This window comes from Pinus tabuliformis, chromosome 5_2, assembly GCF_031772625.1.
Source record: "Pinus tabuliformis cultivar Carrire ecotype Pingquan chromosome 5_2, CPIR1, whole genome shotgun sequence".
NCBI lineage: Eukaryota > Viridiplantae > Streptophyta > Pinopsida > Pinales > Pinaceae > Pinus > Pinus tabuliformis.
Genome location: NC_142306.1, coordinates 140,145,986 through 140,218,074, shown reverse-complemented (window position 1 = coordinate 140,218,074; position 72,089 = coordinate 140,145,986). Strand labels below are relative to the sequence as shown.

General features: G+C 37.5%; 1 pseudogene; it reads right to left on the bottom strand.

Moving 5' to 3' along the window:
* Positions 1-38,923: 38,923 nt before the first annotated feature.
* Positions 38,924-39,277, bottom strand: LOC149157899 (citrate synthase 3, peroxisomal pseudogene; annotated as a pseudogene).
* Positions 39,278-72,089: the final 32,812 nt, after the last annotated feature.

Genomic DNA, 72,089 nt, shown 5'->3' with positions numbered 1-72,089 from the left:
AAGCATTTAGATTCTAAGTGGCCATCTCGATTACAAAAGTTACAATGTCTGTCAGTCCTCTTCCATTTTTTTTTATTGGTCTTGTCATTTTGCTGAAATGATCTTTCATCTTGAGGCTGAGTTGGTTTAGGACCATTCCTTTGAGGATAAGACTTCTTAGGATTCTTTGAATTTGGTTGCTGCTGGGCGGCTAACGCTTTCGAGGAAGAGTTTCCAAGATTAAGAAGACCAAGGTGTAAGAGTTTTTTCTTGTTCTCTTATTAAGGAATCACAAAAGGAGTCAAAGGAAGGGGGTTTGTAGTCTTTGCCTTGACAAATGAAAGCTTCCCTTGTAGAATGGAAAGTGGAAACAAATACAGAGTAGGCTGGTCCCAACTTAGTAAGGATGGAATAAATAAGGTTACCATCTTCTTTCTTAACTTTAACACCTTCCAAGAGATATCTAAGGGTCTTGAATTTGGACAAGAAATCTTCAATGCAAGAAAAATTATTAGGATCCAAAGTAAGCAACTCATTCTCAAGTTGATGGGCTCTAATTTCATTTTTAATCCCAAAAACTTTAGCAAGTTTTTCTAATGCTTCATGAGGAGTTTCAATTTCTGCAATGTGGAATCTAAGATCAGGAGAAACAGACATTCCTATCAAACCACGTGCTTGATCTTGTCTATTTTCCCATTTTTCGGCCTTGTCTTCATCTTTGGGTTTCTTCTCTTGGTCTGTGGCTATTCTGAAGAGACCTTTACTTCTAAGTAAATCTCCCATGTAGGCTACCCATTGGAAGTAGTTAGTGCTGTCAAGAATGACTTGGCATGGACTTTCCATTTTTTGAAAAAAAATCCTGAAGCTGAAGATGCTGAAAGTAAGTGGTCCAATGGATAGATCTCGAAAAAATAGGCGGTTTTAAAAAAAACGGCTCTGAAAAAGGCTTCCGGATGAAGAAGATATGGCTTTTTGAAAAAAAAATTGTTGACGTTGCCGGCAAAGTGCGCGAATGTGCGGGAATGAAAAAATCCGCCCCCACAAAATGGAGACTTGAACCCAAGACCTCTACTCTCTTAAAAAGTCTTTGAACCAATTGATCTATACAAAATATTTGAGAGAGAGAGAGAGAGAGAGAGAGAGAGAGAGGGGGGGGGGGGGGGCTCGATTTGCGTGCTTGCCTTGGGAAGGCTCTATTCCCCTACAAAACACAAAACACAAAACCCAACACGAATATGCAAAGAAAAACGAACCTTACGGCTCAAAGTTAGCTTTAGCCAAAAAACTAGAATTTTAAAAAAAAAATCTCAAAGTTAGCTTTTAACCGAAAAACTAAATATTTTTCTCAATGTTTCTGATTTTCCAAGATCACACTAAGGTGCAGGGAAAAGAGCATACGCATGAGAAAAATCCTTTCTTTCTGTTTCTGATTTGCCCAGATCGCACAGAGTCGCAGGGCAAAGAGCATACGCAGAAATGAAAGGTATAGATCCGGGAAAAAAAAGGCTAAATAAACCGAAACCGAAATAAGCAGAGAGAAAATGACAGTAAACTGCAAAAAAAAAACACTGTATACCTCCCGATCTGAAAAATGACGCAGCTAGGGCTACCGGAAACCTTTTCGCGTGAAACGAAAGGGGTTCCTCACTGAAACAGATGCTCCGAATGCAACAGAGCAGTCCTCTCGGCCCGAAAGCAGTCAGAAACAACAGATCTAGGAAACGACAGCCGCATGCAGTTCTACCGGCTTCAGATTTGGATCACCAACGGACGCGGCCCTCAAATAGCTCTGATACCATGTAGGAATTTACAGGGTAAGTTCCTCAGAAAGAATACCAAAAGGACACCGCTCACAACCAGATCTCAAATCAATACACCAGTATTTTTGACGTGGTTAAAACCCTCAGAGTGCAAGGAGGGAAACAGTCCACGGCCTGTCCCAACGTGGGTACAGACAATTTATTAATCAAAGAATGAAAATTTACATAAGCTTCTCTCATGCACGGATTACCCGAACAATGACCCTCCATGCGCTTTAAATAGAACTCATGGACCAATCGGGTGTCAAGCCACGGATCAAGTGTCGGTAATACCGAGGTGAGAGTGAACCGTCGGATCACTACATATCGTGACCGTCGGATTGTAAGTTACAAAATGTACAACGATAAAGAAACACACTTTACCTAACTCTAACCTAACTCTATGCTAGACCAAGTTGAACTTAACTATATCCTATGTGTCGGAATATCCTAATAGGAGGAATGATCCCAGTGGATGTTGGCAGCCACTCACCTATCCCACTTGGACCCCCACAACTGTCTCCTTCAGTTTCCGTAATTGTAGCACAAGTTACTATTTTTAGTAGTTTTTCGAGTCCTGAACTTTTGGAGCCATTTTGAGGCCGTAAACAACATTTTTTGGGAAATATAGGAGCATGACCAATCTTGCTCTTCCGAAAGCTGTAGTACTCAGCTAGATCTTTGTAACAAGCTATGGTATGCATCAAACGGAGATCGTATGCGAAAGTTATGACCCCAAGAAGTTGATGTAACAATTTACCCAAAACAGGGCCAAGATTATGGCGTTTCATCTCCTAGGGTTAGGTTTTTGGGTGTTTAGGGTTTTCCATTGTTTCTAAACAATAAATAGGCCTTCGAGCCTCATTGTGACACAATTTAGAGGCATGTAGGTGCCACATCTTTTCTTAGAGATAAGCTACCATCGCCCTAGATAGTTTACTTCCATTTCTGTTTGTAAGCAAATTTCAGTATTTTACAGTAATGAAATGAAGTATTATTTCTGTTGCATCTCTATATGTATGGTTATATCTGTAATTTGTTGCATTTCTGTTTAAATCTAGATCAGTGGTATCAAAGCGGTCTGATTTTTCTCTGTTTCTCTTTGCATGTCCCCAACGAGGTCGGGATATAAGGAGTTAGGGCTTGAACTGGTCGAACCTTTGCAAGACTAGCCTCACAAATCTCGACGGCCTCCCATGGTGGATGAAAAGAAAGATGAGGGGGTAGGAGATCCAATCAAAATCTTGCTCAAAGAAGCCCTCAAGTGGCAAAGGAACTTGAGGATGGACAACTTTGCCCAGATCCTTCAGCGACTACCCTGAGGCGACGCATCAGCTTCCAATAACTACTCTGGAAATGCCACACCCTTTAAAGTACAAGTTAATTTTGAAATCCCCATATTCAAGGGTAAGATAGACACAAATGTTGTAGATAAATCTTTAAATCTTTGAGAGGGTTATTTTTCTGTTCATGATTTTTCTAGTCAGGAAAATATTATTTTTGCTCTTCTCAAAGAAGGCCCCCACATCAAAGACTGGTGGGAAACCTTGTGCGTGCAGAAGGACGAAATTACGGGCTCACTATTTTCAGCTACAAACACTTGGAAATCATTTTGAGACGCCATCAAGGAGTAGTACTACCTTGTCAAAAGCTATGAGGACAAATACATAAAGTGTACCACGCTATGGATGGGAAGGGACCAAGATGTGCTAGAGTTCACAAACATTTTTCATATCCCTCGTACACAGTTAGGTATCAAGGACTCTGAGCTGCATTTGGTACTCAAGTACCACGACTGTCTACAGAGATACATCCAGGAAGAGATGGAGTTCCTGAACATCTCCTCGCTTAGCATGGCGTACCAATACGCTTTCAAAATTGAAAAGAAGTTTAAACAAAAGAAGCAAAACTTTGGATCTTTGAATTCGAAGAACAAAGGACAAAGCCAAGGTGGGGTGACCCAAGACAACCCGTCGATGCCACAATAAAAGAACAACACAACAAAGTCAAAGAAGTACACAGGAAAGTGGTGTGAGTTCCATAGGATCCCTACTCATAACACAAGTGAGTGTCGAACCAAGCAGTCACTCATGGTTGATTTGAAGGCTTCAGAATCAGATGCATGTTCTAACCCCGAGTCAGAATACGACAAGGGGAATGACAAAAGGAAATATTCCATTGATGCGGAGCCCAGTACCATTGTTGCCATCGGCAAGATCCAAAAGAATGAGCTTGAAGATTTGGAGGAGGTGGAGCGTCTTTTCCACTCACAGATGTGGGTGAAGGGTTTGCCGCTGCAATTCATTGTTGACAGTGGGAGCCTAAAGAACCTGATTTCAACAGAGGTCGTGAAGCGGTTGGGCCTACCGACTACACCACACTGATAGCCATACAGTATCGGGTGGCTTCACCAAGGACAAGATCTCTGAGTCCGCCAGCAGTGACACCTTCCCTATAGCATCAAGCCCTTTACAAATGAGGTATTGTGTGATGTTGCGCCTCTTGATGTTTGTGATGTATTCTTACTCGAGCCATACTTATGGAGATGACATGCTGTGTATGAACCAAGGCCTCATGTTGTTATTATTTATTTGGGTAATTCATTATACAGGATACCAGAGGTAGCCCCACATACTACCACTTCTTTGATCTCTACTAAGGAGTGCAACAATCTCATCTCCCAGACTAGGAAATTCATTTTCTGTCTGGTTCACTCCCAAAGTAAGGGGAACATTGTCACCACATCCATGACCCCCGCGAAGGTTTCCTCCATGCAGTAGCAGCAGTAAAGGGATATGGTTATGAAAGAACATAGGAACAACTTCTCCTCACTCACAGGGGTACCACACAAGTTTTAGGTGGGCAACAAAGTTTGGTTGCATCTATAGAAAGAACACCTTACAAGAGCCCATCAGAAGCTCTGACCACTCCGACATGGTCCTTACACCATTACCAAGGCTATGGGAAATAATTCTTTGGAGCACACCATTCGCTCATTCCTTCCCCTGCACAAATTATTCAATGTGTACCTTCCTTGACCATACTTCCCACCATTACTAGACATATCCGAGATTGTAGAACAACTTACCAGGGGCCAAGTTCAGCAGATGGAGGAACTCAATGCAATGGGGACCATTGCTTCCTAAGGGGGGAGGAATGATCCAGGTGGATGTCAGTGGCCACCCACCTATCCCACTTGAACCCCCACAACTATCTCTTTCAGTTTTTTAGTTTCCATAATTGTAGCACAATTTACTATTTTTAGCAGTTTTTCAGGTCCTGAACTTCTAGAGCTGTTTTGAGGCCCTAAACGACATTTTTTTGGGAAATATGGAAGTAGCATGGGTAGATGGACCAATGCTTCTCTTCTGAAAGTTGTAGTACTCAGATAGATCTTTGTAATGAGCTATGGTGCACGTCAAATGGAGATTTTATGCGAAAGTTATGACCCCGGGAGGTTGATGTACCAATTTACCCAAAACAGGGCCCATATTGTGGCGTTTCATCTCCTAGGGTTAGGATTTTGGATATTTAGGGTTTTCCATTGTTTCTCAAGAATAAAGAGGCCTTCAAGCCTCATTGTGACACAGTTAAGAGGCATGTAGCTGCCACATCTCTTCTCAGAGATAAGCTACCATTTCCCTAGCTAGTTTATTTCCATTTTTGTTTGTAAGCATATTTCATTATTTTACAGTTTAAATGAAGTATTATTTCTGCTGCATCTCTATATGTATGGTTATATCTGTATCATAGCGATTTGCTTTTACTCTATTTTTCTTTGCATGTCCCCAACGAGGTCGGGATATAAGGAGTTAGGGCTTGAACTAGTCGAACCTTTGCAAGGCCAACCTCGCAAATCCCGATGGTCTCCCATGGTGGATGAAAAGAAAGACGAGGGGGCAGGAGATCCTATCAAAATCTTGCTCGAAGAAGCCCTCGAGCAACAAAGGAACATGATGATGGTCAACTTTGCCCAGATCCTTTAGTGACTACCCTGAGGCAACGCATCGGCTTCCAACAATTACTCTGGAAATGCCACACCCTTTAAGGTACAAGTTAATTTTGAAATCTCCATATTTGAGGGTCAGATAAACACAAATGCTGTAGATAAATGGTTAAATCTACAAGAGGGTTATTTTTCTATTCATGATTTTTCTAGTCGGGAAAAGATCATTTTTGTTCTTCTCAAAGCAACCCCCCACATCAAGGACTGGTGAGAAACCTACTACGAGTAGAAGGACGAAAGTACGGGCTCACTATTTTCAACCGCACCCACTTGGAATTCATTATGAGACGCCACTAAGGAGCAGTACTACCCTATCAAAAGCTATGAGGACAAATGCATAAAGTGTACCACGCTGCGGCAGAGAAGGAACCAAGATGTGCCGGAGTTCACAAAAATTTTTCATAGCCTTCACACACAGTTGGGTATCAAGGACTCTGAGCTACATTTGTTACTCAAGTACCGTGGCTGCCTACACAAATACATCCAGGAAGAGATGGAGTTCCTGAACATCTCCTCGCTTGGCACAGCATACTGATACGCTTTTAAAATCGAGCAGAAGTTTAAACAAAAGAAGCAATACTTTGGATCTGTGAATCTGAAGACCAAAGGACAAAGCCAAGGCGGGCTGACCCAAGACAACCAGTTGAAGCCACAAGAAAAGAACAACACCATGAAGTCAAAGAAGGACACAAGAAAGTGGTGCGACTACCATAAGATCCCCACTCATAACACAAGTGAGTGCCGAACCAAGCAGTCGCTCATGGTCGAGTTGAAGGCTTCAGAATCAGATGCGTGTTCCAACCCCGAGTTAGAACCCGACAAAGGGAATGACAAAGGGAAGTAGACCATTGACACGGAGTCCAGTGCCACTATTGCCACCGCCAAGATCTAGAGGAATGAGCCCGAAGATCAAAAGGAGGGGGAGCATCTTTTCCACTGACAGATGTGGGTGAAGGGTTTGCCGCTGCAATTCATGGTTGACAGTGGGATCCTAAAGAACCTCAAACAATGTAAACTTTGAAACGAGAACTGATACTATTACCCGTTTTGTAGAGATAGCAAAAAAGTGACTCGATTTTGAAAAAGGGTGATGTAGAACACACATGTTTTTTTTAGAGCATAGTTTTTGGCACTATAATTTTTTTTATTTACATTGCGTTTTAGAATGGTAGTGATTTGATGTTGATTTAAAAAGTTGGTAATTCTACACCATGCCTTTTTTTAAAAGGTTTTTTTTTTTTAAATTTAAATTTTATAATGTATGAAACATAAATAATTATTTTGTAAATTTGATAACTTTGGAAGTGGTCTTCTTCTTCATATTTTCTTGTTTTTATTTTTATTTTTAAATTTTTTTGTAGTGAGGTTTTTATTGTTTTGCATATTTAAATAAGAAGGTCGATATTTTGCATTTTTGATATTCTACATATTTATACATCGTTAATTAAATTTTCAATCCACATAAAATAATTGTCTCTAAAAAACATATATAAAAATATGTATAAAAAAGACAAAAATAAAAAATAAAAAATGTTAAATTTTTTTTATCTCATAAACCATAAAAGAATTTGGAAAAAATAAAAAAAAGGATATAGATATAATTAAGTAAAAATAGAGAAATTAAAAAAAACATTAGCAAAAACTAGGAAAAAAAATAAAAAAATAAAAACAAACTAGTATTAAAAAAAAAATTAACGAAAAAAACTAAAAAACTAGTAAAATTAATATTAAAAAAAAAACAAAAATAAACTCAAATTAAAAAAAATAAAATGAAAATTATTTAAAAAAAAACCAAAAAAATATTCAAATATTAAAAAAACCAAAAAAAAATAATTTTTTAAACAATTTCTTTTATCAAAAAAAATATTATTATTAACTTTTTTTAAAACAATTTTTTTTTATTATTTAAAAATAAATCATTAAAAGATTTTGAAATTTTTTTTAAATGAATTAAAATTTAAAAAAATTATTTAAAAACAAAAATTTAAAAATCTAAATTTTTTTTATATGGACTCTTTTAAAAACATTTGTTTTTATTCAAAAAAGAATTATTATATTATTTTTTTTAACATTTTATTTTTCTTATTTAAAAAAATAAATGTAAAAATTTATTTATTAAGGAATTTAGACTTCTGTGATCCATAACATTGTTTAGATAATCTTCGGCAAAATCACATAACCAATCTTTTGTCGACGCATTTCAAACCAACCAGTGTGGTTCATCGTCAGGACAAGTTGAAGAACCAATCTGGTTTAGCTGATTAAATAGAGTGTGCAGAGACTCCAACGGCTATATTCCAACGGCTAATTTGACCTAATGATCCTGGTCAAACCATTAATTCAATTATTAATATTTCTATAAATAGCTAAAACAGGTAAATTTGTTAATTATATTTAAGATCATTTAATAATATGAGTATTGAATATAATATCCATGTATATTATTTAAATATAATGGTCATATGTTTATTAAATAATCTATAATTATTCTTATTCTAATATTATTTAAGTATAAATGATTGTCACTCTTAGAATTTTGTTATCTTAGGTAAAAATAAACCATTTTATTATTTATTAATTAAAATAATAATAAAATGGTTTATTTTTACCTAAGATAACAAAATTCTAAGAGTGACAATCATTTATACTTAAATAATATTAGAATAAGAATAATTATAGATTATTTAATAAACATATGACCATTATATTTAAATAATATACATGGATATTATATTCAATACTCATATTATTAAATGATCTTAAATATAATTAACAAATTTACCTGTTTTAGCTATTTATAGAAATATTAATAATTGAATTAATGGTTTGACCAGGATCATTAGGTCAAATTAGCCGTTGGAATATAGCCGTTGGAGTCTCTGCACACTCTATTTAATCAGCTAAACCGGATTGGTTCTTCAACTTGTCCTGACGATGAACCACACTGGTTGGTTCGAAACGCGTCGACAAAAGATTGGTTATGTGATTTTGCCGAAGATTATCTAAACAATTTATTTATTATTTTTTTTTATGGATTTTTTTTAAATCTATATATATATATATATATTTTTATTTAAAAAATAATTAATATATTAATTTATTTTTTTTTAACATTTTATGGCAGGACCCTCCACCCATGGCCATGCCACCATGGGTGGCCAGGGGCATAAAATAATCCATAAAAAAAAAAAATTAATTTTTAATTTTTTTTTAAACAATTTGTAAAAATTTTTAAATTTTAAATAAAAAATTTTAGTTCGTTTAAACAAAATTTAAAAATCTTTTAATAATTTTTTTTTTAAATAAGAAAAAGAATTGTTTAAAAAAAAGTTAATAAGAATAATTTTTTTTAATAAAAAAAATTGGTTAAAAAAAATTTAAATTTTGTTTTTTTTTGTTTTTTTAATATTTTAATATTTTTTTGGTTTTTTAAAATAATTTTCATTTCTTTTTGCTATTTTTGTTTTAATTTGAATTTTTTTTTTTTTTAATATAAATTTTACTAGTTTCTAAATTTATTTATTTATTTAGTTATTTTTTGATTTATTTTTTTGTTTTTAATTTAATTTTTTTTTTCTTAGTTTTTGCTAGTGTTTTTTTTTTTCAATTTCTCTATTTTTACTTACTTAATTATATATATATATATATATATATATATATATATATTTTTTTTTTTTTTTTCTTTCCTTTTTTTAAATTCTTTTATGGTTTATGAGATAATTTTTTTTAGCATTTTTTATTTTTTATTTTTGACTTTTTAATATATATATTAATATTTGTTTTTTTAAGTAATCAACATTTTAATCTTAATTTTAGTAGTTTTAATTTTTTTTTGTTAATTTTCTATTTTTTAGAATCTAATTTTTTTTAATTTTTCTTTTTAATTTTTAATTTTTTATTTTTACCTACTTAATTTTAAGTTTATTTTAAATGCTATTTTTTCTTTTCCATATTTTTGTTTTTTTGGTTTTTGTTTTTGTTTTTTTTCATTTTGCCAATTTTTTTTTATGGTTTAGAAGTCTTCTCTCTTTATTTATTTATTTATTTACTTTTTTACTATTTATTTGTTTATAATGTTTTTTTTTTGTTTAATTCTTATCATTAATTTTTTAATTTTTTTTACATTTTTATGATTTTTTTTTTGTTCTTTTCAGTTTTTTACTTTTATTTTATGTTTTGTTTCTAGAATTTATTTTAATTTATGTTGTGTTATTTTTTTTTAACTTTTTTTTGTTTTGTGTTTTTTCATTGTTTAATTTCTTTAATTTTTATTTTACTTGATTTTTTCATTATTTCTTTTAAATTTTAATGTTTTTCGGGGTCATGATAAAATATTTTATGCCATTATTTCGAAATGTTGAAATTTTACTTTTGAAAAAAAAAGTGTTTTCCCAACATTAACACTTTTCATTTTGAGGGTGTTTTTTGGATAATTTTTGCGCAAAAATTTGGTTTTCATTGCCATTTTTAAAACATGTTGAAAATTTACCCAAGAAAAAAAAAAGGTGTTATTCCAGCATCAACACGTTTTTAACATTGTTTTTGATGTTTTTTCAAGGTTTTTTGGACAGAGTTCTCGTTGTGAGTTTATAGTTCCCGTTTCAAAGTTTACATTGTTCTCATTTCAGTAGAGGTCGTGAAGCGGTTGGGCCAACCAACTAAACCACACCCATAGCCATACAATATTAGGTGGCTTCACCAAGGATGAAATCTCTGAGTTCGCTAGCAGTGACACCTTCCCTACAGCATGAAACCCTTTATAAATGAGGTATTGTGTGATGTTGCACCTCTTGATGTTTGTGACGTATTATAGTTGAGCCGTACTTGTGGAGACGACATGTTGTGTAAGAGCCAAGGCCTCGCACTGTTATTATTTCTTTGGGTAATTCATTATACAGGATACCGGAGGTAGCCCCACCTATCGCCACTTCTTTCATCTCTACTAAGAAACGCAACAAGCTCATCTCCTAGACTAGGAAATTCATTTTCTATCTGGTTCGCTCCCAAAGTAAGGGGAAGATCGTTGCCACATCCATGACCCCCGCGAATGGTTCCTCCATGCAGCAGCAACAACAGAGGGATACAAGAATAAAAGAACACAGGAAGAACTTCTCCTCACTCATAGGGGTACTACACAAGTTTCAAGTGGGCAACAAAGTTTGGTTGCATCTACAGAAAGAACGCCTTACAAGAGCCCATTAGAAGCTCTGACCACTCCGACATGGTCCTTACACCATTACCAAGGCTTTGGGAAACAATGCTTTGGAGCAGAGCATTCCCTCATTCCTTCGCCTGCACCAAGTATTCAATGTGTACCACCCTCGACCATACTTCCCACCATTACTGGACACATCCAAGATTACAGAACAACTCACCACGGACCAAGTTTAGCAGATGGAGGAATTCAATGCAATGGGGACCATTTATTCCTAAGGGGGGAGAAATGATCCATGTGGACGTTGGTGGCCACCAAACTATCCCACTTGGACCTCTACAACTATCTCTTTCAGTTTTTCAGTTTCCGTAATTGTAGCACCATTTAATATTTTTAGCAGTTTTTCGGGTCCTTAACTTCTAGAGCCGTTTTGCGACCCTAAACAACATTTTTTGGGAAATCTGGGGGTAGCATGTGTTCATGGACCGATGCTTCTCTTCCCAAAGTTGTAGTACTCGGATATATCTTTGTAACGAGCTATGGTGCATGTCAAACAAAGATCGTATGTGAACGTTACGACCCCGAGAAGTTGATGTACCAATTTACACAAAACGAGGCCCATGTGGCATTTCATCCCCTAGAGTTAGGTTTTTGGATGTTTAGGATTTTCCATTGTTTCTCAACAATAAATAGGCCTTCGAGCCTCATTGTCACATAGTTCAGAGGCATGTAGCTACCACATCTCTTCTCAAAGATAAGCTACCATCGCCCTAGCTAGTTTATTTCCATTTCTGTTTGTAAGCATATTTCAGTATTTTATAGTAATGAAATGAAGTATTATTTTTGCTGCATCTCTATATGTATGGTTATATCTATAATTTGTTGCATTCCTGTTTAAATCTGGATCAACTAAATATGATTTTTCCTATCACCAAGAAATCAAAATTACGTCAATCACCCAATCAAAGTGGGGTTACATATTTGACTTCATTATTACGTCAACCACCCTATCCCAGTGGGTTTACAAATTACCTCACATCCCCAAAAAGACTTGACCATAATAGTCCATACATGGCTGAATTTTACAATGATTATATCATAGGTCTTTACATGAGCTTTACATCAAATAAAAGATACGGCATGTATAACCAACACCAAATACCTCTATAGTGAGGTAAGAAGACCAAGATAGTCTTCAACAACCATCATATACCATATAGGACAAAGGAATTCTAAAGAAAACATTATGCAAACAATGCATTTTTAGAAGCATAGAAAATGCCCCTCTAAAACTGTGTCATATCTACAGATTGTACTCAAGAAATTCCAAAACCAACAAGCAAAATTGGATCTTGTTTCTTCATCATAAGAAAATATACGTGACTGTTAAGTTTATAATTCATGTATATATGTGACTTGCATTAATAGGATCCATGTACAGAAAATAAAATACTAAAACTTCTTAACTTCAGATCCCCCTCAGGATGTACTATTTGTTCTTGTTCACTATTAGTACACGAGATGCACTGTTAGTAGTATAAGCAACATGAATATCAAAACAGTCATAGGAATAATCATCAAGAAAAAACATTTATTTCTCCCCCTGTGATTACTGATCCCGTAAACGTGATAATAAACTTTTGTTCTTATGAGGTCAACTACCTCACATCACTTCTGTAGTCACTGTTAGAAGTATTCTTCTAAGAATAATGGACTGCAATGGGAACCATAATCTTTTACTCTGAGTCTTAATCCTCCTCATATCTTTGAGAATTCCATTCTTCAAGAACATATAATTTGTCTCGGTTTCTATATCCTCTTGCTATCAATTTCCCAGTTTCTTCATCCATAACCTTGCACTTAGTTGATGTAAACACGATTATATTTCCCTAATTTTTCATTTTACCTACACTTAGAATATTATGATTTAGCCTTTGAACTAACAAAGAATCATCTTCTCCTTTATGTTTATTAATTTTGGATTTACCCTTTCCCAACACTTTTGTTGGAACATTAGTTCCAAGAGTAACATTACCATTTTGTTTTTTCTTAAGAGACTCCATCTTACTCTTATCTCTAGTCATGTGATGAGAGCATCCATTATCTATGTACCATTCATCTTCTTCTTTAAATGAGAAGAGAGCAATACCACACCTTATATGTTCTTCTTCTTTCTTCTTATTATGATAATTGCTTGTGGATCCATCCTTTTTAGATCTTATGACATCAATATTCTTATCCGATTGTTTACCATGTTGTATACGATGATCCATCGACTTGTTCTTGCATTCATTTTATACATTCCCAAACTTGTTATGAGCATAACATCTTATATGAGTAGAGGAATCATAATATTTTTTTTTCATATTTCTTATATTGCAATCAATGGCTTTGTGACAAAATATATTGCAAGAAAAAAAATATCCTTAAAGTACCTGGAAGTTGATGATATGTCTGTGAGGTGGTTATTAGCTTGAAATAGTCTACTTTTGCAATTGGCTGCAACGTGTCCATAATTATGACATATAGAACATTCAACATTATTGATCGGGGGGGGGGGGGGGGGGGGGGGGGGGGGGGGGATTGATTAACATTTCTATAATTAGGAGTAAATGATTTTCTTTGAAGGTTCATTTCCCTTGGTCGTTGATCATGTTGACTTCTTATCTCTTTGTCAAATGACTATACAAATTGAAAACTTCTTCATTATTAAGGGAATATCAGAGAGTGGAACATATTTATCCAACAATTTTATTAGACACAAACTGATAAAGTAACATTAAATGACAATATATGATAGCTTGTTAAAGGTCATGAATGCTTTCAAAACTATGCCCTGGACTAAAATTTTCCAAGATCAATATTTACCTAATAATTGAAGACAACTTGTTGAAGTACAACAATAGTTTCAAAACCACATCTTGTACATGAATGCGTTCATGTCTACATCTTACACTAAAATTCACTAAGCTCAATATCTATCTAATTGTTTTACAATCCATAAAATTGAGAGGGATTTTTTACATCATATTTGAAACATGTTGTATAACAATAAACAACAAAACCTAGTGGGTTAAATGAAAAAAGAATAATAAATTTTCCCAATTTTTTTCTGGCAATAATCACATCAAAAAACATTCGTCAACGCATTTCGAATGAAGTTTGGTTCATTTTCACGATAAGATGAAGTATCAGATCTTGGCCATAGGTTAAACAAAAGGACAAATCAAAATAACATCTATAAAAGTAGCTACTTTCAAATTTCCCATTTCGGAGGATTGGGGAAAAATTTTCAATAATCATTTGGGGCAACATAAAAATAGAGCATTTTCAAGGTATAAAATTTCTTTTTCTGTTGACGGTGCTGGACCCGCCAACATGTAAGGGCATCTCCTTGGTAAGAAGTGCCAGTTATACATCAGACCATTTGGTGTAGGAGTCCGAACAACAGGTCGTAAATCAATGCCTTGACTGTGATGTCGCACAGAGGCAAGTAAGATAACTCTGTCAGTAGCAAAGGGTGTGACTGCTCTAGTGAGTCAAGGAACATCTATGAGAGGTTCTAACACATGGGGGTTGAGATGAGTACACCCCTTGGCAACCTGTAACCTTACTCAACTAGAAAGGGAACACACAAGCGAAGATGCATCACAAGCTGGAAAGCAGGAAAACCGACAATCCAAAGTGATGGTTAAACCAACAACACATCTACAACAAGATTCATATAATTGCATACAAAGTTGTTCATACACAACTACATAAGTTAAAAAACATACATCACTAAGAAACCAGAATAGTCCAACTACAATAACAACATATGCATGAAAATGTGCTAGATCTTATTATATAAATAAGTGTAAGTCCCAATCATACAATACATACATGTAAACCTGCTAGCCCCAATAGTGGAACGTTACAGCGACATCCACTTACTCCTCCAAAGAGATGAACTAGCTTTGTGTAGTGGAGAAGACAAGGCACGTTACAATACTGTCCAAGCTTTCGCCAAGATAGTCTTATCAGAAGCTTGGCTGACCAAAAGACTATACAATGAGTTATGAGGGACTATTTATAGCAAAGGGTGGGTTGACCCTTGACATTCCCCTTTGTGATAGTTCAACTACCCTCATGACTCCTCACCTACCCTACGACTGTTACATCGAGCTATTGACACTTGACTTACACTTGACATGATGTTACATTACAATGCACATGTACTCATGTGAGACAACACAACTTGAGCAAGCCATGGAAGACATCACTGACACTCGTTCTGTTGGGATGAGACCAACTCTTTAACATGCTTGTGATGGTGAAGGTGGTAAGCTGATGCTAAGCTTGGCCGTCCGTGATGGTGTGCATGCACCCTTTGGTGACATCTTGCTAAATCAAACTCTTGCCTTCGTTGCAACCGGTGCATTGGTTCCACTCCTTCATCCAACTCGTCTACTAACATGCACATGATTTTCTTAGGTGTGGATGAATCAGCAACACACTGATGCATAGTTTCCGTTTTGATATTCAAGTGTGTGTTGGTGGTCATATGCTTCAACTTGTCGTAGATCATCTTGAGCTCTAGTTGGACTTGCCTCTTGTCTTTGTGTTGGTGAGTGTGATGAATGGGTTGGATTGTATGCGTGCGCACAATGACATGAATGTTGTTGAATCCCTTGCATGTGATCAACAACATTTCTCACCATGTCCGATCCATGCCAGCTAATGGGATGGATATTTAACTTGTACCGACACAGTTTCATCTATGAGTGCATGTTGCACCCACCCTTGTTCTTTCTTCTACTACAACTCATTTGTCTGTTTGTGCAGCTTCATGTTCTTCCTTGAGTTGCTGCTTCAACACATGAAAATCCTTCTTTATTCTCTATCTTCGCGCGATCTTCATGTCATGCCTTCACCTCATAGCCTGAATCTCCAAAGTTGCTTTCATCATCAATGGATCTACTTGATCTTGCAACTTTGTTCTACCTTTGTGTTGTCAACAACCTTCCTCTTACATTCATTGCATTCGCTTCGTTCATTGTGTTCAATGCATTCACCGCATTCACTGCGTTCGTTGCATTCGATATGCTGCTTTCAGTTGTTGTTCATGATGCTTCTCATTGTGATATCTTTATTTTCTTTTCTACAAACAACTTTATGTCATCGTGAATAGGCAAGCTCATAGAAATTTGATCAACTATATCTCCAGGTGTGCTCTGAATGGTGTCTTTGACTCCGCCCTCTTGGAAACCATTGTACCTGCACTGTTGAGAGGCATATAAACACCTGCAATACCTGGAGATGTGGAAATAATCATGGAAATAAATCTGTCAGTCAAAAATAAAAATGAACTTGAGAACTGACTTGCAAGATACCTGTGTGACTAATCATGAAGGTTGCGCAATTTTGGCTGGGAGGTCGGGAGACTAATTGCCAAGATTGCACAAGACACAATATGGGCTATTGGGAGACTGACTCACTGCTGAAACTGCGCAAAGCACAGTCCAGTTTGGCTGTTGACTGCTGGAATTGCGCAATGCACAATCTTAGCTAGCAATGGTTGTAGGCTCAGTGACTGCATTACGCAATTTTTTGGGCCAATAGCCACTGTCCCTCAGAAATGCACATTTCCTGAGAGGAAGGAAGATCCTTCCCTCTCAGGATTGTGCACTGTTGTCTTGGTGAGGCTCTTGGTGAGGTAGAGTCTAGGCCAAAGCTTCCCAGACTCGTTGACAGGCAACTGAAAGAAAATATGACAGTGGATACATGGCGACACTTAGTAAAAGTAGAAGTGATTGACATTGCATGAAAACATGAATAAAATATTCACTAAACAGATCAACATGCAAGTGGGTGAGGCGAGTCACTGAATCGATGATCATTCATGAAAAGTAGTTTCATGCATGCAAGAGTAGTGAGATAGCAACAAAAACTGAAATAGTGCTAGGACAAGATAGTATGTATCAAAACGATAACAAGCGTTCATTGAAATCAAGCAGACAATACTCACACAAGCGAAAACAAAAGGCATGGAAAGAAGGCTTACCCCAAAAGAGCTAAGCTAAAAGTGCCGACTGCTTCTAGATGTCATGTGGGATGTCAGAGTTGCAAGGTTGATGTGAGGAATGAGCTCTGTAGTGTCCAATTGATGATTTTTGATAATATCAAGGTTGTGACGTGCATGCCACAAATCTAGGGAAAGCGACACTTGGTGGGAGGCTTCTGAAATGAACCTTGCATGTAACCTCTGTTGGAAAATACTGAGACGGGGTGGGGTGAATCAGTATTCCTTAGCAATTAGCACTTTTAAATTTTTTCATAGGATTATTTAATCTTCAATTATCATTAATGTTTATACAGTAACAACAGTGAATAAAATAACACAGGAGGCACAAACATTTTAGGTGGAAAACCCCCTCAAGGTAAAAAACAATCAAACGATTTTCTAATAATTCTTTAATCTTCAACTCCAATTGAAAAGAAATCTCCAACTTCCTATAATCTAGAAAATAATTCTTCTCTAACTCCCATTGGATGGACACTCCAATGCTGAAGATTTTTTAGTAGTCAACTGAACAGATTCCCCAACACCCAATGAGCTACAACTCACCCTAGCACCACCCTACCACCTTGAATTTTTCACAAGCTTGAATCCATTGGTGACTTCATGCACCTGCCTAGCACCACCCTACCACCCTATAGAAGAATAAAATAAGAATGGACTCCTGTACCAAGGAAAATGGTCCACTTTACAATGATATAGAATGATGTAGAAGAAGAAGACATAATAGACCATAACCCCAACTATGACACAACCACCTAGTGATGATCCTAGACCTCCCAAGACTACGTCTTCAACTCTTGGTAGATAGACACTTTTATAACTTTTACAATGATTATTTTACAATGACTCTGTACAATGATACTTTTACAATGATTGTATGCAATGCTTCCCACTTGAAGACTTCATGTGGAGAACTTCTTGTTGTTATTCTGTACGTTGATTACTACTCTTGTCATGCTACCCTTTCTCACTCTTCAGAACATTATATTATGCATTGATTATTCTCTTGATGAATATATAATACCTGCAAAAAGTGTTCAAATAAATACCCATGACATGATAATAGCAAAACTTACCTCATCCTATAGAACATATGTCAGTGCTAAACAAAAACAACAAATTAGAATACAAAGAAACCAATGAAATTAAGAGATGAACATGCATATACAGAAGATACTTACTTATAGCTTACCTCTGTTGCATCATTTTGCTACACCTTGATCTTTGCTGCCCTAGAAAGTCTGGTCCTTTTCACCCCTTGACAACACTTGATCTAGTTTTTCTTGCCTTTTAGGAGCACGATATTTAATATGATGTATCTCTATGATTTTTGTTCTCCAAAATATGATCTTCAGTCTTGTAGAAGCCCTATGAGTCTTCTTTCTAATGCCATAGGTTTGACCTGATTTGGACTCTTTAAGACAAACTTATGCCCAATCTCTCACAATGGCCTAATTATGGACTAGTTCAGTAGAGCGGACTTGTATGACGTACCCGTGTCATCGTTTCCTCATTCGGATATCAAATTGATACATCGAAAACTACAGTCTGTGCATGATCCAACACTTTTTACAGAATCCCAATCCTCTTCTCTGAGAGAGAGTTATGATGGTTTTCCCAAGGTTACTTCTTTGAGATGAAATTCGGTAGCCTGCAAAAACCCTAACGTCCACAGATCATATCTCCGCAAATATAGCAAACCAAGATCTGAAATTTGATACCGAAGTTCATTATGATTGCTAATCAAATGGGTATTAATTTCAAAATCTAAGACTTTGCATAAATGACGTTATAGGGAAATTCCACGATCGCTACATTTGGAGGATATATGAGATTTCTTTTTATAGAGTTGAGAGGGGCTTTTATAGAGAATGTTGGAGGGATTTTAGGAGCTTAAAAAATTATTAATTATTGACTATTCAATGACCAAAACCAATTATGAGTGCCATTCCACAACCCCATAGGGTTTTAGCCCACTAACTGGGGTTACTAACTTCAAACATGAATATCTCTGAAACCGTGAATAATTACTTTGCGTGCCATATATCAACGGAAATATCTCGACGGGTAGAATATATCTAGAAGATCCTTGACTCAAAATAGAGTATGTTGTCATGTCAAAATTCCCTTGAAATATCAGGGTAGCCCCTTGTGCTACTTGGGATGACATCAATGCCAACCTCAAGTCATATTTAGATAAAAAATCTCCCCTCTGGCATTGATGGCAACACAAGTACTCCCCCTGCAATCAGGGCACCTCTTCCTACTGCCTTCTCTCCCCCTTTGACATCAATGGCAAAGGGTAACTCCCCCTAACACACAACCATCGAGTGGACTTGTACACACTTCCTCTCCCCCTTTATTTTCTAAATAAGGAAAATCTAATGAGAACTTGAGAGAATCCCAAGCTTCTGGCGAAGATATTCAAATTCTTCATCAAGTAAAGATTTAGTGAAGATATCATCAATTTATTATTTTGTACCAACATATTCAAGTTTGATATTCTTTTCAGCGACTTGTTCTCTAACAGAATGCTATTTTATCGGAATGTATTTTGTTTTCGAATGCATGACAAGATTCTTGGAGATGCTGATGGAACTAGTGTTATCACAGAAGATGGGAATAGGCTGACTAAATTGTACTTGAAGATCTTGAAAGTTTCTTTCATCCAAAGGACTTGAGTACAACAAGCTGCCGCTGCAATGTACTTTGCTTCTATTGTAGATAACGAGATTGAGTTTTCTTTTTGATTAACCATGATACGAGACAACCACCTAGATAGAATGCTGCTCCACTAGTACTCTTACGATCAGCAATGCTTCTTGCCCAATCTACATCTATAAAGGATTGAATAATGAGATTGTTGCCCTTGGAATACCACAAGCCATATTCTGTTGTGCCCTTCAGATATCGAATAATTCTTTTGATAGAAATAATATGTGATTCTTTTGGTGCTGCTTGGAATCTTGCTACTTGTCCAATTGCTTGCATAATATCTAGTTGGGAGGCTATTACATAAAGAATACTACCAATCATGGATCTGTACAACCTCTGATCCACATCCTTAGATGAGTTGTCTATGCTCAATTTGCAACCTTTTACCATCAGAATAAGGATGGGTTTGCAATTTTCCATTTTGAATTTCTTAAGCATTTCCTTGATGTACTTGTCTTCACATATAAATATTCCTTTCTCTTGCTAAGATATTTGAAGCCCTAAGAAGAATTTCAGCTCACCAAGTATAGACATATCAAACTCACTTTTCATCTTTGTAGCAAATTTCTTACTTAGTCGATCATCATTGCTACCAAAGATTATATCATCCACATATACCTCAACGATTGTTAAATTATCCTTATCTATTTGTACGTAATGATTGCTATCAACAATACCTTTCTTGAACCGTTGTTGACGTAGATATCCATCAAAATGAGCATACCATGCTCTGGGAGCCTGCTTGAGACCATACAGAGCCTTCTTTAACTTGTAAACATAATCTTCTTTTTCTGATAGTAGAAAACCTTCAGGTTGTTCGATGTAATCTTCTTCTTCTAATTCTCCATTCAGAAACGTTGACTTAACATCCATTTGCTAGACTTTTATTTTTCTTGAGCATGCATAAGAGAGAAACATCCGGATGGTTTCCATTCTAGAAAATAGTGCAAATATTTCCTCAAAATCAATTCCTTCCACTTGTGCATAGCCTTTGCAAACCAATCTTGCTTTGTTTCTGGTAACATGTCCATCTTCATTCAATTTTTTCCTAAACACCCATTTAGTCCCAATGACATTTTTATCTTTTGGTCGTGGAACTATTCCCAAGTGGTATTCTTATCCTTCATTCATAGCTGCTACCAAATGTTCATTTTGGCTGGCTTTCTCAAAACTACTAGGATCAAAGGTTGCTAGAAAAGGAATGTGAGCTTGTTGTGATGACTGAAGTTGTCGACCTTTTCTTGTTCCAATTCCTTCATTTAGGTCACCAATGGTTCGATTTGATGGATGGTTCTTTTGAGTCCATTATTTTGTTCTCTTTGGAGGAGCTTCTTGTTGTTTTTCCTATATATCTTGTTTATTATTATTTACTTCTTCCTGGTTGACAGTTTCTTCTTGTTCTAGAATTTTCTCTGTACCTTTTTCAACCTCTATCTCAAGCTTCAAATATTCTAGATCATCATCATTATTCGTTACAACATTATCTTCGTCAAATGTAACATTTATGCTCTCCACTATATATTTTCGCCTTATATTATAACATTTATAGGCCTTTCTTTTGTGTGAGTAACCAAAAAGATAACTTCATCAACACGCGATTCAAACTTACCCAACTTTTGATCTTCTCTTTTGATATAACATTTGCTTCCGAAGATTCTGAAATATTTTACATTAGCTGGTTTTCCTTTCCATAATTCATATGCGGTATTATTGCAATTATTTTTTAGAAGACTTCTGTTGATAATGAAGACTGTCGTATCAATTGCTTGAAACCATAATTTTTCATCCAATTTTGAGTCCTCCAGCATTTTTCTACCCATTTCCTGTATGGTTCTATTCTTTCTTTCAGCAACTCCATTTTGTTGAGGTGTTCGTGTTGTTGAGAATTGTCTTTTTATTACATTTTCATCACAGTATTGCTGAGATAATTTGGAAGTGAATTCTCTGCCATTATCTGATCTTAGACACTTTATTTTAAATCAGTTTCATTTTTGACCAACTCCTTGTATATCTTAAAGCACTCAAATGCTTCATATTTTTTCTTTGGGAAACTAACGCCTGTCATCCTGGCATAGTCATCTATCATTAACATGAAATAAAATTCTCCATCTGAGCCTTTTGTTCCCATTGGACCACATAGATCAGTATGTATCAATGCCAATGGATGTGATGCAAAGTGTTCTTTTGTTTTAAATCCACATTTTGTCTGCGTGTCATGCCGACAAGCCTCACATAGTGTGTTGGAGGGTTTTGAGATTTTCAACATTTCTCGTACTACTTCCTTTTTGCTTATCCTAAAAAGGTTGTCAAAGTTTATGTGACCCATTTGTTTGTTCCATAACCAGCTTTCATCTTCTCGAGCTAGTAGACATGCTTTAGTTGTTGCATCTAGAACATATATGTCATTTGGAGCTCGACTTGATGTAGCCACAATTTTACCATACTTGCCTTTTCTGATTTCATATTTTGTTGAGTTGAATGGCATTGTGTGTGCTTGATCACACATTTGTCCAACACTGAGCAGATTGTGATTCATGTTTTCAACTAATAAAACATTCTTGGCTAGAGCATATTTGCTTTCGAGACTGACAGTACCCGATCCTATAACATTTGGAGATCCATCATTTCCAAAGGAGATAGTTCCATCCTTATTCTCTTTTAGAGATACAAATTTATTTATATCTCCAATCATATGCATTGAGAAACTGCTATCAACATACCACACATCTTTGTTGCTTTGAGCCTTGAGAGCTAGAGCACAATTATCAGTGTTCTTCCTCTTCCATGTTCATTCTTTCTGTGGCTTCAAAGATTCTTCTGGAGGATTTTCAAGTCTATAGTCTCTCGTTATGTGTCCAAAGTTTCAACATTTGTAACATTCAATATTACTTCCTAAATGTTCAAAACGATTGATGTTTCGTTGAGCCCTGGGAGGTTCATATTTGACAGATCTCCTGGAATTGTAATGGTTCCTAGGGCACGTGCGACATTTTATAGCTTTATGACCAAATTTTCCACATGAATAACAATAACCATGAAAAATATGTTGGTACCTAGATGGAAATATTCATTTGGGAATTGTCTTCCAAGGCTGTTCTTGCGAATCTTGTACAATGAATTCTACATGCCTGTCAGATCTCATATTTTCATTGTATTTTTTTGTAGAAGGTCCTACTTCTTCTTCTTTGTAACCGAGGCCAATTCTGTCATTGTAAGATCAATGATTTTTGATGAGTTATTCCAACACCCTTGAGATGTTGGCATAGTTTTGGATAGTTTTTACCTTCTTCACTTCCTTACACAACAAGACTACTTCGGCTTATAATTCTTCCATTTCTCTGTTGTTTTCTTCCAACTTCTTTTGAAGTGACTCTTCAATACACTTGTGTTCTTCAACTTCAATTTTGGGACCTTGAACTTGTTCTTCAAGAGTGTTGGAATGGATCTTCTCAGCCTTGAGCTCTTTTATAAGCTTGATTTCCTTAGAAAATTCTTCTATGGTCAACCCTTCTTCTTCGTTGTTTGATACCTCTTGTTTATTGTGCTTGGCCATAAACAATACTCTCTCATTGGCTTCTTCTTCACTATCACTGTCTTCATCGGATGATGAGCTATCTTCTTTGGAGAGAAAGTTCCTTTTGAATCCTTTATTCTTGCCTTGCTTGTTGAATTTCTTAAAGCCTTTCTTTCCTTTTGACTTTACATCACTTATGCTCGGACATTTTGCTGCAAAATTCCCAACCTCACCACAACCAGAACATATCAATGGAAGTTTACCTTTCAATTTTCCCTTACGAATTTTTAGTTTTCTCGTAAAGTAAGCATATTCTCCATCTGAAAAACCTTCTTAATCATCTTCCTTTTCTTCACACTTGCAGGTGTAGGTGCATGTCTTTGTCATTGAAGGTTGTTTGTCCTTATTGATTTTCTTAGATGCAACAAATGCAGCTTCTAGATGGGAAGTACCCTCTTCTTCATCAAGTCCCATTTTTATGCAACGAGAACTCCATGTAATTCGTCTTTGCCGAGTTTTTCCAGATTTTCACTGTATTCTAAGACCAATAACTTTTGGTTTAATCTTCCTAGTAATGTTCTAAGAATCTTTTGTATAATACTCTTCTCGTCAATAGGCTCTCTCATTCCTTCAAGAGTGTTGGTTATTTCATCAACGTGTTGGAAGTATGCGACAATGTTGTCATCTTCTTTCATTCTGAGTTGCTCAATTTTTTCTCTGTAGATTTGAAGCTTTGCTTCTTTGACATTTGAGTCACCTGCATATATATTCTCAAGTGTTTCCCATACATTTTTGGCGGTTTTACAACACAACACCTTATGATAAGCAGATTCAATAAGTACACTAATAATAATATTCTTTGCTTTTGCATCATTTACAAAATTCTTCTTACCTTGTTCATCTGCGGTTGGTGTAAAGCCATTTTGAATAGTGTCCCATACTTCATAACCTTGTGCCAAGAGATAGACCTCCATTCTTCCTTTCCAGAGTGAATAATTATTTTCATTGAATAGAGGTACACCATTCTTGGTATGCTCCATGATCTCCTTCCAGTTGTTAAAATGTTATTGAAGGAACAAAGCTCCGATACCAATTGTTGGAAAATACTGAGAAGGGGGGGGTGAATTAGTATTCCTTAGCAACAATTAGCACCTTTAAATCTTTTCAGAGCATTAGTTAATCTTCTATTATCATTAATGTTTATGCAGTAAGAACAGTGAATAAAATAACACCGGAGCCACAAAAATTTTAGGTGGAAAACCCCCTCCGGGTCAAAAACCACCAAATGCTTTTTTAATAATTCTTTAATATTCAACTCCAATTCAAAAGAAAGATCCAACTTCCTAGAATATATAAAATCATTCTTCTCTAGCTCCCATTGCATGGATGCTCCAATGCTCGAGATTCTTCAGTAGTCAACTGAACGAATGCCCCAACACCCAATGATCTACAACTCACCCTAGCACCACCCTACCACCTTGCAATTTTCATAGGCTTGAACCTGTTGGTGACTTCATGCACCAGCCTAGCACCACCACACCACCCTATAGAAGAATAAAAGAAGAATGGACTCCCGTACCAAGGAAAATGGTCCACTTTACAATGATATAGAATGATGTACAAGAAGAAGACACACTATACAATAACCCCAACTATGACACAACCACCTAATGATGATCTTAGACATCTCGACACTGCCTCTTCAACTCTTGGAAAATGGGCACTTGTACAACTTTTACAATGATGCTTTTACAATGACTCGATATAATGATACTTTTATAATGATTGTATGTAGTGCTTCCCACTTGAAGAATTCATGTGGTGAACTTCTTGACACTGTTATGAACTTTGATTGCTGCTCTTGTCATGTTACCCTTTCTCACTCTTCAAAACATTAGATTATGCATTCAGTCTTCTCTTGATGAATATATAATAACTGCAAAAAGTCTTCAAAGAAATACCCATGACATGATAATAGGAAAACTTACCTCATCCTGCAGAACATATGTCAGTGCTAAACAAAAACAAAAAATTAGAATACAAAGAAACTAATGAAATTAAGAGATGAACATGTATATATAGAAGATACTTACCTGTATCTTACCTCTGCTGCATCATTTTGTTGCACCTTTCTCTTTGCTGCCCTAGAAAGTATGGTCCTTTGCACCCCTTGACAACACTTGATCTAGCTTTTCTTGCCTTCTAGGAGCACGATATTTAATCTGATTTATCTCTGCAATTTTAGATCCCCAACATGTGACTTTTGGTCCTATAGAAGCCCTATGAGTCTTCTTTCCAATGCCATAGGTCTGACCCGATTTGGACTCTTCAAGGCAAAGTTATGCCCAATCTCTCACAATGACCTAATTATGGACTAGTTCAGTAGAGCAAAGTTATACGACGCGCCACATGTAACTGTTTCCTCCTTTGGATCTGAAATTTATATACATAAAATTGCAATCTATGCTTTATCCGCCACTTTTTAGAGAATTCTAATTCTCTTCTCTGAGAGAGAGTTATGACGATTTTCCCATGGTCACTTTTTTGAGATGAAATTTGGCATCTTGCAAAAACCCTAACTTCCACAGATCATATCTCTGAAAATATAGCAAACCAAGATCTGAAATTGCATCACAACGTTCATCAGGGTTTCGAGTCAAATGGGTTTTAATTTCAAAATCTAAGACTTCGCAGAAATGAAGTTATAGCGAAGATTCCACTATCACTACATTTGGAGGATATATGAGATTTCCTTTTATTGAGTTGAGAGGGGCTTATATAGAGAATGTTGGAGGGATTTTAAGAGCTTAAAAAATTATTAATTATTGACTATTAAATTACCAAAACCAATTATGAGTGCCATGCCATAACCCCATAGGGTTTTAGCCCACTAACTGGGGTTACTAACTTCAAACATGAATATCTCTCAAGCCGTGAAGAAATACTTGGCGTGCTATATATCAACGGAAACATCTCGACGAGTAGAATATATCTAGAAGATACTTGACTAAAAGTAGAGTAAGTTGTCAAGTCAAAATTCCCTTGCAAGATCAGGGTAGACTCTGGTGCTACTTGGGTTGACATCAATGACAACCTCGTATCATCTTTAGATCAACAACCTCCCACTGTTAAACATAGATCCCTGAAACAAGGGATGCCTTTGCATGCTTCCTTGGGAGAAGCAGCCCATCCATGCAAGTCAGTTTTTCTTGGTCCCGGAGGGAAATGATCATCTCAGCTACACATGCAAGAGACTGCTCGAATGCTGGGAGAAAATGTGCATTTCTGGCTGGGCGCTAGGCTGGTTGCCCAGAAGATTTGGGCAATATTTGGGCAGAGCAGATGACTGTTGCCCATATTTGTACAAGTTCTAGGCTGAGCAGCCCTGCTGGGGAAAATCGTACAACTTTTCTGTGAGGGTTGATTGGCATAATTGCCCAATTCTAGAGCCCAGTAGATTTCCAGTTAGGATTGCGCACTTTCTAGAGGGAAGGCTAGTTTCCCTCCAGAATTGCACAATTTCTTGGGGGAGCTTCTCAGCCTGTAGTTGGACCAAGTTTGGGTGATCAACCTATGAGGGGAATGCATCAAGCTATGATCGACAGGCTGCCTTTGTGTGAGCAAAAAAATGAATCTTGTGAACTTGACAAAGCAAGGCAAGTTGTTGTGAAAAGTTGGAAGGGAGGATTCAAAACGAAGCTTAGACAAAATTTTGGAGGGTGGGTGTAGCCACTACAACACTTGGTAACACACTGGTAGAACTCTAGCTCTCCCAATGGACCTTGTTTGTGAAAAACAAGTCTAACACCTCCAGAAGTATTGTTAATCTCTTAGCTCATCTTGGTTTCAAACTAGCTTGATTATAAGATGTAACATCTACCAAGCTCTTGGTCGATTGACACACATTCCAATCCAAGGAAACACAGTTTTTTTTATTGGTGTTGATGGGTATATTGGTGCACAAGCAATATAGTCATTAGAGTCTTAGTTTCATCTCTGGTGTTGCTCCACTACCAGCAGGCCTAGATAGTACCCCAATGGATTCACATAGGTACACAAGCATGGCTCCGCTACCATTGAGCTTGTTCAGTACCCCAATGAAGTTACTTGCATCACCTCTCTACCCAGAAAACCTTTCTCTTCTTTCGCCTTATTCATTTTTCATTTTTTTCAAACTTTTTCAATTTTTTCATTTTTATTTTTATTTTTCATCTTTGTAACCATGCATAGAGCTTATTCATCTCAGAGGTGGAAGAGGGATCCCGACTTATTGAGAGCAGAAGAGGTTGTTCCTGTAGAGAAGTAGTTTATTATGCCAATGATGTGTCTATTAAGGTTTCCCCCTCACCTTACTCTATTAGACTGAGTTGAGAAGGGTTAACACAAAAACAACTGACTAGAGTAGGTGACACTAGTTAGCATGCAAGCATTGTGTTTTCACCAAGGTTCACTTCAAACAACACGTATTTTCCATCGATGTATCATCGATTGAAGGTAACAAGTTCTTCACACAAAGGCATGATGATAGATAACGAAGTAGTGGTAGCTGTTTCAAGAGTCATACATGGTTTCATGCGAAACTATGCTACAAAATGAAACAAGCGAACTAACAAACAACAAAGGAAAGCAAGAACAGAAGAAAAAGCAAAAGAAAATCAAGTAAGCAATTAAGCAAGCAGACAAACAAACAAACAAAGCAAGTAAGCAAACAAGCATGCAAGAAAACAACTCGTAAGCAACAATTACTCCTACTCCTAAGCTAATAATACATGGGTCATATCGCGTGAAGTGATACCTCCAATGCAGCCATCGGTGCATTGCTTGACCATGTTGGTGAAGGCATGGTTCGCGAACAAGACAGTTGTGTAAACCAGCAAACAAGAAATATATAACAGTGAAGACAAACACACTCCGAGCTTACAAGTGACCACAGAACAAAGATGAGTGAAAGTGCATGACATGCATTCTGTGGTGTTGCCATGATGTTGTGCTACACTGCATGTAGATGTTGAGTGTATGCATTCTCTTGACCGTGACATGCAAGAAAATGTGAGAAAGGTAGACCACTTGTGTTGTGCATGTGTGCTTGCTGTGTAAGATTCCTCCAACGCGTAAGTGATGGGATCGTGTAGTTCGAGTGGAGGAAGTGAAATATGGGTGATTGGTTGATATTCTATGCAAAGCAAAGAGTGATGAGGAGCCTTTAGTGTTTTAATAATTTCCTGACGGGAAGTGAAACTAACCTCAGGACAGCGAGGGCCTGACATAACCATCAGCTCGGGCTGAAGTGCCTCCACAGTCTGGGGGGTTTCGACCTCATTGATAGATAGATCATCGTGGACCAGTGTCTTGGATATATTAACAATAGTTGAATCAAGATTATGACCAGATGAGGAGGTGAGTAAATCATGAAAACCAAGATCAAAAAATTCAAGATGTTCGTTGGCATCCTCATAATTTGATGAATCAGGCAGAGCAGTAGATGAGAAGCAAAGATGTTCACCCTCTATGTTTTCAAGAAAAATGAATGACCGATTAGACAAATGTTCCGAAGAAGATGTGTCCTCTCTGCACTGTAATGACAGACTGACATCCAACATGTCATGTGAATGATCATAAGTAGAAGTGTCCTTAAATGAGTTTTCATAGCGGAAATCAGCTGTGTCAGAATCACAAGGTCTGTCAAGTTGAAGTGGATGAGGCACAGCTGGAAAGGAGTCATCCCTCACTGTAGACTCTTCTTTAGATTCCTGCACACACTGATCATTAATGATGGCATAGGTTGGCTGCATAACACCAACTTTGTCGATAGCTTGATCCTCGTTCACAACAAGTGAGGAGTCCAAAATGGGAGAACACAAGACAATACAATCTGGAGGATCAATAGAACACAAAGACAGAGGTCGAGGGAACAAGTCAACATGACAACCAATAGGATTTCAAGACAAATCTGCACAAATCTCAAGAGCAGGTGGGATGGGAGGATGTGACAGTTCAACAGAGGTGTGTGCATGACCTTCCACATCACTCCGCGGTAGTGGAGCTGTTTGTTGAGGTGAAGGGGAATAATCACTTGTGACAGGAACTGTGCCTACCTGTGATTGTGTAGCTCCATCACCGAAGTGTGTTGAGTGGGGTTCAGATATGTGAAGAAGATACTCAAATCTTCCATCAATAAATTCCCAACCAATATCATTTTATGGGAATTGGTATGCAAGATTACAAAAGCGTGTGTGAAACTATTCAACGGATTCATCAAAAGCTTTTTGTAATTCCAAAATTTCTTTGTTGAGTGCTTTACGGTTAAAGTGATTGAAATCATGGTCTATCTCTGTGACTAGATAAGCAAGAGAATGAATATATTTTTTGAGTAGCATGGCACGCCAGTGCATTGGGTGCCCTCGAAGCGTGTAGATGAACAACGTGCAACTCATGTATTCTTCAAAGAGTCCATGCCTTTCGCATGAGCCTACAACGTCGATCACGTGCCTTACTAAGGCTATGTATCCTCCACCATCAAATGTTTTATGAGAAAAGTTATCTGAGAGCTTTTTTGGGATGATGAAATCATTTCCATAAGACATACATCCCAGAAGAGCAACTCAGTAGTGAGTCATGATAGATGTGTAGAGATTCAAAATAGATGTGACGACTCGACTTGTCATCTAGCCCTCCTTCTAGCGCCAAAATGTTGACAGTGCTAGACTCGCCAACATGTAAGGGGATATCCCCAGTAAGAAGTCCCAATTAGAGCTCACACCATTTGGTGTAGGAGTCGCAGCAACGGGTCATAAAGCAATGCCTTGACCGTGATGTTGCATAGAAGAAAGCAACATAAATATATCAGTAGCAAGGGTGTGACCACTGCAGTGAGTCAAGGAAGGTGTATGAGAGGTTCTAACACATGCGGGTTGAGATGAGTGTGCCCAGTGGCTACCTGTAATAGTACTCAGCTAGAAAATGAACACACGAGTGAAGATGCATCACAAGCTCGATAGCAGGTCAGCCGACATTCCAAAGTGATGGTTAAACCAACAACACATCTGCAACAAGATCCATATAATTCCATATAAAGCAGGTCATACACAACTACGTAAGTTAAACAACATACATTGCTAAGGAACCAGAATATTCCAACTACAATAACAACATATGCATGAAAATGTGTTGGCTCTTATTATATAAGAAGTGTAAGTCCCAATCATATAATACATCCATGTAAACTTGCTAGCCCCAACAATGGAATGTTATAGCCACATCCGCTTGCTCCTCCAAAGAGATGAACTAGTTCCATGTAGTGGAGAAGCCAAGGCGCATTATAATACTATCCAAGCTTTCTCCAAGATAGTCTTATCAGAAGCTTGGCTGACCAAAAGCCTATACAATGAGTTATGAGGGACTATTTATAGCAAAGGGTGGGGTTACCCTTGACATTCCCCTTTGTGACAGTTCAACTACCCTCATGACTCTTCACTTACTCTATGACTGTTACATCCAACTATTGACACTTGACTTACACTTGACATGACATTATATTACAATGCACATGTACTCATGTGAGACAACAAAGCTTGAGCAAGCCATGCAAGACATCACTGACACTCGGTCCATTGGGATGAGACCAACTCTTTAACATGCTTGTGATGGAGAAGGTGGTGAGTTGATGACAAGCTTGGTTGTCCGTGATGGTGTGCATGCACCTTATGGTGACATGTTGTTGAAGTGAACTCTTTCCTTCGTTGCAACGGGTACATTAGTTTGGCTCCTTCATCCAACTCGTCCGCTAACATGCACATGGTGTTCCCAGGTGCGGTTGAATTGGTAACAAACTGATGCATAGTGTCCGTGCTAATCTTAAAGTGTGTGTTGGTGTTCATGCGCATCAAATTTCCGAAGTACATGTTTAGCTCCAGTTGGAATTTCTTCTTGTCTTCACCTTGGTGAGTGTGTTGAATGGGTTGGATTGCATGCATGCACACAATGACATGCATGCTGTTGAATCCCTTACATGTGATCAACAATATTTCTCACCATGTTTGCTCTGTGCCAGCTGTTGGGATGGATCTTTAACTTCTACGTGCATAGTTGCATCCGTGAGTGCATGTTGCACCCACTATTGTTCCTGCTCCTGCTACAACTCATTCATCTATATGTACAGCTTCATGTTCTTCCTTGAGTTGCTGCTTCAACACCTGCAACTCCTTCTTTGTTCCATTCTTTGTCTTCACATGATCTTCATGTCGCACTTTTGGCTTGATGGGCATTGACCGAGGTTCAACATTAATTAGCCAAGCAAATCCATAAACTACTGGCCCTTTCAGCATCAATTCGTGAAACGTGGATTGAAATCTCACTCGAAGCAGTATGGGGTGTTGTAGGAACCAAGTTTCTACACCCTGCGATGGTAGTGATGTCATTTTATATCCTAACCCTTTCTTCGCGTAGACCGATAAGCCCTTCAGGGCTTATCGATATACTTTTCTTATTCAGCTTTGAGACCTTCGCAAAGGTCTGGGGTCGTCCTTCGCGTACCCTAAATAGGAAATTTAGACACTTACGTGCCTCTGTGACTACTCTTACTACTATATTTATCTATATTAGCATAAGTGGTGGATAAATTCAACATGCATTATGATTATTTTCGTGTAAACAAATATTCTTACTTGCATTGATATCACAAAGTAAAACACATAGATTCGTGCATCAACGCAACATTAAATCATAAACCCAGTATTCAACAAAACATAACCACATACATTCATAATAGAAGTAAAATAGCTCATACACATGTATCTCTAGAATAATTCTCTTTATTAATGTTCAGATCTCCTTTACAGACTTTGAGTAGCCTGCATACACAGCTGCAGGGGTTCGCGCACTCAGCTACGGATTTCTACACTAGGCTTCTATGCACTCAGCTGCAGAGCCTCTTTCCTACACTAAGACTCTTCACTCTTAGACCTCACAGATCCATTACAACAATCAATTTCCAAAAACTACTAAGAACTACTTAGAATCTTCTAAGACTCTCCTTTTTATACATTCCCATGGTCCGGGGACAAAGGGTGGATCTCATAAAGCTGACACAAGTTACCTAATCTAAGGGAAAAAACCCTTGATGACTCTTTACATCTTCACATTGCACGTCTACAAAATGCGCAGACTTTACATTCTTTATAAAAAACACGGGCATTTAGTCCCAAAACTTGGGCTTTTAACCCCACAATTGACCCTAGGGGACCCGTTCCCAACAGGTCCCCAACACAAATCTAGTGACTCGCCCTCGAGTCCCTATACTCGTGCGGAGATCTTATCGTGAAGACCTCCTAGCTCTACATGGACTACTACAACCTCGGTGGTACTCTGCATCGCCACTTGCTTAGGCTGCTCAACCAACTGCTTCATCACTGGTCCTGTGCTATTTATCGGTATTTTCTGCTGCGTTGCCTACAGACTAGCCAATTTTTCTCCAATGGAGGCTGTGAGCACATAAGCTTCATCTAGTCAAGGCTCCAACCTGACCTTCAGTATTGCCTCCTTGCACTGTGCTATGTCCACTTGTTCCTTTAGTGCCTTCGCTTCCTAAAGCTTCGCTAGCCTCTGCGTGATGGTGACGATTCGCGTCGTCGCTTTGACCTTGTCATATTTCTTCTGCAGTTCCCTTGCATCTATTTCTAGCTGCTGTATGTTGGGATCTTCCTGTAGGCTGGTAACTATTTTGAGCCACTTCTCGAAGAGAAAAGTACACTCCTTCACTATGGCCTCTACTACAACAGTTGCATCCTTGGCAGCTGCCTCGTGCTACTCTCTGACTTCTGCTGGAGTTGAAGGTTGTGCCCTCAACTCAAGCTCCGTGATATTAGGTTCAAATCAAACTGAACCTTAGCTAGCTCCGTCCTTGCATCGCGCACACCCACATCGAGCTTCTGAATTCTTCCATCGACTAGCACATCCTCTTGGATATTCAGCTCTGGAACAGTTCTGCAGGCATTAGCTACGACACCTATGGTGGGCTTATTCTTCTCTATGATCTTCTTAAGGATATCAAGTGTGAAAGTCATTTCTATGGACATCTAGGCATTGCTGACCCTTTTCTCGCTGATCACATTCAACACGTGCTACTCTTTCACCCAAAGTTTTGTGATCACACTGTCTTGCAGGGTGTAAAGGGCTTCGCTTGGCAGTGCGACCAAGTTCAACCCAAACTTCTTGAGGGTGCTGATGGTGGCCTTGTCAGATTCCACTTCACTAGTCAATGCTCATCCTACAGCACAAGGACCCGATGATCTAAGGAGTTGACCACCTCTGACGCATTTGAGGTCCTAGGCGCCAAGCTAGTTGACGTCATGTTGTGCTATCCCACACTAGTCTACACTTGAGTGGCCTAGATCTGCAGCTCATGCAGACCCAACTGAATGGTGACCAAGGCTTTCTCCTACTGCTATTCAAACTGCTATAGCAATTACGTGGTTGCATCTATCACTGTGTTCCCGATATTGTTCACATCACCTTCAGTAAAAGTGATCGAGTCAAGTGATGATTTGGTAGCCATGGACTTCTTCCGTGGCCCTAATTTTTCCTACTCCCTAGTGTGCTTAACCTGGAATGGAGTAGTATCTAGGTCTGCACCTCCCTTTCCTGACTGCTGCTCATCTTCATCCATATGCGGCGTAAGATACTTCTAACTTCTGTCAGAGTCGTGGTCTTCCTCTTCTTCTTCCTCCTCTTAGGCCTGCTTCTTAACAACACACTCTACCTTTGATTTCTCTTTATCTTCCTTTTTCCTTCTGTCAGGAAACTGCTCCATCTTCAGCGGGCCTCTTCCTTCTTCTGCTTCATGGTGGACTTACTAGAACCAGCTGACAAGTCTGACATCATGTGCCAATCTGATGGCCAACTCTCTAGGACTACTGTGATTGCATCCTCCATTGCCAGGTATGGAAGATCATACCAATTTTGCTCGGGGTCCTTCCACTCCCAGATGGAGACAGAGTGGAAGTTTGCTTTGAACTCCACTTATCTTGATAACTACTCAAAGATAGTTGGAGAGAGCCTCGGCTTGCAGTTGATCATGGCACGGATGCTTTCCTACATCAATACCCAAATTATTTTCACTTCCCAGACCCTCTCGGCATCCTTGGTAACACCGAGTGAAAAGAAATTCACTGCTTCTAGTAGATCTGATGCAACCAGGGGAAACTGCCGTCCTCTGATAGTTCCCATGCGACCAACATAATTGGGAGTAAGAGCTAGGCATAATTGAAGGTCTCACTCTCATCTTTTGCTTCTCTGTAGTTCGCAAGTAATTCCCCATAGAGGTAGTGCGCCCAATTAAATTGTACTCCCTTCGCGCAGTGGGCTGCTAATGACACAATAGCTTCCAACACTTCCTCATGATTTTCCCAGCCAAAATTTGGGTGGCGACCATGACTGCGGGGTCAGTTATACTGGTAATTGGGTACCCACATGGTTTCTTGGTGAGCTTGAATTTGTCCTTCATTCTTATGACGAGGTCGCATTCGCCCGTCTTTCCACCAAATTCCATGCCCGGATTCAACCCTAAATGTGGTAATGACATGACCCTATGGATCAACATATTTATGATGGGCATTGGTTCACCTAACCACAGGAAACCATTGTACACTAAGTATAGGAGCTGCTTCATCACCATCATGATTATGGCCGCGTAGTCGTAATGCAGAACCCATAGAGGGTTTAACAGTCTTGCCTTGTCCATCCCCTTTATCTACCACTGCAGCTCCACCACGATGACACCAAAATCCTTATGAAACACACGGGTCATAAAGATTTCAGTTGCCATGTGGGGGGAACACTCTGTTTCTGCTAAGTCCCAATCCTCCAGCTTAAGACCGGGAGTATGTGCCAAGCATGGTTCTTCAAATGTGATATGGTCGTGCAACAACAGGATATTTAGTAGAAATTTCCCCGCACCCGAGTCCTTCGGGACCTTCACCTTACTCTGGCGGGGAGGGAATGTACTCGGGCAGCTTTGAGATATGGTCTACACCCTCTATGTCAATGTCTTCTACGCCCATATCCTCATCTTTGGCACCCTCCTCAGATTCTAAATCTACTAGCTTGCCTTTCTCCTCCGCAGTAGGCTTTTCCTTCTTCTGGTGTTTCCTTAGCGACTCACACACCAGCTGTGTTAATTTCTGCTTATCCTTCTTTGTCTTGGCACCCTCTTTGGGTAGCGTAGGCCTCGACCTAGGTTACCTCTATGATTTTGGCACTTCCATAGGAATTTCCACACTCACAACCTCTGGGACAGCTCCCTCAGATGCCATTGATCCTCTAGCACTTGTTGTTTCCACCAGCACCGACATGAATTTAGTATTAAGCTCCTGCGTTGCTTTAGGAAACTTGTCAAATACTGAACTAGCCAGTAAAGCCTCGAAATAGTTAGGGTTCATGCACGCCCGATATCTCAACTCCTCAATTCTAAGAATGCAAAGTGTTTTTCGTTAGGCGGCCATCTATAATTTATAGGAAAATTTGAATTTGAATCTGACTATTCCCCCCAAAATTCGCTCGTAAATGCTAGATTGGCGATATATTTTCACAGATCTCGCTCTTAAATTATGACTTAAATGTTCCCCTCCGCTCCATTTAGCCATTTTCCCACTATCACTTCATGAACAGTGACCATAATGGTCACATTTTGGCTACCCTACAAGGTCTCTCCTCCTATATTGCAACTCCCTTCATGCTTCTGTCGATACTATGACATTCCTTCCTTCCACATAGTTCCCTAGTCACGCAACTCTACAACCCAGGCAGTGTGGTTTATAGTCCTGCGCCTCCTTTTGGCTGCCTAAAGCACTAAGACTAGGTTTCCACTATATAGTAATCTGGTCAGATCCACGATGTACGACTTCAATCAACTACCATTTACTTTCCCTGGAAATGTCTCTCCATTTAAATTCATCAACTGAACTGCTCCACCATCAGTAATCTCCCTGATGACATAGGGCCCCAACCAATGCATCCAAAATTTTCCTAGAAATTTATCAAACTTCCTGTCATATAATAACACTAAATCATTTACCTTGAAGGTGTGCAGTTTGATGTGCTGATCGTGCTATGCCTTTTTGCGCTCCTTTTGAACTTGCTGATGGAATCCAACCAAAAACCTATCTTCTTCTAGTTCTGTCAAATGCACGAGCCTTCCTTCCAGGGCTCTACAATCCGCCATTCCTATGAATGACGCTATGCAGAGACTACGTACAATGTACTCCATTGGCATCGCATCTTCTATGCCATAAACCAGCCTGAAAGGCATTTGTCCAGTTAGCTTTTTGCAAGTCATCCTGTAAGCCCATAACACTGCGGGTATGCACACATCCCATTCATTTCTTTATGCATTGCAGACCTTTGTAAGTGTGTTCTCCATAATCTTATTAAACACTTTCACCATCCCATTATCTTGTGGGTGATATGGCATACTCTTCTGATGATAAACCTGGAACTCCTCCATTAGTGCGTTGATCGTCTCATTAAGGAAATGTGTACCATGATCGCTCATCAAAATCTTTGGGCAACCAAATCTAGTTAGCGCATAGTCGAAGAGGAATTTTGCTATTATTTCCCTTGTACAATACTTTATAGGATGTGCCTTCGCCAATCTGGTCAAATACTTAGTCATGGTGATGATGTACCATGCACCCATCGCACACTCGTGTTCTTTCCTGGACGCTGAAATCGCCCACTTTTCGAACAACTATAATAAGATCTCTAGATTCAGGGGTAGCTCATCCCTCCGTGATGGCCTAGCCATCCTTTGACATGCATCACATGCCTTACAATAAGCCTTTGAATCCTTATGAAGCGTCGACCATCATAGCCCAGTGCATAAAATCTTCTGCGTTGTAGCTTTTCCTCCATAATGTCCTCCCGTAGCTCATCCATGAGCTTCAGTAAGGATGTTGTTCCATACAAAGTTAGGTACATAACGTTGCAGAATTTCATCTAAGCCCATTTTATATAAATGCCCTACAATGACAGAAAAGTCTGCCACATGCACCACTACCTTCTTGTTTTCTTGAATAGTATACCCTTCTAGAGCCGTCCCCGTCGTTAGCAAGTGTATGATATCTGCAAAGTGATTTTTTGCGACACACACTACAAAGAGCTGCGCGTCAGGAACTCCTTCCTTGAAATTAGTGGCCTCCTCTCCTATTTCAATTTGTGACAGATGATCCAGTCTGGCATTCAATCGTCCTGGCTTCACAATAACTTCAAAATCATATTCCTGAAATAGCATCAACCATATGCATATCTTCTTCCCCAACAATTGCTTGTTCACCAAGTACTTCAATGCATAATGGTATGTATACATCTTAAAGTGTTTGCCTAGAAAGTAGTGTCTAAACTTCTGGAGCACGTACACCATGGCCAACCATTCACGCTCTGTTGTTGAATAATTCTTCTAAGATTTAGACAACTTCCTACTTGTGAATGCTATAGGATGATCCAATTCTCCTTCGTCGGCCTACGCCAATACTGCCTCGAGCGCAATACATGACACATCCACATGCACGTGAAATTCCTTCTTCTGATCTGGGAAGACTAGGCTTGGCACGGTGACCTTCTTTTCCTTCAACACATCTAAGATTTGTTGACATTCTTCATTCCAACAAAACGTGGCATCCTTCTTTAGCAAATTCTCCATTGGTGCGGTAATCTGGGCATAGCTTTTGATGAAATTTGTATAGTACCATGTATGCCCCAATGTTGCACACATCTATTTCACACTTCTTGGTGCCTCCAAATTGATTATAACCGTGACCTTAGTAGGGTCTACCATCTATTAGCCTCACTCTCTTAAAAATAAATTAATAAATCCAAGTATTAAATTAAATTAATAAAATCATGAGAACTCCTCAAACTAAGGAGTCTAGTTTTGGATGAGAGATTCTCTCCAACTAGCTCTCCTAAATTAGTGTGTAAGTTGAGAAAATGTCTCAACAAAGTGAGTCTAAGATAGATGCACTATCTTAAGACCACTTTCTCATGTATTTAAATGTATTATTAAATTATTTCAATAAGAGAGAATTACATGAGCATGAGAGACCACATGATGGCTCTCTGTCTTTTCTGCCAGTTTATTGTTTGTGAGTTAATTCGTTGTACATATGGTTTTATGGCTTTGTGATATGGCTGTGTGATTTTCCTTCGTGTGGCATCAGAGCCTGGTTGAAAGTGGCATGAGACCAATCAATCTGTTGAGGGAGCTGTTGAGGGAGTAATAACAAGAAAATACAACTATTTGCACATCACTTACCTTCAATAATACGAAATCAAAGTAGTGGAAGGTCTGCTAAAAAAATATCGAAGAATTAGTTTTAGTTTGAGGGAAAAAAGTTTTTTAAGCGTGATTTTGATCACTTTGATGGCTATTGAATGAGAGCTGCGTGGAGATGATTCCTTGAGGATTATTCATTTGGAGAGGGCTGAATCAGTGGATTTACCAATGCTTGGATTTACCAGCACTTGAGCGTAGAGTGAATCTGCCATTCTCAAGTATGCAGTCGCTGCTATAGTTAGTACCTTTCCCAAGACACATGCAATCTACTAATTGGGACTGAGAAGGAAGATTTCCATACATTAAGACGTAAGCCACCTCAAGGTAAGTGCTCTTCTCAGCTAATTCCTCAAGTGGATAACCTCTATATCACAGGATTCCTTTATCTCCATCTATGTAAGATATTAATGAATGGAAAAGAGCAGTGTTCAAGTATCCTATATCATAATGCTTCAGTCCTTTGTCATTCCCGCCTACTATTAACTTTTTGAAATCAGTGGCCCGGACTGTTCCTCCCTCACGGACTTCGACCTCAATTTTCTTCCCCATTCGGTTATCAATAACAGCTAGAGAACCTCTCAGATCCCCCGAGGGCTTTACAAACACTGTAGAAGTCTCAATACCCAAAGAAGAACCCACCGGAGGAACCGATAAATGGCCAGAAAGTACTGCTAATCTGCTGTGGGCCATCAATTTTTCATTAAAACCTTCCATGGGTGCCATTACTGGATCGAACCCAATTGCCCAAAACACCTCAAGATTGAAACTTGGCGATACTCAGTAGTACCCAATACACTTCTGAACTGATCCCAAGTAGAATTGAAAAAATAATTATTAAGTGGAAATTTGAAAATTGGAATGTTAGATCAGAATTGTATATACAATGTATATATAGTGACTTGGGATACACGATGTGTATGATGATGTAAAAGAACCTCTGGTTTTTGGACAAGCTTCGGAAAATGTTTAGTACAACTTATATATCCCTATTTCCTACATGAATTCTGCAATGTCAAATGGCTGTGATTTTGATCCTCTGAAGTTCTTCTTAGTGGACTTACAACTCTAGTCGTCTTGTCCTCATCAGCGACATCCAATCATGAAACATCCTTCAGGAGAGATCCCCATGAAAGCACATAATCAACAACGTGGATGTTAAACAAATGACGACACTTGGAGGTAGTGTGAGCCGTGGACAGTGTGAACCTTGGAGGTTGCCTTAGCTAGAAGGTGACATTGTGAGAGAAGGCTGCAGTGGACAGCAAACATGCAATGAGGGAGGAAGCAAAATATATAGTCAACCAGTTGAAGGAGCCAATTTATTGCAGCATTGCAGAAACATCGTTGAGCCAAGTGTAGCCTACATGAAACCCAGTTGCCCTCCGCCTGGAATGTTGAAGTGAGATCATTGAACCTGTATCTTTATAAGTATGGCTCTACATTTTATTTTTGATGCATAAAGTTTTAAAATTGAAACTTCCATTCATTTTTTTTTTAAGTGCGTTCATAAACATTCTTTTAATGGAAGTGACTTTTCAAAAAGTCACTACCACTCACTTTTTAAAGTGACCTGCATAAATTTTATACAAATTGTGAAGGGTGTGGCTTTAGTGGAAACATAATGAAAGTGTCACTTATAATATTGGAGTCATAATTGAATTTTTTATTTTGGAGAGATAAGGAGTATTTGTAATTCTTTTATGTCATGGAGTCATAAGAGCTTTTGTGGAGTCATAAGGTGCATATTTTGTAATTTTGGAGTGATAAGTGAAGATTTTTAAAAGGGAAGTTCATTGTTGTATTCTGAAGAAATATTTTTAGCAGAGTATACTTTTATTTTTGAAGACAAGGGGCTGTGGGAGCATAGTATTCTCATTGTTTGCGAAATTTCATTCATGATGTTGTGAAGGTGAAGGTTGATGTAATTCACTATTTAATAAAGACATATTTTTTGTGGTGTTTGTGTCCTGGATCCACCTGAAATTGAATAAGGGGATCTTAGGTACACGTTGTTTAATGATTTCATGACTTGTGTTGATTTTGTAAAAATGCTCTTTTTCTTATGCTTCAACAAGAAAACTACATGCACATAACAAAATTTTACATATACAAGTCATCAATCAAGCTCCTAAAATCAACAATCTTGTAATCACTTAAGTTCATAAACGCAAAGCATCACATCATCGACTTGATAAAAGCAATCTTCTGCAACAACATTTCACAACAGCTAATTCATGCCATCAAGATAAGGATGCTACACACTCAATCATTTCAAGTCCAAACGACATCAACTTTATGAACACTTTCTATATCACTTGCAATGTTTTAACTGAATTATCTAGGTGAATTTTCGGTTGTAACCGACACCCTCATTTGATTTGTTAAAGTGCATCATTAAGTCAATTCAGTTGTTACTTGAACATTGATTTTATCATTTTTCATTTGGGTGCATTTTCAACAGCGTTTGGCACCCATCATTTTTTCAGCACATTCAATGCATCACTAAGTGTTGTAATCACCCAAGAGTTCAAAACAATCAATTGTTAAACCAAGTTCAAGTGAGCATGCAACAATCAATCAAATATGAAGCGAGTGAGTTCTACAAATCCAACAAGTATTGAAAGCAAGCAAGTGTGAGTTCAAACAATCAAACAAACAAGTATTTCAAGTAAAAACAATCAAGCAAGCAAGCAATCATCATCAAACGAGTGTGAATTCTAATCTTCAAGTAAGCATCAAAACAAGCATGTGTCTACAACAAGCTCACTAAGATCAAGTGAGCATTTCAAGTAAACAAATCAAGTGCGACAGTTCAATGCACAACAATAGAGCCTATGTAAAGTTCATTACAACATTCATAAAGTTCCTTTCAAGCAAAGTGATCGTCATCAAGAGAGTGTCAAGTCAATAATTCAAGTAAGTGTTTAAAGCATAAGCAATCAACAAACAATATAAGCGAGCCTGTCATTTTAGTGATCAACTCAAGTGCGCAATTTTCAAGCACGACTTCTACACCAAGCGAGCCTGCCTTCAAAGTAAGCAAGACAACATGGCAACACACATTCAGCTGTCCCAAAATCTTCACAATTTAATGTTATCATCAGCGTGTGACATGGTGCACATCAGCGAAACCACTCTTGCTGACATTCAAGTGCATATTCAATGTGCACATGAAACTATTGAGTTCCTTCAACTGGAGTCACAACTGTAGAGAAATGAGTTGCAAGAGAAGCGTGTTTCTTCTCAGTATTTGACCAATCTAGAGACAGCTGATCATTCGACTTCATCATCCAACCAACTTCAAGTGTTGAAGTTTTTCTAGTGCAACTTTCTTCCAAACCCATAATCAAGCGATGGGAAGAAATCCAAAGTAATAGAAATCGACACGGCTTAGGATATGTCAAAGATGACGAAAACTTACATATCCCTGATTATTCAAAGCCCATTCAATTCGTCAGTGCCAGATTACTTGAAGAAATCACCTCAGCAAGTTATTCACAAGTTGCAGATAGACATCAATGCACACAAACTGAAAGTCCAGACAAATAGAAATGCAGACAAACTCAAGTTGCAGACCAACCTCCATGTTCTCATTGTCAAAGAACCGGTCTTCTGGATGATCAGTGTTTTGATCTCCATCCTTGTCACCATTGTGGAAAGCAGAATCATTCATCAGAGAAATGCTACAAACAAGACCAACCTGGTAGATTAAAGATTGATTATTCATGGATTGATCCCTGGGAATGGTCATCCACAAACAAAAGATTGTACAAGTTTTACAATTGGATTCACTCACACATATTGCAGCCAACAGTCAAATGAAGATGGTACTCTCCTGCAGTCAAACGGGGTGGTACTCTCGTGTAGTTGAACAAGGGAGTACAACAGTGAAACTCTCCTACACCTAAAGGGGGGGAGTTCAGATATATTTTGGAGATGATTACCTCTCCTTTCAGCTGACAAAGGAGGGAAAATTTCAATCAAATTGAAAAGTGGTTTTCAGACTAAAAGTTTCGACAACATCAGCAAAGCAGCCAGTGGGCATCTTCGTCAGCCAGTAGGCGATCATCATCAGCAAATATGCTGGTGGGAATTCATCAAATTGTGTTAGTGGACACCAGATGTTGTTTCCAAGCAAAGGACAGTTGGATCCTTTTGTGCCTTGGCACATGATGGAGTTGTCAAGCGACATTCATAGATGAACCAAACATGTAGCTGATTCATGTTGTCTTTAGATTTGAGTTTTTTTCAGCATCCAGCTTTGGCTGCTTTTTAGGCAAATGGTTTTTGAGGATCAACTTGAGAACTTGGAAGATGGTTCCTTGTTCGTTTTGGATTTATCATTGAGGGGGGGAATGTTAGCCTCACTCTCTTAAAAATAAATCAATAAATCCAAATATTAAATTAAATTAATAAAATCATGAGAACTCCTCAAACTAAGGAGTCTAGTTTTGGATGAGAGATTCTCTCCAACTAGCTCTACTAAATTAGTGTGTAAGTTGAGAAAATGTCTCAACCAAGTGAGTCTAAGATAGATGCACTATCTTAAGACCACTTAATCATGTATTTAAATGTATTATTAAATTATTTGAATAAGAGAGAATTACATGAGTGTGAGAGACCACATGATGGCTCTCTACCTTTTCCGCCACTTTATTGTTTGTGAGTTAATTTGTTGTACATATGGTTTTATGGCTTTGTGATATGACTGTGTGATTTTCCTCCACCATCAAGCCTTGTCTGCATACCACATGACCTAGCAAGGTCCCAAAAGGGACACAGAACAAGAATTTCTTCAAATTGAGCACGATCTAGTACCTCTGGCATGTATCCAACATCAAGTGTAAACTAGCTATGTGACACTTTACCAACCCAAAAACTGTCCAATCATTGAAGTATACCTCCAAAAACATCTGGATGAAGTCCTTGAATGTCGTGATGACCACGTGAGAGAATATTGCCAACACATTCTTCAACCCAAATGGCATTACTGTATACTGGAAGCATCCCCACTTAGTGGAAAAGGTTGTCTTACTTCTATCCTCTGGCGCGATCTTGATCTGATGGTACCCTGAGAATCCATCCATGAACGAATATGTCTCTTGTCCTCCTACATTATCTAGCAGTTCGTCAATGAACGAAGTTGGAAAGGGATCATGTACGCAGGCGTCATTCAACTTCCTGAGATCTACACATATCCTTATTTCATCCTTCTGTTTCTTGTCCTAAACTACCATTGGGCTTACCCAATCAGACTCTTCTACTGGTTCAATGATGCCCGCCACAAGCATTTTATCCAAATCTAGGAGGACCCTTTCTAAATACTTCGGATTGAGGCAGTAAGGACTCTACTTGATCGGCTTCGCGTCCAATTTCAGCATAATTTTCATCACCCCCAAGTCTCCTATTATCCCCTTTAGCTCTGAGAACTTCGTAGGGAACATGTCCTACTATTCGGGGAGAAATTCAGCAACCTTATCTGCTATTGTGTCATCCCAATAATCCCCAATCTTTGCAAACTTCGGCTCTACCTCTGTCCCAATGTTCACTTGTTTCGTTTTCAGTGGCCTGGTGATATGTGGATTTTCAATTTGTGGTGCTTCAACTTCGTGGTCACCTTCAGTCTCCGGGATGTTAATGTTCCTAAGGTTCTCATCCTCTTCTTCGATAGTCACATTGTAGCACTCCAGTGCGTGGCTCAGCTGGGTGGTCCAATCCGGTTGAATTAAGTCCAAGGGATCCTACGGTACTCGTAATATTTCTACCTCCACTTCTTGCAATCCCTCATTAATACTCTGAAACCCATCCTCAAAGCTAAACATCAGCAGGAATCCCTTTCAGAAAATGTCCCATTCTTCAGTGCCATGGTAGAGCTCTGTTTCCAAGTACCAGTTCATCGGTATTACATCCAAAGTATGACAAAATGGATGCACCCATTCAAGCTAAGGCTCTGTTCCATAAACCTTAGTCCATTTGGCTAGGTGATTGCATGGGTCATTCATTCCATCATAATTCTCTATTAGTCATAGTTGTGGGTGATCAAACTGCACTCTCATGATCTTTCTGTACACGCGCCAATCATCAAAATTGTCCTTGTGTGCGCCCCACCATCTCGTAGACGTAGCATGCAATGCCCAATCTAAGGACTGGAAGCGATTCTTCTCTAGCACTTCTCTCTCGAATGCATCCAAAAAGTTATGAACACCGGCTAAACCATCATAGTAAGTCAAATTTCTTACCTCTGAAGATACACAGCACAACGAATTGGTCATCATATTACAACGCAAAGTAGATAATTCATGTAGTCGGTTCTGCCAGTGTTCTAACTCCTCATCTGAATCTAAAGTGCAGGAGCTTTTGCAGTCCCATGTAATACTTCCATCCACTGTCGAATTCACCCAATCCTAATCTCACATTGTTATATTGTAAATATGGTCCAAATCGTCATCACTTTCATAATCGCAGACCGATTTAGTATAGCACACTCCTTCTGCAGGGTCTAGGGGCACAACTATGCGGAGTGATTTCTTCTCAAATATCATCTTCTGCTTCTTCAAATAGATTACCCCATTCATGTCAGTGGCCAAATCGATCCCAAGGAGCACAGGGTAGGGATTGTTGTCATCCAAAATCTCTTTCACTTCGAAGTCAGCCAATGTGCTTGCGCCCTCAATATCAACTGTCACTCCTTGAAATCTTCCCATGGGGATAATTTTTTGTTGATTTTCCATTCTCAACTAAATCATAGACTACTGCAACACAAGTCTCCCCATCCTCTCCCAAGCCTATTTAGGAAGGACATTCACATCTGGCCCTAGATCTAAAATTACTTGATCCATCTCATATTCTCTTATCTGCACAATGACCCTCATCTCACGCCTCGTTCTTGCCTTATGCTTACCAATCTTCTTGACTATGCACTGTCCATCCAAAGCGTTTTCTTTTCCTGCACACTTATTTATTAGTTCCTGTAGCCCTTTCATAGCCTTTCTATCATGCAATAGCTTGATACAGGTCTCTAAGGAAGTAGTAAGCATGGTCGTGTCCGTCTCTTCCACTGGCTTGTCCTGACTTCCTAAGGTGGAGGCCTCAGCGAAGCTCTTCTTTTCTTTCATGAAAGTTTCCCGTGCACATTTCAAATCAAAATCAACCTCATTTTCTAGAGCTTTGTGGACCCATTCACTTTCTTCAGGCTGCTTATCCTTATCTTCGCCAGTCATCATCCCACTCCGCAGCACATTTTTTACCTTGGGATCCTCTTCGCGGGGTTCATCCCTCATCATTTGCAGGTTCTAAGTTGGTTGTGAAGGATGTTCCTGCTTTTCATGTATCTTAGCTAGCAATATCGAGAAATCTTAAGTTGCGTGGTCAAAATAAGTACAATATCAGCATGACAGACACGTTGGATTTGGGCAGCCTCACGCGTTGTGTCCTAGTCCTTCACAGTTCTAACAAATGACTTGCCCCCGACCCCTACCATGTCCTCCACCTCGGCCGCATCCGCACCACTGATATTCACCTCGCACTCCCCGAACACCTTGGCTTGGAGGCCGGGTTTCTTCTTACACCCTATATGTAGGCATTCTATCCATCATTAATTCATAACTATGGCAGTTGGCATCATCATGACCCACCGATTTATAGAAATTATAGAAGAGATGTTGCAGTGTTTGTACGAATTTCTGCAAAAAATGGAATTTTTATCTTGCATGTTTTCCAACTACCTGATACATAGAACAACTTAGCGCGGGCCTTGTACTTGGTCGTGCTAGAGCTTTCATACTCAAAGGCATTGGTCCCCCTACTGCAACATAATTTGTGAAGACTAGATAGTGATCTTTGTCATGCCCCTGGCCTTTTCACTTTAGGCACCAAACGTCTTCACGCACCTCAGGCCAAGATGTTCTATCTTTCTTCAGAATCTGCATTTCTAGGCAAGGTTCTGCAACTATGCATGAATCTGGTGAACGCCTAGATTAGCATCTTGCATGAGTGTCTCATGCAATATCATCATAATTACGAGGGCTTCTGTTTGGGTCCCAATCTTTTGTTTTCATAATGTAACCGTTAGATGATGTAGGAGAAAAGCCACAAACCATTCGCGGTGCTACCCATCAGTTAGATTCATGTTAGCTTCATGGATTATACACTTCAATCTCTGATCCAGATCCCAGCATGTCTCACCAGGCTTCATCATGATCTCTTTGAATCCCACAATTGATTATGCTTCACACTTAGGTCTATTGAATTCCTTATTCAAAGCGGTCTAGATATCTGGCAATGCAGACATCGGGTTATCAGTGTAGTACTTAATGTACCAAATTAGCGCGTGATACTACAGAGCACTAACTAACATTGCTTTCTTCATTTGATCATCAGTGATACCCTGAGATTCCCATACAACCTTCGCAATGAAACAAAGCTGGTCTGGATCTTCATTTCCTAAGCCCTTGAACACAGGTAGATTTACCGAGTTTGCCATATTGAATGGTGGCGAAGGTGGTAGTGGTGTAGGCAAAGGTGTATGCAGCGGAGGTGAATATGGATGCGGTGTGGGTGGATGGGGTATTCACGGGAACCCTTGCTTTATCAACTAAACAACTCTCTGTGGAGAAGCCTCTGATGCTTCCTCATCGTCACTCAAAGTAGGTTCAATTCGTGGGCTATATTCAGGTCCTATTTTCCCTTTGTTCTTGAATGTCCTTCCACTTTGCGTAGCCCGAAACATCAAGGTAGTTGCATAACCCACTTTTCACACAAGAGCATCTTAATCTAGGTATTTAAGGACTTTAAATACTTACCTCATGGCCCCTTAAAGAAGCGACGCTCTGCTTCGTTGTAACTGACCAAGGTATGACCATGAATTCTGTCATGAACCCTCCTATGATATGATCAGACCAATGATCGACAGTGCGTGTGACCTTATCTTCAAAGGCTTCTAATCTCTACACTAAATTTAGGGTCCAGACTATTGGACCGTCAAGCCTCCACCTTCCTTAGCCATCTGCCAATTTTGCGATCCACTCATACAACTTGACAAGGAAGGAACACAAGAAGATCCCATGTATCTCTATGTGCAAGTATCTATCCAACCACTATTATTTCATCAATTATAGATTCCTGTTCTCTTGTGTCACAAATTCATGGATCTTTCTATCCAACTAGTATTCGATCTCCTTCTTAGTTGGATTCCAATGATGCAACATCACTCATCTCTTTATGCAGATCCTGGTCCTGACAACGAAATCATTTGTTTGCTTGATGGGCCCTGACCTAGGTTCAACATTAATTAGCCAAGCAAATCCCTACACTGCTGGCCCTTTTGGCATCAATCTGTGGAATGGAGACTAAAGTCTCACCCAAAGCAGTATGAGGGGACGTAGGAACCAAGTTTTTGCACCCTGAGATGGTAGTGATGTTGTTTTATATCCCAACCCTTTCTTCGAGCAGACCGATAAGCCCTTTAGGGCTTATCGATATACTTCTCTTATTCGGCATCGAGATCTTCACGAAGGTCTTCGATTGTCCTTCACGTACCCTAAATAGGAAATTCAGACACTTACATGCCTCTGTGACTACTCTTACTGCTATATTTACCCATATTAGTTTAAGTGGTGGATAACTTCAACATGCATTATGATTATCTTTGTGTAAACAAATATTCTTCATTGTGTTCATATAACAAATAAAAACACATAGATTTACACATCAATACAAGATTAAATCATAAACCCAGTATTCAACAGAACATAACCGCATACATTCATAACAGAAGTAAAATAGCTCATACACAGGTATCTCCAGAATAATTCTCTTTATTGATGTTCAAATATCCTTTACATACTCTGACTACCCTGAGAACCTCTTTCCTAAACTAAGACTCTTCACTCTTAGCCCTCACATACCCATTACATCAATCAATTGCCAAAAACTACTAAGAACTGCTTAGACTCTTCTAAGACTCTCCCTTTTATACATTCTGATGGTTCGCGGACCAAGGGTGGATCTCATAAAGCTGACACAAGTTACCTAAACTAAGGGAGGAAACCCTTGATAACTCTTTACACTTTTGCACTCCATGTCCATAAAATTAGGAGACTTCACATTCTTTATACAAAACTTGGGCCTCTAGCCCTGGAACTTGGGCTTTTAACCCCAAAATTCACCCTAGGGGACTTGTTCCCAACACGTGTTGTCACCTCATAGCCTAAACCTCCAAAGTTTCTTTCATCATCAGTGGATCTAATTGATATTACAACATTTTTCCGCCACTATGTTGTCAACAGCCTTCCTCTTGCATTCATTGCGTTCACAACGTTCGTTGTGTTCGTTGCATTCCCTGCATTCGGTGTGTTCACTACATTCGATAAGATGCCTTCACCTGCTCTTCATGATGTTGCTTGTTGTGATATCTTGATGTTCTTGTCTACAAACAACTTGATGCTTTTGTGAGTAGGCAAGCTCATAGACATTTGATCGACTGCATCTCCAGGTGTGCTCTAAATGATGTCTTCGACTCTGTCCTCTTGGAAACCATTGTACCTGCACTGTTGAGAGGAACATGAACACCTGTAATACATGGAGACATGACAACACTCATGGAAAACATTATGTCATTCAAAACCCAAAATTAACTTCAGAACTAACTTGCACCATACCTGTGTGACTCAACATGATGGTTGCACAATTTCAGCTGGGAGGTCGGGAGACTGACTGCCAAGACTACGCAAGACACAGTTTGGGCTGATGGGAGACTGACTGGCTACTGAAATTGTGAAATACATTGTCCAGTCTGGTTTTTGACTGCTGGAATTATGCAATGCGCAATCTCATATGGAGATGGCTACAGGATCAGTGACTGCATTGCACACTTTTCTGGGCCATAAGTCATTGTCCCTCAGAAATGCACACAAAAGTCCTAAAGGATAGTCACTGAGTAGAAATGCACATCTCCTGAGAGGAATACAAAGCCTTCCCTCTCAGAATTGAGGAATTTTGTCTTGGTGAGGCTCTTGGCGTGGCAAAGTCCAGGCCAAGGTTGCCCAGGTTTGCCAATGGGAAACTGAAAGCAAATATGACAGTGGATGCTTGGCGACACTTAGTAAAAGTAGAAATGATTGATAGTGCATGCAAACATGAATGTAAGATTCAGTAAACAGATCAATATGCATGTGGGTGAGGTGAGTCTCTGAATTGGCGATCCTTCGTGAAAATCAGTTTCATGCATGTGACAACAATGAGATAGAAAGGAAAACTGAAACAGTGCTAGGACAAGCTAGTATGTATCAAAACGATAGCAAGTGTTCATTGAAATCAAGCAGACAGTACTCACACAATCAAAGACACAAAAAGCAACAGAAATGCAACACAAAGCATGCAAAGCGGGCTTACCACAAAATAGTTGAGCCGAACGTACCAAATACTCCTAGATGTGATGTGGGATGTCAAAGCTGCAAGGTTGATGTGTGGAATGAGCTCTGCAACATCCAATTGATGAGTTTTGATAATATCAAGGTTATGACGTGCATGCCAGAAATATAAGGAAAGCGAAACTTGGTGGAAGGCTTCTAAAATGAGCCTTGCATGTAACCTCCCACTGCTAAAACATAGATCCCAGAAACAAGGGATTCCTTTGCACGCTTCCTTGGGAGAAGCAATCCATGCATGCAAGTTAGTTTTGCTTAGTCCCAGAGGGAATCGGTCAACTCAGTTGAACATGCCAGAGACTGCTCGACTGCTAGAAGAAAATGCACATTTCTCGCAGCAAGATGGGCTGACTACCTAGGAGATTTGTGCAATTTCTAGGTAGAGCAGCTGACTGCTACCCAGATTTGTTCAAATTCTGGGCTGAGTAGTTCCTCTCAGGAAAATTGCACAATTTTCTCTATGAGGGCTCACTGGCAGAATTGTGCAATTCTGGAGCCCAATAGACTGCCAATCAGGATTGTGTAATTTCTGGAGGGAAGGCTAGTTGCCCTACACAATTGCGTAATTTCTTGGGGGAGTTTCTCATCCTGTAGCTGGACGAACTCCGATGAGCAGCCTCTAAAGGAATGCATCGAGCTGTGAATGACACACTGCCTTTGTGTGAGTAAAACACTGAAGTTTGTGAACTTGACGAAGTAAGGCAATCTGCTGTGAGAAGTTGGAAGGGGGGCTCCAAAATGAAGCTAAGGCAAAATTTTGGAGGGTGGTTGTAGCCACTACAACATCTTGATATTAATGAAAAACACTCCCGCAAAAATCCTGGACTAGTTGCAAACTCTAGAGGAATTCCTTCGTGTTAGCACCTAAGTTTGCCTTAGGCTGAAGGAAGGCAAAAATTAGGGTAACCACAAACCACGCTCAGTCTGGTAGCTAGCCCTACCAGAACAGGAGAGGGCTCTCTCTGAGTCATGCTCAGTGAATATATAAGCAAAAATGGTCTGAGATGACTTACAGTGAAATATTGATCTTAGGCTAGTAAGTGAATAGGGATACAAGAAACCATTTTCATGAATGACCGAGCATCTGGGATGGTATGGGACCAACGGTCAGCAAGGAACATAGAATTTAATACAAAGGCACAGATTATTTCATGAGGCAAGGCAAGCGGAAAATGTAGCAATTTAGTTTAAGGTAATGTGGAATGAAAAGATTGCTAAAGAAAGTGAAAAGGGCATAGTTACATGAACCCTTTTCAATAGAAGAAAAACACTGAACATGAAATTTTCCCACAGGTAGAGCAATAAAATTGAATTCTACCTAATCTCACTGAGAAAATTTCACTGGAAATGAACATGAATTGAATTATGAAACATAACAAAATACATATGAAAACATAAGAGACAAATTTGCTACACTCACAACCACAAGAATCTCATGAAACAGAGCCGCTACCTTTCATTAATTCTCTGTCAAAAATACACAGTGAAGAAACAAAGTTTCTTTCCCACAGTCTCCCACAAGTTACAAGCCAACCAAACCTTTGCAAATAGCTTGCATACAATATATAGAATGTGTAAGGAAGAGATAGAACGCCCAAGTGTTGGGGAGTTACTCAAATCATTACAAAATGGAGATGAAGAGCCAACCATCAGCTAGAGGTGCAACGCTACAAACATGACATTTGGCTTGGGTGACCGTTTGCCTTCCTTCGCCAGTTGGATAGAAGCCAATCATGGGAAAAAATAATTTAAATGCCACCTTTGGTGCCAAAAAAACTGAAGTGTAGATGTGCGGGCCCACTTGGAGAAGTCGCGAATCGAAAATTCGCGAAACCGAAGCAAATTTGGCAATTTTTCCTCTGTGCACCGCGCCATTTTCTCTGTGCATCGTGATACTTTGGGGCCTGTTTTAGGGCACTTGCAGGTGTCAAAAATGTGCCAAATTGGGCTTGTTGGAAATCCTGTCCTATCTACTTTCTAACCCAACTGGAATTTCTGCATTTGGTGCTCATTTGCTGCTCCAAATCTTCATTCTCCCAAGAATGCTTCCTGTGTGTCAAAAAAGGGGCAGAGAGGCCATTTTTTGGGTGCTTTTGACCTCCTGGAGACTCAGATCTTGCCCAAATATTTTGTCCGGACACCAGTAGTTGTGATTTTCCATGGTGAATCCAAAAATGCAAACCATTCCTCATTTGGAGCTCTAGATTTTTAGCGATGCGCCACAGGGAGAAAAACTCTGTATTTTGCCCAAAAATTTTTCATGTGACCCAAAATGCCCCAAAAATGCTCCAAATTTCTTGTCCGGGCACCAGTAGTCATGAGTTTTCATGTTGAATCCAAAAATGCAAACCATTCCTCATTTGGAAGTGGCGCGGCGCATAGGGAAGTGGCGCGGCGCACTAGGCTTGAGGCGCGACGCATATAGCCTGCGCGGCGCATATAGCCGACGCGTAGTGGTTTTTGCAGGAGACTTTTGGAGGCCTTCCCGGTGTCCAAATTGGGCACAGGATAGCTCGTTGTAAGGTATTTGAGTCTAATTTCCAACCCAACTAGAATTTTTTAATTTGGAGTTCATTTTCGCTGTCAAAAATCAAATCTCCCAAGACTGGTCAAAATGTGCCAAATGAGGCTACCTAAAGGCAGAGTGTTGTTACAGTCAACTTTTGAATGCCTTCCTCAAATCCAAATTGAGCTCATGATAGCTCATTGGAAAGATCTTTGTGTCTCATTATCATTTTACTCTTCAAGAAAGTCATTTGGCCAACTGAGCTAGGAGACAATTTGATTTTCCCAAGGTCACTTCAGAGGTGCATCAATTCTCCCGAGGCAACTATGACATTTCTCCAAAACCATGACACATGTGTAAAGAGTGAAGGAGGTTTTTCTTCCCTGGCATGTAGTGGACAAAAACCTCTCTCAGTTTTCCCAAATTCATCTTTTATTTCTCAGAAACATCATTTGAGTGAAACCTATCCCGATGTGTGGAACAAAGGATTTGTCGAAATGAAGCGAAATGAAGGGCATAGGGAGCTTCTAAATTCTTGAGGAAATTTTGGAAAGTAGGGAGGGATGTTAGGAAGTAGGGGAAAGTGAAATCTCAGAGATTGAGTGAGGGGAAGGGGTCCAAAAAGGCAAAACACAGGTCAAACCTAGAAAATTGCCAGGTTGTAGCAAGAAACTAGGGTTTGTGGGAAAATGAGGAATTTGGGGGATTTTAGTGATGGGAAGTGTTTAATGAGGTACATTATGGATAGGGAAAGGTGTATGAACATCAGGATACAAGTTTTTCTGATGATTTTACCATCCAAGAGAAATTAGCTTCAAAACCCTAGGAGAGGGAAATGAACCTTGCCTAGGCGCAATTGAAGCATGAACAAGGTGTAAAATGGCCCAGTGGAACTTGACATGATGATGAAAACCCTTTTGAATTATGGTACACTCAGTTGAATGGTGACATGGACCGACATTTGGACAACTTTGACAGGGATAAAAGCAAACCCTAGGCCTAATTCCTAGTGACCAAATTTTGCTTGAAGACTCACTAAAATGACAAAATTTGACCTTGACACTTTAAAATCACTTTGTAAGAGCATGTTTGATCACTGGAGGAAGGCTGCAAAGACTGAAACTAACACTTCCTACAAAACATTGACTTCTACATAGGCAAGTGGCTCAAATGAATCCACAAGAAGTTGAGATTTATGAAATACAATTTCATGTTGTTAGTCATGATCTTCTTATGGTTCTGGAAGCATAGTCATTACTATATACCTATTAGAATTGAAATCAATTAGGGAGTTATATTCAAAGAACTGAAAATGAGCATCATGCAATGGTAAATTTTGAATAAGATTGTTTAAATCTAATTGATCTGCATTTACCATCGATAGAAAATATTCCATTCATATTTGGAAAGTTGGGTAATGGCATGAGGGCCCCTTTGAAAGAAGAGGAATGGAGCCCATCCAAAAGGGAAATTCTCATATGTGTATGGCCCTTGTTCAACAATGATTTCTACCATTGCCTCCAGGAAACAATCAATCTAATGCAAAAGCTCCCATAATACTATGAAGTCCACTAATGGGATCGAATGTCTACTATCATTAGGGAATCTATTATAGAACATTTTCCGAAATGTAGACCTTTACTTATAATTACATGAGATGTTACAGGGCTACCAATTTCCTCCATGGATTTGCACAAAGATATTACGAAAGTAATAAAATTCCACGCCTCTTTATCATGAACCTCTTTAACATGTTGCATCATGTGAATAGCCTTATGCTTAGCAAGGGATGGACTACCTGCAAAACAAAAATTTGAAGAAATCTTGATAGCAAGCTCAAGGAGAAAAGGAGAAAAATCTTAGACAATTATCTCTACCTTAGTTTGATTGGAATAGACTTCCATTAGCAACACAATTAGTGTCTAGCAAAGAGGAAAAGGCATTGTTTCACCATCTATAAATAATTGCGAGGTACACTCTTTGTTAGTAGCTTAGAAAAATCAAGTAGAATGGATTCATAGTATATACAAATATGACTTGGCACAAAATCTTCATTGAGTGATAAGAATAGTTTAATAGATTCTTCTGCCCACTCATGGTTTCTCTGCAATGGAGAAAGCAATAAAATAATCAAATCCAAAATTGCCCCTCCCAACTGAAATACTTACACGCGTTCTAAAATAGTAACAAAAGAAGAAACATAAATAACATTTGTATCCATCTATATCCCTTTATGAAAATAAATCAAGGTCGATCTTACCTATAGAAAGTAGTCATGAGATTGAAGCCTTAGATACTGCAAATTTACCAAGTTGGTGGGACTAAGAAGGACAAACTATTGGAAACCATGATCATAAAATAGAAGTAGCAATTAAAGTCGGATGTTGCAACAATTGAATCCTTTAATCCCCAAATATTAACCAACCATGCTCAGTACCTTGCTTACATGTCCCATAACCAATTCCTAGAAATCAAGTATCTTCCTAACACTATTTCTTAATTACCATTTTGTTTGCAATTTCTTTGACTTGAAAGCTTTCAAATGGGAGGTAATTTACACGGAAAAATGATGAATTACAATTACCCACACTTTACAATTTTAATTATTTTAAACTTTATATTAATTTGATATGATCATTTTAAACATTTTCCCCTATTTGTGGTGGGTTATTTCTTTAATAACACTATAGCTATGAGAAAGTTTGTGAAAGTTAGAAATTTCATATGAATGCATTTTTTTTATGAATAGGGAAATAGAGAAAGCTTTCCAATTTTCTCTGAGCATGAAATTGTGGTGATGAGAAATTTTTAATTTATCAATAATAGAAAGATTCTTTTTTAACTACAATAATAATGTAAATATTTTTTTAAAGAGTGCAATTATTAAAGGAAGGGTTGGTGGGTAGGGTTGTTTTCAATTATAAAGGACAAATTGAACCAAACTTCTTAAAGGATAAAATTTAACTAGGTTTTGTACAGAGATGAGGGGAATTCACTAATAATCAAGTAAAATAATTTAGTATTATTTAGGGATTTTCATTGTTAAAATAAAGGGGATCACATAATTGTCAGTGATTAGAGGCTCGACTTTTATAATTTTTCAATTGCATAATTAATGTTTATCCTAAAAAATGTATATCTAGAATGATACAAAAAACTCTTATAGTGACCAAAATGTTCGAGGCCATTAACTTTTTCCAAATCTTAACGGTCTTCGACCACCTAATGGATGTGAAGGATAATGAGGGAGTTCATTTGAATGTGGGTATGCTAAGTATAAATGGGAGGCACCCTTTTGATCACATATTATGTGAGTTATATATTCCCAAACTTTACAAGTTGTGTGCATTTGAAATTAACTAACAAGTGAAGCATTGCATTAAGGTTGAAGTGACATGCATTTATTCCAGCATACCTACTTATGTATTTAACACACTTTTTTTCATTTGATAATGACATAGCCTTCAATTCTAATGGAATGGGATTTATCCTTCAATGTGGGATTATATTTTGGATTAACTCTAGCAAAATCTAATTTCCTTGTTGGAAATAATCTAGTTTCAATCCATTCCTCTAACTTGTCCTGATCCTTTTTTAGGATTGAACTTTATTTATGCTTTGCAATGGTTGGGGGATAATGACTTTATGAATGGATTTTGGCTATTGTTTTCGCTTTGGAAATTCTTTATCTATGTTGTGGTTATGTTCCTTTGTCCCTTCTTAGGTTCATTGCTTGGTTCTTTAGAAGATTCTCTATTAATGCTTCCCCTGAATTATCCCTTGGGTATATAAGCAATATGTATGGGCACAATAATTTCAGCCATTGCATTTCTTGTGATAATTTTGAATTGTGTAGGGTTTAAAGGTGAAATACCAAGAAAATCAAGGATATCCATGTGACATTCCCCCATTTCAATGTGGAATGATGGCTCCACTTAACTCTCAAACAATCAAGAACATTGAATTATCAGCACTGGTGGTAATTTCAAGCTGGAAAATTCCAGAATTGGAAAGAGAAACCTGTTTACGTTATATCAATTGGTTCTTAGTTTGGTCAAAATTTCTTAGTCCCAGGTTTATCATCCAAATGTTTCCACCAGGTTTTTCAAAGTCGCAACGGGGATGAAGAAACAATTCAACAAGTATATGAAAACATGGCAAATAGAAAGACACCTCTAGAGCTCCCTCTTTATCCAAACATCAACCAAGAAGCCCTTAGTGGGCATCAGGGAAAATTTTAAGAACCCACCCTAAATTTATATGTATAAAAAATTGGCGAATCTCCATGGTATATAGGAAAAATGGAAGGCGATTTTATCAATAATATAATACGTATATATAACTTTTTGGCGAATCTCTCACCAGGCATGGTGAATAATTTACTCAATTATAAAATCTTGTAAGATATTGGCGAGTCTTTCACTAAATAATAAAACTTTTTAAAGTCCTAGTGAATCTTAGCATTGTGAACTCTTAGAGAATTTTTTGAAAAAGTATAAAACCATATATGACAAGAGCCACATCGTGGCAATATCACTGTTTTTTTTCTTCACATTTCCACGACATGGAACTTGTTTATAAAATTATGAAAAAGCCAACCAAGTCCCTTATAATATGTAGGTAAGCTTATAACAGAGTCTGATACCTCTACTATGCTCGTCTTCATTCAAGTGTCATAGTTTCTATACTTAACACTGTGAATCACAACTTTCTCAGAACTCAACTCTATAGTGTAATTAAAACCTTTGGAAATTGAATCTGACAACTCTATAAAAAGGATTAGTGAAATAGAATATTTTGTGAATGAGCCCACTAACTATCACTGCCAAACAATCAATCTAGACTATGAAGTCTTCCATCTTGATCACAATCGTGCTCACGATCAAGGGAGTGCGATCACCTGGCCTGACATAGTGGCCATCATAGCTTCCAATAATCAACAACCACCTTGCAAGGACATCCTAGCTCATGTCTCATGAATTTTATTCATCAATCCTAACTGATATAAATCTTATAAAGATAATATTAGAATCCTCTCCAGATTCACTGTTAATACAAGGGTAAAGGAAATTTTCTAGCTCAAGGCACTAGCCAATACCAACTTTGGTATTTGTGACCCCTTTGCAGGGATGCACTTACCCTGCCCCGTTGGGTTTCTACCTTGTAACATAGTTCAAGGATCACGAGACTTTCCAATCTTCCTACTCCATTAGACACACTTTATATGCTATACATAGTGAATGGAAAAGAAACATTATAGAACACACAATTTCATAGAAGGAAGAAAAATCTTAGCCACTGATTAATAAAGAATAACAAGTAGTGTAATAAATTGTTCTGAGTTATTTATTTACAAGCTGTAAAGAATGTAGTGGAATGGAAAATATTACTTAGGCAACTCTTCAATATTTTCTACTAATATGTTTGTGCATATACATATGAAATTAAGAGCATTGTTGAATACAAAGTTTCCTTTTCTCTTGCCTCCATTTTGACAAATTAGTGTGAAATCAATGTCACTTTGAATCTCCTTTCCTGTGTGTATGTTTTGACGAATCAATGTGAAATCAAAGTCACTTTGAATTTCTTTTCCTGCGAGGGATCACATCCACAATTGATTAGTAAAATATAATCTACTATATATTATGTTCAAGAAACTAACTGCAATCTATAGTGGAAAGAAGACCTCAATTCTTATTCTGAATTTGAATATCTCAGGACAACATAAGAGATAAAAATGTATATGGCCTTAGTAGCTAGAAAACAATCACTCTGTCATTACAAGACCACCTAGATTTGGGCACTTAATCTAAATAATGGCACTAGTTGCAGTGCTTATTTGCATTAACACCATGGAAAAGCAACAACAACGTTTCAAAGCACACTTACTGGAAAAGTTGTAACGATCCAAGAATATTTAATTATAGCATCTGAACCTCATAGCTATGGTGGGGAAACTAGGGAACCCAAATCTTGGAAGATATCTCATACCAAATCTGAGAAAAAAATAAAAAAGGGAAAAAAATCAAAATCTATAAATCAAGAAATGTATTGTTTACAAATCTAATACAATTCCTTTAACTAACAGTTAAATTGTGGTGATATATTTAAATATTTAGTAAGAGGGGAACTTCAAACCATGGAATATTACCTTTGTCATTACTGTCACCCCTCAGTGACTGAGATTACAAATCAATACTTATGGAAAGATTGTAAGAAATTCTGTGAAATAGTAAAGCATAACCTCTATTTTCAAGCAACAAAATCAAGACATTGTTACATCAAGAGCCATAATTGATACATAATCAATGAATCAAGTCCTTGTATGGCACAGGCTTGTTTCACAACCTCTATTTTCTCAATAACAAAATCAAGACATTGTATGTGTTTATTGCCAAAAGGAAACTGTGTTCTAATTTGGAAGAGGATCTTATCAAAAGACATGGATTTATTCAAAGCTACAAAGCCTAATGGGTTACTGAAAAATAAGTTGGAATATGGGATCATGATACTTAAATTGAAAAAATATGTTTTCCTTTTAGAAACATTACAGTTATACAATGTTTTTTGAAAGCATTAGAATTTGAAATTAGGCCTTTCTATCAAGACAAATTTTCATTAACAGAATGTACTTTCCTACCTGAAGCGTTGTAGATATCCAAGAAAAACTTGAAAAGCATAAGAGAACTTAGGATAATGTACTTTCTTTCCTTCCTTAACATTCTTAAAGAGTTGAGGTTCCCAAGTCATTAGGTAACTTTCAAAGGAAATGACAGTTAGTAATAGTCCAATTCACAACTGAAGATGTGTCACAAATATGAGGGGGAATCTCCTCCAAATCAGAAAAGTGCTCCAGGTTAAAATCTAGCATTATTGGAAGCTTAATGCTCGACTGAGTGTTATTGAACCCAAACATTTTTCCAATCTTCACTAAAATCTTAAAGATAGCTTCTCTAAGTTCTACATGACTTTACTATGATCTTGAAGTGGGGGCACATGCAGCCTCTCCAAGTGAACAGTCTTAAACTAAGTGAAGATAAGGCCGATAGATCATTCAGTGTGGATCTATTTAACCCATAATTGAATACTATGTCTATATTGAACTCATAATTGAATACTATTAGGACTTTCAAATTTTTCATGGAACTCAAAAATGTTGGAAGAAAGTATTTGCTTCCAGAAAAGAGTAAAACTAAAGCCTCTGCTTGAGGACAATTGGTGTCACACCACTAATACTTCTCCATGGAATCTGTATAGGTAAACCACAAATGGAGAATTCCATTAGAATATTGTGTTTATTGAATACACAAATGAAATCATTTCATTTCTTTAAAATATCTTTTGAAATCAAAATTACCGAAATTACATATCGATAACCTAGTGGGTGTAGGATAAAATTCACCCATGTCATTCTCAGAAAGCATGAGAAAAAACCTAATACTATATATAAAACCAATAAAAATTCAAATTCATCACTTCTAGGGACCTCGTAACCACCGTGCCAATACACAAGTATGTTCCTGTTTGCAGTTAGAAAAATTACCCAAATTACAATCTGTTTACTCTAGCCTATGTTGGAAAGTTATAGAAGGATGACTAGTGCAATCAATCCATTCCTTTTAGCCCTTGATTTGTTTCAGTTTAAAACAAAAGTATACAAATATACTTGTCCAATGTCTACTACTACTGAGCATTAGTTAATTCATAAGAAAGTATGTAAACATACAAACTTAAATTCACACTCATGAATATCCCAACTTTCTATCAAGTGCTATGACTAGTGATGGAAATCACTATTATTTTCAAAACCCTGGAATCATGCCTAAGCATCCTCTATGAATGACCCAACGCCTTCCTTGTTAGCTATCTACATTAAAGTTGCAACAAACAATATGACATTAGGCATGGATTGAAAGTAACAAACCGCTGCAGAATTCAGGCATAGATGGCAAGTGCAGATCACGTTTTCAAGATATCAATTAGGAAATCCATAGCATATAATAACACAAATTGAGAAACTCATAATGTCCTGTTTGTTGAATATTGTAGCCAATTTTCTCATAGATTATACTACAGAGCATAAAACTGCTCATAAATTAACGTAACACACAGGCTTCATATTCCTTGTATATGGCTTCATATTCCTTGTTTTTCTTCAAGTTTGTTGCCATTGACCACACAGACCAGAGATAAATCATGGAGGAACTTCATTGAAAGCATGGATATATAACATTGAAATAGTAACTGCACATATTTTGAATAAAATTTGTAATGTTTTACGATTGCAAAGAAAATTAAATATGTCAAAATAAAATGTGGAATCTGAATTTGCTTTACAAGACTTAAATTATTAAAGATAATAACAAATCTTCCCAACCATTCAAGATAAATCTGATTTAACTTGAATGCACATATTCTTTATTTCCATTATCTAAATGTTTTACTGTCATGAAAAATAGATATTTCCATCTCAACATATCCTTGATCATTTGACATTGCCCTTCGTTAGTTTTTAAAGGTAATGGCTAAACATTTATAGAAGTTCTAATATTGTAAGCCTTACCATTTCCCTTTCATTTGTCAAGTTTAATTTCCACATTTTTTATTTCAATGAAACATTAAAGGCTGCAAACTTTGTGGTTAAGATCCAACTGGTAGAAGAAGGATGACTTTCTATGAAGCTCAAACCACTCACAGGACCCTTTAATACCACCATGCTTATTTGGCATGCCCAGGGTCTATAGAACCACAAGACTGACATAATAGATTTCATGCTTCAAGAAAACATAAATACTTCAAGCTCAACTTCCATTACTTTTTTTTACACGCACTATATGGTCTACCCTATCTTTTGAGATGGACAGAGGTTCTTTGTGAAGACACACCAAATACAACTGAGTGATTTATGGCACAATGATTCAATAATGATAAGCCAACAAAATATGTACTATTCAACATAAGATATGCTTACTAAAGGGAAAGATTACTGGCCGAGGATTTAGACTCCAAACACCTAATTGGAGGTTGTTTTATGTGGCCTCAAAACAGATGCACTTGGACTCATATTTTTTTCTTGACTAACCAGGGGAATGCCTGAATGCTTTTCCCCTCTGTGAGGGCTATGTGTCTATCTAATCTCACTTATACGAGGGCTATATATTTGTTTATCTTCTACAATTTGGAGAATTAATGCAGACTCAGATCCATGAATTGGTGTGCAATCACTCGAGCTAGTTATCTGTGGACTATATGTGTATTTCACCTCACCGAGACTTCGTGTAATCATCTCATCCAAAAATTTGCCATCATTTTCACCTGTTTCCATGCTCCATAGTCCGAACCCCTGAATTCCAGCTTACTGCAATCAATATATGTTATAGTTCAATTTATTAATATTCAACTGCAGGGCTTATGAAATAGAATTGAGTAATATTTTTAATTTTTTTTTTATATGTGTCTTGCAGTCACTGTTATATTGCATGGAATTCCAGGGGCTTCTTCATACTCTGCTGCATCCAATTCTTGAAGATGTGCTCCTTTGAAAAACTTGGGAAGGATATACTGCCTCGCTGGGACTAACAAGTTACAACATGATCAGTAGTGGGAAGAGAACACCATCTATAGGCACCCATGTGATACCAAAACATGCCAGCAAATAACATGTCTGGAAAATGGTGAAAGTGGCAATTGTCTTGAAAGGCACCGTTTCAAGAAATGTAGCATGATACTCTTGAAGTTCTCTGTAACCATCAGTTCAACATTGATAAGCTTTGAAACTTATATTACAAGCATTAAATTCAATCACATTATAGTTTGAATAAAGTTCATACTTGTATCTATGGCTTGGAGCAGTGAAAGGACACAATATCCTTTCCCAAAATTGATTTCCTAGCAAACTCTCTATGGCCATGAAGGCAACGTAACTTGAAAGCACAGAAGTTGGTATCTTTCTAATGATGGGCATTGCTGCAAGGTAGCCAACCACCATCAGAGATTGCAACAAATTACTCAATCGTTGTTATTTCACCTTAATAGGAAGCAGGTCATCCATGTCCTTGTCAACATTAAAAATGGATTCATCAACTGGGGCATCCATATTCCCAGTACTTGCGGCCAACTGAATTATGGTCTCTTTCAATTCCTTAAGTTCCTACAAAAATGGTTGGGACATGACAAGACAAATAAATAAAGGGAGAGAAAAATTAGATAAAATGAAACACCCAAACTCAAAAATAAGACCATTACCAAGGCAGGTGGAGGCTGATAAACCAGTGGGGTCTGCATTTTCTCATAGGCTTCTTGCATGTTTCCATATAATTGCCTTAAGGTTGAATTTTTCTGCATACTTTTCTGGACTGTTGTCACTAACTTGCTAAGCACCATCTGTAACAAAAGTACTTGTAAGTTACTCATTTATAAAATGTCTGAATTGTGTCTTTGCCTTGAGAAGTTGCAATTGATAATTCCAATATATTGGTACCTGATGTTTGAGGGTAGCTAAGCTTTTCGTGTACATGGGAGATTGAGGAGTAACACCATTTGAAGGAAGGTATGCCAACAAGACCACATAAAATAGTTTGCCACAATAAAAGGAAAATTTATGAATCTACTAGAGATTTTTTATGGAAGTGAAAGCAAAGAATGAAGAGTTAGATCAAGATTTCTTCAGGAGAGCAAGAGCTCTTCCAGAATAGGGTAGCCAGTGATAGTTGAACCTAAACATGAACTCTGACAAACATTACAACATAGCTCTAAATAATATATATATACTGAGGTAATTTTCATACCAAAAATCCTAAGAGAAGTCATAATGGTATGAAGAAGGTTTTCTTAAGTTGAATTCCTTTTGTTGGCCAAGTTGGGATGCAACGCTATGATCAAAATAATAAAGCACTGCAATCATTGTTGTTGGAATGAAAGCTCCAAAAATGTATAACAATGGCACATCAAGCATTTCCTGTGTGGAAAGGTAAGTACTGTTATTGCATGGAAACGAAAACAAAAAATTAAAAAAAAAAATGGATTCTATGCTTTGAGGTGGTGGATGAAGGGCAAGATCAGTGACTTATCATGTATTGCTACCTGAGGAAGAAATTTGAACAACCAAAAATCTAAGTATGGAAAGGGTAGAGCCTCCATCCCTTAGCATGTGAAAAATAAATGGTTAAAATATAATAAGATGGAAATATTAATTTGAAAGTCTTGACAGGGTCAAGGAAAGCCACTATTACTTCCACATCAAGAGGTTTGTTTAGAGAAAAGCTCACCTACTGAAATTCAGGGCTTCTTTTTGACCAATCACCAACCTTAGGAAGATGAGACATCAAGAGAAACAATCAAGTCTGAAGATATAGGAGTTGATGGATTCCATTTCTCAGTTGGCTTGTCATTCTTTGTTTTATAAATCAAACAGTGTAAGCAGAACTATTTTGAGGAGTGCAGAAGGTTTAAGCATGTCTAGTTCCTGTTTTGGGAAAAATGGTGAACATTGAACCTTAGCAAATAACATAGATCCAAAATTATCAAAACCTGCAATTTGATTTTTATGATCAAAGCAAACCTTTGTCATTGAAGGATCTCCTTTATGATATACTAGTCAAGGGTAAAGCTGGCCAAGTTTCTTAGTGATAACAACAAAATATTATATGGTCTGGTTAAGAAAAATATTCAAATTCTACTTGGCTTCTTGCTAAAGATATTTCCTCAAGAGGTTTTTCATTTTGCAGCATTCTCAGAAATTTTATAGTCTAGAGTGTCAAAGAAAGTTATCTCAGGAATGTTCTCAACTATGATCAAAAGTCTAAAGACCTACATGTTTTTACTGACATCTAAGTGACATTAATCTTCTCATCTAATTCTTCTTAAAGTCAAATTTCTTAAGGGTTTGTGCTCCAAGTGGGCTATTAGAGCTTGCCAACCCACAACTTCAATGACCAAAATATTCTAGGCAATATAGTCAGTACAGAAGAAATATATTTTATAGATATGGTGTCATCGTGCAATACCTGCCAACAAAAAAATTTAAGCCTGAACAACTTGTAGGACGTTGCAAGTTAGGACTCAGATTTAAAGGTTTTCCTGCCTTTATTCCAAAGTTCTATCTGATTTTGTAGCATAAGATATAAGGCTAAGAAACAATGTAGATAAGGCAAGATAATTTTATGTAAGTCTAAATAAAGCCCGACAGATAGGTAAATGGGACTAAGAAATACAACCAGTGATGCCAATCTGTAGGGGAACCCTTATATGGTCTGGTTAAGAAAAATATTCAAATTCTGCTTGGCTTCTTGCTAAAGATATTTTCAGGTTGATTATCCTGGTGCTTATCAAAATACTTGATTATATTCAAAAAAATTGAAGTCACTTTCAAAGAAGGATCTGTAAAATTAATCTATTTGCAATTGTCTTCATCTTATATATTTTTCTGAAGAGGAAAACAACTATGATCGTCCAATTTTTATTAGTACAAAACAAAAGGGGTTTGACCAACTGGTTTCAATTGAAATGGCCAAAACCAGTGTCAGCCAGCTCGCTTTGAATACATCGATTTTCATAATTCAATTGGACGTATTTCTCCTTTACCAAAACATTATTTATTTATTTTTAATACCATATTAGCGACTTTCAGTTCATCACTGTGCTTTCCCTTCTTTCATGCAATAGCTTGGGTGTAACAGTGTAACACATTTCAAGAGTTAAAAAGCTCCTAATGGCATCTGTTTTATTTGAAGGTTAACCGTGTCTCTTTTTCTTAGGGTTTCTTCCTTTAGTGATAAAGGATTCATGTTACTAGGCCCTAGTAAACCATATCATGCCATAGAAGACACAGCACTTGAGACATACCTTTGGTCATTGTGTAAAATTATGTACAATTCACCTAGTTTTTGATGCATGATTATTCAACGAGATGCATTGTTGAAGGCATCCCTGACAAGAGAGTTAGCATGGTAGAGCAAGGATATATTACCACCTAATATATCGTAACAAAATTTTCAATACTGCCTTCTTTCTCGAAAAATGACTTCTTGGTCTTAAGCACTAGTTAATCATGTTATGTAGTTTCCCAAGTTATTCACAATATAGCATAGAACAGAGTTCACTCTAGAGACATTGGTAGCTTGTTGCTAACAAAAATCGCTTTTTGGTCTTGAGCACCAGTGAATATGTTTAGGTAGTCTCCCAGGTTATTCACAGCAAACCTCATAATAGAAAATGGTCATCCTAGAGGCATGGGATCTACATGTCTGAACTATTTACTAGTTTTTATCTCATTACCTACAGCTTGGAAGATTTATGCTTTTGTCTTGCTCCTTTAAATAAACTTAGATATGAGATGCTTTCAGCACTTCTAATTGTTTCCTTTCTTGTTTTTAAACCAATCAGATGGACTGTTTTAAAGTTTTTAGTTATTACAATTTCTTTCTTTTCTGTATCTAGTTTCCTATAAACTATAATTAGTTATGGTTTAAATTTTCTTGTTTAAAGGCTTAGATGTTGGAGAAACTATTACTTTGTGTTCTACTACCTTGTTGCTTCTGTCATCGAAAGAAAGCTGAAGTTTGATGGTCAACACTCTATTTAAACATATAGCTTCATAATGACATCTATCTTGGATATAGCCAGTCAACTCTAGAATAGCAATAATTTTCACAGTTCTCTGTTTGTTTCTTACACGCTTGCATAAATACACATACAACCCAAAATGTAGGTGTTGTCAGTTAAGGATAAATCTAAATCAAAACCAGCCTCTGTTTTAAAATAAGAAAAGGATGTCTCAGGAATGATGTGGAGAGAAGAATTGGACCTCTCTTATGCTAAATCACTCCAAAATGCTATCCACCTTGGAGATTTTGAAGGCGCATGGGAGGGCACAACTGCTAAACTGGTAAGAGTTTTTTCAAACAGAATCTTGTCGTGGAACTAGACATTGCATTTAAAATTGGGGGAATTGTAGATAAGGCAAGATAATTTTATTTTAAGTCTAAATAAAGCCTGACAGATAGGTAAACGGGACTAAGAAGTACAACCAGTGATGCCAATATGTAGGGGCACCCTATGCTACCCCAAAAGCATAAAACAAAATATAACAGGATCAAACAAGAGAACATGAACTAAATATGAGATCAAAAACGTGGAAAGAGGATAGAGTGTGAGAGATTAAGTAGAGGTACATAAGACAGGATGAAGAGGAAAAGGGTAAAAAGAAGAATCTACCATGGAATCAATCACTGAGAATGATCCAATACACTGTCTAACGATATTGTCTGGGCCCTGAAAAGTACCCATGCCTGAGAGGACCTGGCTAGATGATCCTGGGAGGCATCTTCCAAACATGAGCAGACCTTCTCCGCACATTCAAGGGCAGTGAATTCATGGCTTAAAGTGCGTGCATCATTGAACCTTTTGATGAAAGAAATTCGTAACCAAGCAAGCCACTAATTCTAACTTGTATAAGAAAGAATTTGCATTGAAATCTTCTGGCAATTGGAGAGCAAAACCTTGGGATTGGCAGGGTATTGTTCAAAAACACCAATACAAATTGAGAGAAGCTTTACGACAATGGTTTCAGAGATGCCATTAACATCAATCGTATGGATATTTAAAATTTCTGAGACGAGAAATCCACTGCTGCTAAATATCTTGGATCATTCCCTGAATGGTTCAACAATGTAGGCCACTTTGCTTGTTAAAAATGTATTGTCAGTGGTTTATCAAAGTCCAAATGACCGGGTTAAATGGAAAGATAATGTTAAATATGAAAAATCCATTGCATGCTTTGAAAAACATAGCAGAATAAGTGGAAGCAGAGATTCAGCCATGGGTAAGATTAAGAGAAAAGAAAATTTTTGCAATGCCCGACATGGTCTAGTCAAATATTATGCATACTACGAGCAGCTCCAGTGCTGTATATAAAATCAATCACCATGGATAAACTTGGCAGCAAAATAACGCAACATTCAATACAGTTGAGCATACCTTATAAAGTTCTAATATGTTGAAACGCACTCATGTGTTGAATACTATGATCTATGTTCAACTTTTCTATTAGATGTAAAGAGGTCATTATTAGTTATCACTTCCTCAATACTTTCACCATGGTACAAGGCCTCGGCCACAGTCAGAATGGACCATTTCCTGAAAAGTCGATATACCATTCAGGTTAATTTTGAAGCCAAATCTTCTTTCCAAAAGATGAAATCCAAATCAGCTTAATGATACTTCTACATGTTTTTTCAGCTTTAGTTGATTCTCTTTTAATTGTGGGGTAACAAGCAGATGGAGAGAATCTTTAACAAAATTTGATATCCAACCCTTAAAAAAAATTATGGTCTCTTGCAACCACGGTTATATGTGCTTCCAAACCAGCGGAAGCATTCAACTTTGGCTGGCAAAGTGATTATCACCCCTGTTCCAACTGCAGGAGGCATGAATCCACCTAATTTGGCCTTCCAGAACAACTGATAATCTGTATCATACTCAGCAACTATCTTCTCCCCTACTTCAAACTTAAAGAAAAACAAGGAATATGAAGCCAACTTACCCTGATTCAAAAGCCGGCTACAGATGGGCAGGACCTGCATAAAGGGGCCTAATTTCTCACACTCAGCCAACAATTCTGTCAAGTATCGGTTGTTGTTGTTGCTGCTGCAGTGGCATGAGACGTTCAGATCCAAGAAACCATGGATACCAAAACAAGAGAAGAATAAGTGGATTGAAAATGCAAAAATATCGCACCTAAACTGTTGCTGCTAACTAGAAAACATGATTTGTGAACTATGATAAAAAACCCTATTTCAAAACAATTTTATACAGGATGAATTTGTGAAAACAGGGAGCCAAGGAGCCATATACACCATGAATCCATGAAAACAGGGAGCCATATACATGATGAATCTGGAATTCGTGAAAGCAATGGGCTGAATCCGTGAAAACAAGTAGCCGCCCTCCATTTGAAAACAAATTAATCTCCGCCCTCCATCTCAAAACAAATCTAACATCCCAGGACCAAATCGACCCTCACAATTTCACAAACCACTCCCAAACCAAAAAAATTAAACTGTAAATCAGAAATGGTGATTTTGATCTCCCAAACCAGGAGAAAATATCAAAATGGGGCGATTTTAAGGGAGTACGATTTGGTTAGTTTATCTGCCCTAGGCTAAAATAAAAAAATAAATTAATTTTTAAATAAAATGAGGGCTAATTATATAAAAAAAAAAATTTACTATTTTAATTAAAAATTCGCCCCATTAAAATATAAAAAGCCTTAAATTTCGCCTTTGGGTGATTATTCGCCCCTAAAATTTACTATGGATATTTCATATCCACTATTCAAACCATCACAACTTTTCATGGAGGGAAGCACAAGGGACAGTTGCATGCTAAGTTGGATCTCATGTGAAATTGATCTCATATTACTTATTGAAAAGAGCATAAAGAATCTAAGGTCCATAACATAGAAATGCTTTCCTTTTGGTGAATATGTAGCAAGAGATACTCCTACCATAGTGGGATTAGGGGAATATAGTGTTATATGAAGAGGAATATTTTTAGAGATGAAGCTTCATAATATATACCATTTTAGATTCTAAGAAGATTTTTATATAAACATGCCATTTTGCACCTATTAATTCTACCTTTAACAAAAAGTTGTTTCATATAAAAACTATCCTCACAATGGTTTAGAATATGATATTCACAAGATGAGAAATGAAGGTAATATCCTCTTCACAACATAATTTAATACTTGAAAAATAGATTACTAAACTATGCCCTTAAGTAAAATTTTTGGACCTAATCCTCCATGAAATTATTCTAAAAGTGAGTATTAATGTATGACTAGGAAGAAATTGAAAAGGAGCTTAATAGAAAGCTAGATTTATGAGTTATCATTCTATTTTACACCAAATTATTATTTTCCGTATTATTTTTAGGGTCATTTCCAAGGAGTGTCACAATACAAAAAACCCATATCACATTACATTGTTGACATTACACATTGGGTACAACTAACTTATAAATTAAAATGTATAAAAGTTACTTTCAAGTTCAAGGAAACTATGATAAGGTTATATGGGAATGCTATTGCTATGTTTAGGAAATCTATTAGCAACAAAACTAACATCTTATTTGGATTGGAGCTAAGATCAAAATATAAACTTGATCATCATTGGGCTCGGATATAAATTGAAGTTTACTTGAAGATATCGAAATGGAATTTGAAGGTTCAAAATAGCTCCAATGTGTTGATTACTTGAGTATGTCCTTCAGGTATTTTCTATGCCACGGAGTTGGACATTTCATAATGGATTATCATTGAAAGGGGCCATCCTTTTCTATCCAACTTACTCATAAAGGAAAATCTCTTTCTGAAGATGTCACTCCATCTAGTGTGAGCACCAAGTGTGAAAAAAATCTAGGTTCTCTACCTTGGTTTACTCCAAAAGGTTATCACATAGCATTGGATTCTAAGTTTAGTTGCTTCATGGTTATTGTAGGTATGGTTGTTCCCCCCACTCCATATTCCTATTCCTATCCTCTCCCTATACCCCACATCATACATATAAATATCCTACTCAAGTATACCCTTCAAGTCTTTTCTATGCCATGAAGTTAGACATCTCACAGTTGAATGGCACTACAAAGGCTCATCCTTAGTTGCATGATTTCAAAAATCCTAGTATGACCATAGGGGAACATATATCCATAAATATAACCCTACTCCTTATTCATTATCCTCTCCTCTCCCTATCCCCTCCTCCTTATTCCTCCTCTCTTCTGCCTATCCACTCCCCTTAAAAATATTAAGTCTCTAGCATCAAATAGTAGAGAAATACAAGAAAATTATAAAATGTTTTATAGCTTACAATATCACATTTAAAGATGATACACTCTATAATATCCTCATGATAGACGTTATTTATTCCCTAATAGATACCATGGTTTTGAATACTTACTTAATTTAGAATAAAAAGGTAAAGAACCTATTAGGAACTAGAATAATATTATGTAACTTTTTACCTATTCTAAAGATTATTTAAGTTATAACCAAAGAATAGCACCAGAACATTATATATTAAGAAAACCATGCACATGAGATAAATTTGAGCATTTCATTTGTACATACAACCAATAATATTATATAAAATTAGTGGAGGTTAAGTCTCTACCATCCACCTAATAATTCCTGATAATCAAATTAAAATTGTAGATTCCCTATTCTAAAATAGAGAAACCTATCGATGTAGAAATTCTCATTCCACAAGGGTCGATAATATTTATAAATAAAGAATCCACTTAGAAGATAAAGTAAAGTTATGAAAGGAAGTCATAAAATAAAAAGCCACATACAAAGGAAAATGACATATAGTTAGAGATGCAACAACTATTTCTAGGGATAGAGGTAAAAACATAATAAAGAATAAAATTTTTGCATGTTCCCTATCCACTATTAGAATAATCACAATTTTTCATGGATAGAAGGTCCCATGCTATGTTGGATTACATGTGAAATTGATCTCATATTACTTATAGAAAAGAACATAAAGAGCATAAGTTCCCATAACATAGAATTTCTTTTCCTTCCAGTAAGTATCTAGCAAAAGATCAACCCACCGTAGAGGGATTATGGGCATGTAATGTTATATAAAGTAGAATAATTTTCTCAAATTAAGCTTCAAAAGATTAAATTTTTTTTTTTATATATATTTCGTATCCACTATTGTAATCATCATAGCTTTTCATAGAGGCAAGGTCCCATGTTAAGTTGGATTTCATGTGAAATTGATCTCAAATTACGTATTGAAAAGATCATAACAATTCTAAGGTCCATAGCATAGAAATATAAAACTACTTTGCAGATAAATCTCAAACTTTGATTTGTGCATACCACTAAGAATATTCTCGAATATTTAGTGGAGTTTAAGTCTCTACTATCCACCTCAGAATTCTTGATATTTAAATTTAAATTGTGTAATCCCTATTCCAAAATAGACACACCTACCCATGCAAAATAATTGTGTGTGAGGGTCGATAATATTTATAAATAAATACTTCATTCTAGAAGATAATGGTAAATTGGGAAAGGAAGTCAAAAAATAAAACAACTTGGATACAAAGAAAAAATAGATATAACTAGAAATATAAAAACTACTATTCGAGATATAGGTAAAAGATATAATAAAATATAAAAGTTTAGGATATTTCATATCCGCAGTTGAAATCATCACAAGCTTTCATGCTGGGAAGCTCCCATGCTAAGTTGGACAACATGTGAAAACTGATCTAACATTACTTATTGAAAAGAGCATGAAGAATATAAGGTCAATAACATATGATTTTTTTCCTTTTCGTGAATATGTAGCAAATGATCCTCCCACCTTAGAGTTATTAGGGGAATATACTATCATATAAAGAGGAATATTTTTCTCAAACTAACCTTTAGAAGAGTATCCTTTCCATTCTAAGAATATTTATATAGAAATATACTGTTTCACACCTGTTAAATACCAATTTATCAAAAAGATGTTCTAGATAGGAAATATCCTTATAATAGTTTAGAATATGACATTCAAAATATGAGAAATAAAGAAAATATCCTCTT